The 72,089-nt window shown below is 36.6% G+C and overlaps 4 protein-coding genes across 6 annotated transcripts; all 4 read left to right on the top strand.

Annotated features, from left to right (window-relative positions):
* The first annotated feature begins 2,732 nt into the window (after positions 1 to 2,732).
* On the top strand, positions 2,733 to 7,230 carry LOC145950786 (low affinity sulfate transporter 3-like). 3 transcript variants are annotated; one of them, XM_083062520.1, is made up of 6 exons: positions 2,733 to 4,343; positions 5,184 to 5,251; positions 5,840 to 5,925; positions 6,030 to 6,106; positions 6,708 to 6,814; positions 7,004 to 7,230. In XM_083062520.1, exons 2-5 carry the CDS (start codon positions 5,193 to 5,195, stop codon positions 6,768 to 6,770), a joined length of 285 nt encoding a protein of 94 aa, XP_082918646.1. In that variant the 5' UTR covers positions 2,733 to 4,343; positions 5,184 to 5,192; the 3' UTR covers positions 6,771 to 6,814; positions 7,004 to 7,230. The 3 variants fall into 3 exon arrangements, with proteins under 3 accessions (XP_082918646.1, XP_082918645.1, XP_082918647.1); XM_083062519.1 differs by having other exon boundaries at positions 2,737 to 4,343; positions 6,708 to 7,230; XM_083062521.1 differs by lacking the exon at positions 6,708 to 6,814 and having other exon boundaries at positions 3,145 to 4,343.
* A 15,445-nt stretch (positions 7,231 to 22,675) lies between these two features.
* LOC145949202 (TMV resistance protein N) lies at positions 22,676 to 27,398 on the top strand. Its single transcript, XM_083062514.1, has 5 exons — positions 22,676 to 23,518; positions 23,820 to 24,930; positions 25,035 to 25,316; positions 25,489 to 26,451; positions 26,537 to 27,398. Exons 1-5 carry the CDS (start codon positions 23,025 to 23,027, stop codon positions 27,047 to 27,049), a joined length of 3,363 nt encoding a protein of 1,120 aa, XP_082918640.1. The 5' UTR covers positions 22,676 to 23,024; the 3' UTR covers positions 27,050 to 27,398.
* Positions 27,399 to 33,287: 5,889 nt separating this feature from the next.
* On the top strand, positions 33,288 to 35,834 carry LOC145950785 (pentatricopeptide repeat-containing protein At4g21880, mitochondrial). The gene is made up of 5 exons (XM_083062518.1): positions 33,288 to 33,374; positions 33,983 to 34,124; positions 34,958 to 35,088; positions 35,170 to 35,248; positions 35,331 to 35,834. Exons 3-5 carry the CDS (start codon positions 35,060 to 35,062, stop codon positions 35,550 to 35,552), a joined length of 330 nt encoding a protein of 109 aa, XP_082918644.1. The 5' UTR covers positions 33,288 to 33,374; positions 33,983 to 34,124; positions 34,958 to 35,059; the 3' UTR covers positions 35,553 to 35,834.
* Positions 35,835 to 48,284: 12,450 nt separating this feature from the next.
* LOC145950783 (TMV resistance protein N) lies at positions 48,285 to 54,294 on the top strand. Its single transcript, XM_083062512.1, has 5 exons — positions 48,285 to 50,298; positions 50,612 to 51,722; positions 51,827 to 52,111; positions 52,283 to 53,272; positions 53,360 to 54,294. Exons 1-5 carry the CDS (start codon positions 49,790 to 49,792, stop codon positions 53,852 to 53,854), a joined length of 3,390 nt encoding a protein of 1,129 aa, XP_082918638.1. The 5' UTR covers positions 48,285 to 49,789; the 3' UTR covers positions 53,855 to 54,294.
* The last annotated feature ends 17,795 nt before the right edge of the window (positions 54,295 to 72,089 follow it).

A 72,089-nucleotide genomic window follows, 5' to 3' on the forward strand; every position in this document is an offset into this window, starting at 1 on the left:
GTCGCAATGTTAAATTTGCGACGGTTATGATTAACTGTCGCAATGTTAAACTTGCGACGGTTTTATCATAAACCGTCGCAATGTTAAACAAATTTTGCGACAGTTTATGATAAACCGTCGCAATGTTAAACAAATTTTGCGACGGTTTACGATAAACCGTCGCAATGTTGAACAATTTTGCGACGGTTTTGAAAAACCGTCGTATGAAGGGTCGCAATATCAAAGCGATGACGGTTTCTAGATAACCGTCGCAATTTTTCCGTCGCAATTTATCATTTTTCTTGTAGTGAGTATTTTGACCCCTCACACTTGAATGATCACTCATCTTTGATCAAGAAAGGTAATTCACAAAGAGGTTCTTGAAAATATTTTCACAAAGAGTGAGTGATAAAAGGTTTTCACAAAAGATTTTGAGTGCAAGAGTAGTGATAGAGGCCTAAGTGCACAAAGTGAACTATCAAGGGAGGTGGACTACAAAGAGTCTCTTAAAAACCAAGCCTTTTCAAGTAGAAATCACTAAGCCTCTTTTCACTTTTCTCACAAAAACAATTTTAGCACAAGAGTGAGTGTGTGTTCGGACCCTTAGTAGGCAACTTTGGAAGCCTCTAAATGAACATACAACAATCTAAGGAATTATGCTAACAACTAAGAGAACTAAAGGAAAGCAATAAAGCATATACTAGTCGGAAGTCCTAGGGTGGAAGCTTGAAGTGACCTTGGGGGTTTTCAAGACACTTCCACAAGTACTAAATGAAACTACTCCTAAAAAACTAATTAATTTAAGAGGCCAATTTACAACCCAATTGAATGAATAAGGACCAAGACACAAGTGGTCCAATCAAAACAACACAAAATTGGCACAAAAGGAAGAGTAAAGAAACAAAACAAGAAAATTCTTCAAGCTCCAATTTGGTGTTCCCTTCACAATGAGCAAACTTGGTTAGTTTCCTCCCAATGTGTTTGGCACTCTAAGTTTATGATGGTTCCCTCCCAAAGCTATTTGGATCTCATGGCCAACTCCTCCAACTCAATCTTCCCCAAAATTGCATGGAAGTGTGGAAGTAGGCTTCATCTACACCAAGTGAAACAAACCAACCAAGAGCAAGAAAGGAGGCCAAGAAATAAAAACTAAAAATGCTCAATTAGGAAGGCTAAACTCAAGAGAAATATTGATGAGACAAAACACAAGGAATTCCAAGAAAGACAAGCAAAAAATTAAGGCACATTTAAGAAGGCAAGCACTCAAAGGAAAATCTTAGAAGGTTATAGAATAGAATTATGTGTTTAATGTTCCTTGTCCTTAAATGAAATCAATTAGTGTAAGGTCTTTTCCTTAATGTCCAGCCACGGTTTTTGTCATAAAATGGGTCCAAATATGGGTACAAAAAAATGGTCCAAGTCCACTCCAATTGTGCAAGGGTAAAATGATAATTGTCCACAAGTCTAGCAACAATTTCCTTTTGAATTTTTTTTTTCTCTTGTATTTTTCCAGCCAGCTTTTGGTGCAGCCCCTTGGTCAGTTTTTTTTTGAATTTTAACCTTGTTATGTTGCTTGGTTTTTACACTTGTGGGTGAATTAAAAGTAGCACAAAAAGTAGGAGACAAAAAGGACAAGTGACATGCAAAAAGCAACTTTTGTAAGGTGGAATGTGTCTTGTACTATGTACTAATTTGGTGCAGTTTTTTTCAGCAAACAAACACACATTCTTGGCAGATTTTTCAGCAACAAAACACTACTTGGTTGTCATACAAAGGACAAGGGACAATCATGTGATGATGAGCATGTAGGGGTGACTAACCATGCATGTATAGGAGACAAATTCACATGGAATTCAACAAACTTTTAGAACATGTCATGAACTAAATAACATGCATGAATGACCTCTAAGAACATGCAAAATTTTTGGCTAGCCACTTAGGAGAGGAAACATGCATCATTCATTTCCATATTACATGCATCAAGTGAAGGTATCATGCATATACTTGGTATTTGGGTGAAAAAGTGAGAGAAACACAAACTTGAAACAAAACTTGGACAAATAAAGATTAAAATGGGGTTCATAAAGTGTTCATCATGTTCTTGACAAAATTTTCCAGCAAAGGTGAAATTGGAGAAAAGCACACAAGAACCTATTTTAAAGGAAACCTAGAGCGCAACAAAGGAAGGCTCATGAACCAACAATGAACCACTCAACAAGAAGAAAACATTTTAAGCAATATTTTAGAGGATAACATCAAGACATATGAGAAGACATAGACATGACAAGAAACATTTAGAAGACACAAAAGAGAAGAGACAAGTTACCCTTGAAGACAACCATGGCTCTTGATACCACATGATGGAACCAACTTCTCCATGAGAGCTAGTGGTTGATTCCTTCTCTTCTCCAAGGTTGATATGATGTGAAGGATGATCTCTTCAAGGGTATGGAAGTGGAGGATTTGATGTTTGGGAAGGTGAAGGGTGACGCACAAAATGAAGGAGACAAATGGATGGTGTTTGGTGGTGTAGCTCCTTTAGGCTAGCTCACTTCACTTAGGATGATGAAGGCCAACCAAGGAAGACCCAAGCTCACTCTAGGTAGAGAGGAGAGGATAGGGGGCCATGGAGTTCCTAGGGGACTAAGGAAGGAATGAAGAGGCACAAAGGCTCACTCAAATTCATTAATTTCCAAAGTGGCTACAAGGTGGGTTACCTAGAGTACTTATAGGGAAAGAAAGGCATCTAGGGTTTCTTGGGAGCATTTGGCCAAAATTTTGGTGTCCAAATGCACCCTAAATGAACCCTAAATGCATCCCAAATGAAATGGGTCTCATCCCTCCTAAAAGACTAAACTACCCTTAGGTCAAAAAAAGAAAGAAATGAACTTTTGACCTTAAAAATAAGGCTTAAGTCCTAAAATAAATCCTAAGACTAATTTTGCCCCATAATACAAAGGCTAAATAAAAATACAAAATAAAATCCTAATATCTAATGTACCCCAAAATACAAGGGCAAAATGGGAAAAGGAAGCAACAAATTAAGGAAATGGCTAAAATTCCACACACATGATGATCATGACCTTTGGTGTGGTGTGTTCTTCATCTTCCTCTACTCTCCTAGCCATGGACCTTGTGATAGGCCCTATATGATGCTTCACGGATGGTCCTCCATCACATTTCTTGCCTTCAACACTACAACATTTTTTATATTAGGCAACGAGTTTTTAGGCAACGCCTAAAAAAATGTTCTCGAAATATGGAATAAGCAACAATTTTGTAAACTGTTGGCATTTTGTTTGACAACAATCATAAAACCGTTCCCAAAATCACATATAGGCAACAATTTTGTAAACTGTTGGAATTTTGTTTGACAACAATCATAAAACCGTTTCCAAAATCACATAAAGGCAACAATTTTGTAAACTGTTGGTATTTTGTTTGACAACAACCATAAAACCGTTACCAAAAGCACATATAGGCAACAATTGATCAAAGCGTGCACTATTCTCTTTTCAATATTAACATAACTATTCTTGCACTACTAAGAAAGATACCTTCACACCCCCTTCTCCACCTCTTCACATACCCTTCCTCATCTCCCAACCCCACACCCCTTCTCTCTTCATCATCGCCCTCTCCGCCCCCTCCCTCGCCCTCTTCCGCTGCCTCCGCCACTCTATGCCGCCGCCTCTCTCCTCTTCAGCTGGCGCTCCCCCTGGCCAGACTTTGCAGTGTGAGCTACGTGCGCCGACTCCGTCGCTGCACTGTCAGCGCGCGACACCAGGCAGCCGTTCTCCTCCTTCCTCAAGCTGCTCACTGAGGTGCTTTTCACGGAGTAGGAGCTGAGCTTGCAGGCCGCCTCTACGCTCTGCATCACCACCGCGATCGCCACGGCTCTGGATCCGAACATGCCCAGGCTCTAGATCCTAACCCATGTCGCCGCCATACCGAAGCTCTAAGGCGGAGCCACCCCCGCTGCCTCCGCCAGTGATGCCGCAGCTAGAGATCGTCGGGAATCCATTCGTGTACCAACTCCACCTGCGCCGGCCATGGCTCTGACCTCTACCGAGACGACTCCGCCGCGCTTGTCCTCAAATTCGTCGCCTTCGCCTCCATCCTCCTCCCCGGCATGGCCGGAATCTCCATCCTTCTCGTCGGACGCCACCGCCGCTTCCTCCGCATCGACGGCAACCTCTTCGTCGCCGCCAAATCCTCAATATAAAGAACTCCATTAAGCCCTTCGATGCCTGCTGCCTCTGCCTCAAATCCTTAATCGACCCTATGAGCTGTCACAAGGGCCATCTCTTTTGCAAAGAGTGCATTCTCCAGTGCCTCTTGTCTTAGAAGAAAGACATTCAAAGGTCTATTTTCTATCTCGCTTTATTTTATTTCAAATTGCAAACCCTATGATTCAACTCCAATTAGTTGCATTTCTATTGGTCCTTTGTTGAACAAGAGTGGGATACCTTTTGCTGTGCCTTTTAATTGGAATGGATATGAAAATAATCTCACTTATATTCTTATTGTCGACGGACGTTTGTTTAATTGAAGCTGCTAGAATTACTGTACAATCTTAGATGAGATTTTCTACAAGGCTAGATTTTTTCTTTGACACAATCAATTTGCTTCACTGGGTTGAATGCTTTTGGAATTTAGATAGCTGAGCTGTGTTGTTTAAGGCATCATTTTTCCGGTGTTGCATGATTTGTTTTGTGAAGTTGAGTTGAATTTTGTTTGTTGCAACTTGCAACTCAGTAATTATATGGCTGCCTTGGGAAGGTGATGTCCTGTTTGTGAATATTGGTTTGTTTCATGTCTCTGTCACAGCGGTCCTTCTTGCAAACTGTTGATTGAGGATTTTGTTCAGTTGTAATGTTCTCTTTGAAATTTTCTATATTTGTGATGGTCTCATTAGTCATAAGTATAACCATGTCAATTATTTTGGATTTCTGTCTATTAATATTGATAAATGTCATATCCTGCTCACTAAAAGTTTTAATGGTATAAAATAGAACTTTTGTCCTGCTCACTAAAAGTTTGTTATTTTTATTGCTTCTTCATTTAACTAATTTGGATTTTACTGTCTTCACAGTTGGCTGTATTCATATATATTGATAATTTATGCCGGTAAATAAATGTTTTGAAGGATATGAATATGAAACAAAGGCTTAAAAGGATAAGAAACCTTAAATGTTTTGCAGATTATTGCCATGTTGAAGGAGAAACTTGGAGTGAAATCAGATAAAGATCTGCCAATGGTGGATTACAGGTAGAAATTTTTATACATGCTTTTGCAATTATGTTGTTGCAATTCTAGCATTCTAATATGTAAAAAGAATGATGCTTAGTTCATTAGCTACTTCGATTTTGGAATTTTCTTTCAAGATTTGATTCATGTTATTGAAAGGTAATATTCCAAATGTAAAACAGTTTTCTTGTTGGTTACCAGCGCATCCGATACATGCGTAATTTTAAAATAGAGTTTGATACAAATACAATGTGGAATTATATTGATTAATTTTGAGCTTATTTTATTAAGCTTCACAATCAAACATGTGAATAAACTCTTAAGTTGTAAGCTCTCGTATGGTTAATTAAGATCTTTACTCAAACACCATTTAATATTAAACTTAGGAAACGCAAATCTACAATTAATTTTTATTTATGTTGCAGGAAACATTGATAAATATATAATGCACTAAAAAATTTCGTTTGAAATATCTTCTTGTTTAGGCATTTGGCCAGCATTTGTACCTTCTCGAGAGAACTTTTAAAAAGAAAAAAAATAAAGTAGTTACTTCTCGAGGGGTTTATAGCCAAAATTAGAACCATGTATGAATTTTTTCACTTGTTCCAGAATACTCAAGTGGGTCACCCAAGATGAAGATGAGCTTAAAGAAACCACCAAGGGTCGAGTCCAAGCAGTAATTCTTGACATGACAAGTGAGTTTCTGTTAAATATTTCATATCAAAAGAATTTTAATGCCTAAACATTTATAAATTTGATACTATATATGCCAATGACCCTGTGCAATTCTCTTTCATAGACTTGATGAATGTTGATACTTCCGGAATTCTAGCTCTTGAGGAACTGCACAAGAGGTTGCTTTCACGTGGTGTAGAAGTAAGGCTACTCTGAATTTGATTATATTCTTTGACATTAATATACACAGGATTAAATATGTTTTTACATTACTAACAGCAAATAAGTGAATGGTCCAAATTTCTATAAATAAAAGAAGATAATTTTTTTTTAACATAAGACACATTTTTAAAAATGAAACACTAAAATAAGATGATCTTTTGTAGAAAGACTATAGATGAATATTTCATTATGTAAAAGTTTATTAAAAAAATTATAGGTTGATAGATAAAAATTATCATGCTAATTTACACTTGAAAATGAAAAGAGAAAAATATATGTATGGTTGATATATAGTCGGATGTGAAAGTTGTGTTAAATGGAATTTTTTTTCCTATGAATTTGTGCTTATTTCTTTTGTTTGTTAATTATCATGTAATAGAAACTTGAAAACTGAGTAATTTTATTTCTTCCATTTAAATTATTATGTAATGATGATGTTGAAATTTAATGCCTTTTTTCTTATTTTGTTACATCTTTTCACTTGTTTTATGTTCAAACTTGTTTCCATAAACATGCCAATATAAATGTCCGTGCTATAGCTCAAGGTTGTTCTGAGTACAATGTTATTGTTGTTGTTAAGCGAGAGGATTGTATAAAGGCTTTACGAGCTGTGGATAATATAATGGAGAATGCTAAGCAATGACAATAGTGTAGCACCTCCTTCTTCTGCCTCAACCCATAGTCCTGGTCATGATAAGCTATAATTTATTCCTTTGTCAAGTTCTAAATTATATTTTAATTCATTTCATTTGTGTATACCAAACCAGTTACAAAAGTTTTCTTGTGTATAACTAGCTTTAACTCATGTTAATTGTTGGGGATTGATTGGGGATTAATTCTATAAGTTTTCTAAGTGAAAAAATAATTTATGTGCAGGAAAGACTTGATAATGAAGATCAGCCTTATGATGATGAAGAGACTGAATGATGTTACTTACATGGATGGATGACTAGCCTTATAATTTGTTTTATTATTTTTTGAGGGTGAAATCAATTCTTTATTGAGCACATGAGAAATGTCTTCTTGAAGAAGACGATGTACAAGAGGATTATCAATCCAAAATAATGTATAGTTCTTCTTATTAATATGAGTTGTTTAATATACTATTTGTATTATAATTATAGGTGCGTATTACATATATATGATTTCACAGGATAAAGTAAAATTTAGACAATATTTTAGACAACATTAAAAAAATGTTAAATTTAGTCAATTTTTAAATTTAGACAACGTTGGGCGTTTATTTAGACACTATTTACAAAATTGTAGCTTAAATTTAGTCTAAATTGTTACCTATATTATCTCATTGACAACCTTAAAAAAAATGTTCCCTGATGTCACTAGCAACGGTCATAAAAGTGTTGCCTATAAAAATAGACTACATTTCTAAAACCGTTCTTTAAAAATTAATAGTGTTGCCTTAAATTAAAAAAAAACCGTTGCCACTGAAGATCATGAAAACCGTTCTTGAAAGTTTAGGTAACGGTTTTTTTGACATCGTGGGCACAGGCTAAAAAACCGTTGCATATTGAAATAGGCAACGGTTGATAAATCCACGCTTGAAAAACCGTTGCCAAACCGTTCCCTAAACTTTTAGGAACGGTTTTTTTGGCTTTCAACAACGTTTTTTTATTGTTGCCATAGATAACAAATGTTGTAGTGCAAATTGAACAATCTTAATATCGCTGAAAGTCTTGTGAATTTTGTACAGTTTGGATACAACGACTTCTCCAAATCGTTGCACATAGTTTCATACATATGTGCACGCTTGAATGATTCTGGACCAACATCACGAAGCATCTCCTCTAACCGATCATCCATATCTATCTCTTGTGTAAATGTTTGAGTTTGATTTTTGACTGATTCACTTTGAATGTCAACATTTTCACCATGCCATATCTAACGTGTATAATTGTTAAGAAATCCATCACACAAAAGATGTTCTCTTATAACATCAAGTTCTGGGCGAGTCGCATTACAACAATTAACACAAGGACAAAAAAACCTTCCATTCATATCATCATTAGCATTTCGTATTACATATTCAATAAAATATTCTACTCCAGTCTCATACTCATCACTTATACGTGATGCATGTATCCAACTTCGATTCAATAACCAACTTTTATCCATAATTTATGTTCTTCATAAAAGAAAAATAGACCATGAACGTTAATCTCACTATTTTAATCATTTGTATTAAATTTCAAAAGGGAAACTAAGGTTCACTCAATATGTGCATAAATATAACATCATACTAATTTATAAAAATCAAATAAACCACCTAATTTTTCTAAACACTAAATTACTAGGTAGACATTAATTATATCACAAATTATTAAATAAAATACAAATATATAACACATAAATACAAGGGGTCCAATTAAGAAAAATGCCTAAAACTACTTTAGTGTCTGGAACGGCCCCAGAACGGGCTGTTCTGCAAGCAGAACGGGCTGTACTGCTTGCAGAATGACCCGTAGCTGCAAGCAGAACGGCCCGTACTGCAAGCAGCACGGCCCGTTCTGCAAGCAGTACAAGTCGTTCTGCTTGCAGTACAGGCCGTTTTGCTTGCAGTACAGGCCGTTCTGCTTGCAGTACAGGCCGTACTGCAAGCAGTACAGTCCGTTTTGCTTGCAGTACGGGCCGTTCTACTTGCCGTACGGGTCGTTCTGGGGCCGTTCCAGACTCAAAGTTCGCCCAGAAACAACGAAATAAGACGCATGAAACGAAAATGTTACCTCAATGTTGTATTCGTCCTAGAAAATGAGAAGTTTCACACTTCAGAGAGTCCCTAGAGAGTAAAGAGGAAGAATATATGATATTGAAGCAAAATAGTAGACAATGGAACAATAGGAGCAGAGATAGTGTAATTAATTCTCTGATACTACTTTTAAAATCGGCTGCTCAATAACCGATTTGAAAAGTGATACTTTTAAAATCGGCTGCTCAAGAGCCCATTTTAAAAGTAGCGTCAGAGACTTTTAAAATCGGTCATAGCGTAGCCGATTTTAAAAGTAATGCCATTATTTACAAAATTGTCACCGCATCACTTTTAAAATCGGCTACCTGATGACCGATTTTAAAACCCCGATTTTAAAAGCCATTTTTGTACTAGTGCTTGTATTGGTCAATGTAATAATGAGGACATCAAACAAAAGAACAAGATTGTAGACTAACTAGAAAAGAAACGAGGGAAAATATATTTGAAATTTGACTTATCTTTGTTTTATGCATTCAAGTTTTATATACTTTAAACAAACAGAATCTGTTTCATATTTTGATCCAAATATTGCCATGTGCTATGATATTGTAGGGCTTGACTAGTCTCCAGGATTTTGATTCCTAACAAAAGAATTGGAAAACAAAATGAATTATTTGGTGTAATGTTTTGAAAACTAACTTGAAGATTGAACAAACAAGGCAAATGCTCCTGAAAAATATTTTGAAGCTTGAAGTTGCTATAATTTTGTTTTCTTCTTGCATGTCTAGTGTGCTTAACACAAATTGAATCTGTCAGATTTTGATCCAGACAGTCTTTTTCCTGTAGAAGGAAGTAACATTGGCCAACACTCTCCAGTTGCAACTTTTTAAAAATGGGATTGAAGATTAAAACAAGAAGACCATGCTTGTTTGATTCAATAAGTTAAATTTTTAGTGAAATTGGATACGTAGCTTGTTCATGGCCAACCATATTATATCTTGATTACAACATTGATAGAGTGGCTGGTTTACAAAATGTAATTTCACATAACCCATCTGAACATGAACAAGCGGAGGAGAAATGGGGGTAATGACAACTTTTCTTGGGTGTCCTCAATCTCATGTCCAAAAGTCGTTACATTCCAATTACATAATCTCAATCTCATGAATAATTACGTTGGATTTTTAATAAAGTTAGTGTATCAGTTTGAAACTCTTTCATGTGTGTATAGGTATTTATGTAATTGCAGCATCTGTGAGCAGATTGCCCTCACAACAATTAAGAGAAAGTTAAGTTACAGAAGCTGCCAAGAAAAAAAGGATCATCCTTTGCCATTTGCAATTGCTTCTTGTCAGATAATGAAACTGATAACCATAATTCTTGAAACCTGAATTTTTATGTTAAATTAATTAACAAGATTGTAACGAAAATGTAGCAGAATCGATGGGGGTAAATTCCAAAAACAAACTATTCATTGGTCTTTTCAATAAGGTATTATCAGACTCATAAATCTCAAATTCAGAAAATTCGCACCCAAGTATCAAAACTTAATTTGCTGCAACTGGATATAAGTAAAATTCTTATACAATACAATGAAGAAAACTTTTGATTTAGTTTCATATCACTTTGATCGAGAAATGGTCTAAATTTTTTGACTTGCTTCAAGACTGCTCTGGAGGTTTCTTGAGTTATCAGCCTAGATAGGCTAGGCATGGTTGGTGAGTATGCTTGCTCATGGCCATGTCTTGTGCCACCTTCAACCGGAGTGGGGTCTAAACCGCCACCTAAGTCATATACTCATGTGGTTTCTGCTCCAGCCTTGGCTGGACCGTCTCTTTCACAGCTTCCTACCTTGATATCTCTCCCTAAACCTTGTTGGAAGATGTCTAATTTTTATGAAAATGAAAACAAAACAAAAAAAAAAATATTCAAATCAAATAAGGCCTTATAATTTCTGCATCAGACTTCTACATCCCTACTATATCGGTTAGAAAACAAATTTTTAGACAGTTTGTATTGCAAAAGACTCAGCCATCTACCATACCACAATATGAAATTAAAGATCTATTCCCCAACTATCATTCAACTCACCTATTCATACATGTTACCAAGCACACTTACATATTGCATCCTATGTTTATGTTTATTAGGGTGTTAATTTTCTCTATCAAAGTAGTCTTAAATAATTTGTATTAAGAATATGCTACTATTTTTCTTTGACTTAAATTAATCCTTTTATGCGAATATTTTACAGATAAGTATTTTGCGAAATTCAATATAATTAAATTATTTATATAATTTATTCTCAAAATATAACTTGTACATTTCTTAACCCGTACAATGCACGAGTCAATATCTGGTTATAACTAAATTAACGAGCAAATATTATTTGCCTACACAATTTACTTTTTTTTTAATGAATACAAACAACTTTTAACCTAATTTAAACTAAACAAAAAATTGTAGAAATTTTAAAATATTTTATTTTCATAATTAGAAAAATCTCAATAGCTAACAATAGTTTAATCCACTTCTACCAATTTTTAGTTAAGTGTCTCCGAAAAGGATAAAAGAAATTGGTAGTTGAAAAGTTTAAAGGAAATCAATGAAATTTCCCGGTCATCAACGAATGCTACGGAAGAAATTAGAAGCTATTAACTTCAAAGAAAATCAAAGAATATGATACGGGTATGAATTTAAAAAAAAAACATTTATGTATTTTTTTTATAGTTAAAACATAAAATTTTTTAATTTAATGCAAATTAAATGTATTTAGATATTAATAAAATAATAAAAATTGAAAAAAATATTTGAATTTAAAATTTGAAGCATAATATTATTTTTGTTAAATATAGATGTTACCGATTAAAAAAAGAATAAGAAAATATTTGAAATTATAATTTATAATCAAAATAGTTAACAATTATCTTACATCATAACTATTGTATTCTATCAAGATTTCTCTAACCTCAACATTGATATAGGTACCTCAAATCATTTGTAAGATCAAATACTTAAAGGGAAAAATTATTCATCATCAGCATTCATAAACTACATTTTCATAACTTAATCTTTAAAGAAATCGTGTAATTCAAACACCTTACAGTAATGCAAAAAGGCGCTTTTACGTCACCTAAATGACGTTGAAAAATGGCACCACCGACGTTATAAAAACGCGTTGGCATGTACCGTAATTTGGTAGATTATTTACTTCGGTCCTAATTGGGTCCGACGTAAATTTTAACATCTACGTCGGCTATGCATTGTGTCCGACGTAGATATTAAAATTTACGTCGAACCCAATTAGGGCCGACGTAAATAACCCGCAGCTGCTTATTAAAAGAAGGTGCATGTGCGCGCAGTAGCTAGATTTCAAAAATTCACCTCCCCCACGTTGTTTCTTCCTCATCCCTCCCGCACTAGCTAGCTGTTTTTCTTTCTCATCCCTCCGCCTCCTCCTCAAATTGTGGCTGTCCTCCTCATCTGCACCTTCTTCTGTTTTTCTTCTTCGGAGGGTTGCGTTGGTTTCTTCTTCACCTGTTGATGGAAATGGCTTAACCATACATCCATCTATTTTTCTATGAGGTAACATCTTCTATCAAGTTTGTGTTTTCTGGGATTTTTTTTGTAATAATGTTTGTGCTGCATTTCGAGTTTTTGAAGCTGGAGAAGGAAGTGACCAAGTCCGGATTTGGAGCTGGGTCTATCAAGCAAAACGGGCCGTGCTGCTTGGAGAACGGGTTGTTCTGCAAGCAAAACAAGCCGTTCTCCAAGCAATACGGCCCATTCTGCTTGCATTCATTTTTTTTTTTAAATTTTTATGACTTTTTTACGTCGGACCTTGTCATGTTCGACGTAAATTTACGTCGGTTTTCGCACCCCGACGTAAATTTACGTCTCCCGCTTCTACGTCAGAAATTTTTCTGACGTAAAAACCCCTAAAATGACCAACGTAAAATGTGTATTGTGTACTAGTGTTAGCTGGAGTTAGATATATGTTATCAAATAGATCTTAATTTTATTATAAAGTTAAGACAATTATCTATAATTTCTATGAAGATCTCAAGAGATAAATATGTCATTTACTATTTTAAAAAAATACAAAACTATAATGTTTCATCCTAAATCTCACTACCCATCCTTCTTTCACTAATTTGATCATAACTTGAGTTCTACACACCCTTTTTAGGTGATTCTAATGGAATTTGAAAGCTAACATCTAGGGCTACAACTTTCATGATGATTATAAAACATAACTCATTTCCATTTATGTGTAGTTGAAATGCTTACAACACATACATATGCTTCATTTCGTGCATAGAGCATGAGATTCATCTTTTAACTTATATAACTCGATCATTCCTTAATATTTTTAATTTGATTCTTCAGTATAAATTGTAACCCCAAATATCTAATTTATAACCTAATAATAGGAACTAAATTTCATTAATTACATATAGAGAAATCACATAAATAGTAAGGTATATTCATACCAAAATTTTTAAAACAAGGTACAACTTACATCCAAACTCTTTTATCTCAATCCAATTGTTAAAAACATAGATTAAAGTCTAATATTACTTTATTATATTATCAATTACTCAATCTAACCTCAATTTCACATATTCATGCAATTAACATCAATCTTCACTTTGCTCCATATAAACAAGAGTTTCCTATAGGAACTATAGACACTCGTAGATTCTCAAACAATTCAAATTATATGAAATTATATATATATATATATATATATATATATATATAATTTAAACATCACATATAACGCACATAATTATATACGCATATCAATTTCTCATAAAATTACCGAAAATGCATTCCCTTAGAGTTATCATAAGAACCAACAAATAATTCAAGATCTACAAGATTAGCTCAATACATAGAATTAAACATACATATCACTTAATATCATCAATTAGAGTAATGAAAAATCATATAGAAGACAAAAATTAAAGAACAAATACAAATTGAATTTCCTCCTCTCCTCATTCAACGTATAAAACAAAAAGGAGATTGAGGGTCAATCTCACTACCCAACAATTATCCCATGCCTAGAGTGAGACTACTCACTTCCCTTTTATCTTGACGAGCTTTAGAAGATAGACATAGATATTTGGGGTGTTCTCCTATGAGCTTGTTCTCCCAAGCCTTTAGAGCATAGAGTAGAGGAAAAGAAAAAAGCGTAAAATAAAAACTGATCGAACAATTCCTTTTTTAAAAAACTTAACCCCATCTTAACCTAATATTTAAACACAATTAACCCCAGTTACAAAACTCTTTCCTCACTTAATAAAATAATTAAATTATTTAATTATAAAACTTTATAATATATCCATATACATATAAAATAATTAAAACAATTATTAAAACTATCTCAAATAATTATAACAAAATACAATAATTGTAACTAACAATATATATTAAAATACCATAAAATACATATTTTATAAAATAATTTTAATTATAGAAACAATTAAAGTATATATTTTCTCTAATACTTTCTATAACAAAATATCATAAAAATACACATTTCTCCAATAAATATTTTACAAAATAATTTCTTAATCATTTTATTAAAACACTCATAATTATTAAAAGCCTCTAAAATATTTTCTAAAATTCCTTCTAATTAATCAAAATATCCTTTTAATAATTTTATAAAATTTGGGGTGTTACGAACTATATAACAACAACATAAAAACAAGGGGAATGAGAAGCTTCTCACTCTAGCTAAACACACTCAACATATCCTTCATAGCAAAAGAACATCATTAACATCATCAAAACACAATAGCTTATTCACAAATACATCATATTATGAATCCCAAAAGACAAGTACAGTCACATGCAAGTATGAGATGCAAGACACAAATTTTGATTTGCATGCATGTGGTACCATTCACAAATATGGCCAGTGCATATACATAATGATTTAACAATTTGTCGATTTTCACACGTATGATGCATGTCACATTGACTCAATATCATGTTATCATTCAATGTGCATACTCAACAATTTGCCATACATACTATTTGACATTCACATACCATTTGCATCACTCAATCATTCACAACAATACCATTCATGTTGAAGTCATATCCATCAAGGTATAGAATCAATCACACCATTCATGTTCAAGTCATACTCATCAAGGTATAGAATCGATCACACAATTCATGTTTACACTCACAAAGAACAAGCATCAGGCATTGATTGCACCGAGCGGCAACCAACTGAAACCTAACTCATGCCCGACTTGAGTGGCACAGAGAACAACTTTTCTCTCAAGCATGATAGCACTCGACACCATCACCAAAAATTCAAATTTGCAAAAACACAACGTGCAATATACGAACCAAAACATGCATGTTTCCATTAAATTGGTAAAACACTCCAAAATAGTCACATAATACATCTATAAGGCACAATAAAATACATACAATTACATACTTCTACTAACTAATCACACCTTAACCCCCAAATGCATAGTTCTCATAGAAACTCACAGGCAACTCAAGCAGCTTCAATACACAAAATTGGTCATGCATAAACACAGTTAATAACAATACAAGAGTAAAAGAATCATCTGGGAGGAAAAAAATCATAAACAAATACAAATTGAGATTTTCTCTTATATAACACATACAACAAATACCAAGCTAAGACCAACCCACTACACCCAACAATTATCCTATACCTTATAGTGAGAATACTCACTGCTCCTTACCTTGATTAGCGTAGGGCGAAAGGCACAAGCCTTCGAAAGTGATCTCCTACAATCTCTTCTCCTCTCAGGTCTTGAGAGCGTAAAACGAAAAGTGAGAAAGCTTAAAAACAAACTACTTAACCCTTCTTTGTTTAAAACTTAACCCTTAACCCTTTAGTAACATATTCTAACTAGGTTCACTTTTTCTTCCCTTACTAATAATAAAACAACACAATAAAATAAAAAATTTATAATATTTACATACTAATATAATAATAGCGAACAACAATTATTAAAACACTCATTTTTATTATAAAAATATATTATAAAATTAGCCCTCTCATAATTGAAAATAATACACATATAATTAAATAATTAAAAAGCTAGGGGTGTTACAAAAATTATTTGAAAAATATGTCTCATAAATAACTAGAAAATAATATAAAATTATAGTTATTTTGAATTTTCAATTGCCTTTTGGAGTTATTTATGCAATTTTCACCATGTTAGTAATACTTTTTTTTTTTATGTGAACTTTAGTTGAGTTCAACAGTTTCTACATAAATGAATCTAATGAGACAAATTTTAAGTCTTGAATGAGTCAAAAAGTAATTCAAAATCATGTCTCGTAATTGAAAACAATCATTGTCTCAAAATGATCAAATTGGTCCAAATTTAAAGAGATAAAGAAACACAATAAACATTTTAAAAAATAAAGGACCAAAATGAATCTAACAAATAATATAAAGAATCAAAAATATAATTTAACCTTTTAATAAATACCTATTGTATTATCTTTTATTTTATTTTTTAAAATAAAATATTAAGAGACACAAAATATCTGTTTTTCCTCTGAATTATACTATTATATAAATGAAATACTACTCTTTATAACTTTATTTTTCACTTTTGGACTATTGTACCTTCAATTATTTAGGAAAAATTAAAAAAATTAAGAGTTATTTTAATAAATAATTCAATCTTCCATCGGATTGATAACTTCCTTATACTCTTTGATAAATACCCACTTTATTGTTTATTTTTTAAAAGGTCTAACAAGATGAGAAACTTCCTAACCTTTTTCAATAACTACTTACTTTTTTTTATATATATTTTATTTGTGCTCTTTTAAAAATTTAAGAGACACTAAATGACTCTTTTTCTATGCTTAGTCTATAATAAAGGAGTTACATTCTATGTAAATTTTCTCTCTCCACTTTTTAGTGTACAATTAAAACCTTCAATTAATAAAAAAAAAATCTTATGATGTGTGAATAACCACCTAATAAGCTATCTTTCTTTAATTTTTTTAAAATAAAAAAATTTAGATGCACGAAATGCTTTCCCCGATTAATAATAATAACTAATTAATTAATAATAAATTTATAAACTTGACTTTTTATGTATGATGATACAAACTGTATCAAAGGTGCCTCCAGAAAACAAGGAAATAATAGATAAAGAAGAAGAATAGTTAATGGAATCAGACCAAAGCTTCTCCAAGGCAGAGAAAGGTTCTCTTAACTCCAAATTCTATTTCTAAAATGTTTGGGCCTTTCGTGATATATCTTGAAAGGCCTAACCCTATATGGTATATTCCTATAATTTGCTCATATATTAATGTACTATTTTAATACATTGTAAACACATTAATATAGTATATAATAATATTAAAAAAGATATTATTTGTATTATTTAAACGCACTGACCTAAAAGTAATTTAAATGAATTAAAGTCATATTTTAATTAAACAAACATTAACAAAATTATTTACATCCTATACTTTATTTTTAAAAAACCTTAATTTTAGATCGAATCATAAGCCACCTTTAAATTAATGGTCTATCATATTTTCATAACTAGTTGACATAAATAATAATTTATTTATCTTAAACTGTCTGAAATTTGAGTATATAATAGATTATATCAGAAGTAGAATACTCATTTTGCATATTTTTTTTTTCTAGCAAGGACCAGTCTGCTTAGAAGAGTATTTTGTAACTATTCCATATATATTTTTTTTTTAAAAATCCCTGCTTTTGCAGAAGAAAAGAAGCAAAAGGAAAGTCATCAATGTGATTGTTAAACACAATTATGAGAAATCAAGTAAAGAATCTTTCCAAGAAAAAAGTAAAAGTCCAAAGCCACAATTAGAGGCTTTTATTATTCTTTACTTCCTGTGCTGGCTGTAAAGTTAGGAATAATGGTCTCACCAGACACGGTTCAGTGGAAAAATAGTGTGTTCATATTAATTTGTGCAATTTATAATATTTTTTTTTCAAATGTATATTTAAGACGTGTAACAGTTAAATAACATCACGACACTGTAACTATTTGTGAACCAAAATTAATACTCATTAGACATAAGATTATTCACCATACATGTTAACTATATTCATAAATATATACTACCTCCTTTCCCAACTTATTTTTCCAGTTTTTATTATTTATTATTGTACCGTCCTGGTCAAAATCCGACCTGTACCTCCATTCGGCAGTAGGGCGATCATGGTCTTCTACTCGGCATTAACCCGACTGAGGGCTCAGCACATACCTAGTCGGTCATAACTCGACTTGGCCTGCGAGCTCGATTCCTCTCGCCTGTAAGGGGACTACTCGGCATTAACCTGACCGGGTCCTCGGCATGGACCCAGTCGGTCGGAACCCGACTAGACTTGTTCCCTTTAACCCCGCGCCATCATGATAAGAACAGTTGGGGAAATCCTTCCATTCTCGGGGCCCAAGAGGCCCATGAACGACGTACCAAAAAACCCAAAACCCTAGAGTTGAGGAGGCAGATCACACTTTTGAATGCTCTAGCTTTGAGGCTTGACCTAGGAAAAAACCCTAGTGCACCCCTTGGTCAGAACATTTTGGCGCCCACCGTGGGACTACGGTGAAACTTTTCCTACGCCCCAAGTAACACAGAAGAACCCACACTTTACCATGGCGAGAGGCGGCATATCCAACAGCGACTCACAACACCCTACCATGGAGGAGATGATGGCATTGATCAACAGTTTGAGGGAGGAGAATGCGCGATCCAGGGAGAGAGAGGAGGCTATTCAACGAGAAAACGAGGAGATTAGGAGGCGGGCGGACGAGATGCAAGCTATGATAACGGCCAACACCAGGACGGTAGAGGAAGATGTCATGATGGAAGTCCCTAGGGATTTTCGTCCTTTTTCGGAGGCCATAGAGGCCGAGACCATCCCGAGGGATCATCGGATTCCCCAAGTCAAACCTTTTGATGGAACTCAAGATCCCAGTAAGCACTTGACGGATTTCCGCGCTCAAATGTTGATTTGTGGAGGAAGTATGGAAGTCCGCTGCAAACTATTCATGGGTACACTCAAAAAAGCAGCACTGGATTGGTTTAGTGGTCTCCCTGACCGATCAATCACCGACTTTGATGTCTTTAGTCGGCTCTTCATGGCACAGTTCGCCGCTAACAAGAAGAAACCACCGATCACATCGGACTTGTTCGATCTTAAACAACAGCGGGAGGAATCGTTGAAGGACTTTCTGCAAAGGTTCAATGAGGTCGCCTTGAGGATAGCGTCCTTGGATGAAAGAGTGACAGTCATCGCGTTCCAGAAGGGCTTAAGGTTTGGAGCTTTCGACATCGCGCTGGAGAGAAAGCGAATTGTCAAACGATGTCGGAGGTGAGAGCTTTCGCCCTGAGTCACATCAAGACGGAGGAGGGACAAATCAACAAAAGGGCAGCTGAAAGCCGAGAAGCTGGGGTCGCCCCAAGAGAATTTTATCCCATATAAAAATGTGAAAAGGTTTTTTGCTGAGAAGGTTTTTAACGAGACACCACTAATCAATAATTCCAATTTTATTAGATACCATCTCTTTTATCTTTCCATGATCGACAGGTGTGTTATTTAAAGGCAACAAACTCGTGATTGTCGGCAAAAGTCCGACTGGGCGAGTATAAATAACTCGAAGACAAACTCGTGATTGATCGGTAAAAGTCCGACTAGGCGAGTATAAATAAATCGAAGACAAAACTCGTGATTGTCGGCAAAAGTCCGACTGGGCGAGTATAAATAACTCGAAGACAAACTCGTGATTGTCGCAAAAGTCCGACTAGGCGAGTATAAATAACTCGAAGACCAAACTCGTGATTGATCGGTAAAAATCCGACTGGGCGAGTATAAATAACTCGAAGACCAAAATCGTGATTGTCGGAAAAAGTCTGACTGGGCAAGTATAAATAATTCGAAGACCAAACTCGTGATTGTCGGCAAAAGTCCGACTGGGCGAGTATAAATAACTCGAAGACAAACTCGTGATTGTCAGCAAAAGTCTGACTGGGCGAGTATAAATAACTCGAAGACCAAACTCGTGATTGTCGGCAAAAGTCTGACTGGGCGAGTATAAATAACTCGAAGACAAACTCGTGATTGATCGGTAAAAGTTCGACTGGGCGAGTATAAATAACTAGAAGACAAACTCGTGATTGTCGGCAAAAGTCCGACTAGGCGAGTATAAATAACTCGAAGACCAAACTCGTGATTGATCAGTAAAAGTCCGACTGGGCGAGTATAAATAACTCGAAGACCAAACTCGTGATTGATCGGTAAAAATTCGTCTGGGCGAGTATAAATAACTCGAAGACAAAACTCGTGATTGATCGGTAAAAATCCGACTGGGCGAGTATAAATAACTCGTTCAAATCGGTATTTTGGCGACTAAATATGAAGCTTGTTGCTTAATTCAGTCGGATTTTGGACGACTTCATTTAATTAATTTTAAGCTTGAATTTTTTCCCTTATCTTGTTTAAGTCGGAATTTGGATAATCAAAGGTGAATTTTTATTACCAAAATGAATCGGAAATTGGGCGCTTCCTACGTTATTTATTTTAACTTGGAATAGTGCATTTACGTCCTTGAGTCGGAGTCCTAGCAATCAAAGATGAATTTCCTCACCAAAACGGAATCGGGATTCGGGCGACTGTAAGTACGGGACTCGGCATTTGGCCGCGTTTACTTGGAAAACTAATAGAATTTTGAGTACGGAACTCGGTGTTTGACCGGTTGTCTATGGAAACGAGTCGGAATTCATACGACCCCCTAACTCAACATAGAATCTTCCGTGCATTGTTCCATATTTTGTTTCCTTAAAAATCGGCTTTTCGGCGATTGGATAATTAAAATTCCTTTCCTTAAAAATTCCCTTTTACACTTGAAAAATTCTCCACTCTTTGCTATGGACATCGGAAGCTAGACGACTGTTCAGTATCCCAAACTACTAGTCTTTATCTTAAGAATAATTTTTCTCAACGTAGAAATTGAGGTTGAGGTGATTACCTTTGCTTTACAAATCCAAACCTTTAGATATCTAACTTATACTTTTACATCATTGGTTATACGTGGTCGGCATTTGGACAACTGGATGGTCTTCGAAAAAAATAAAAATAAAAATTCACAAGTCCTTGACTTAGAATAATTTTTCCATCATTGGAATTGGACCGTCTCGGCTATAGGCCGATCGGTATCACCGACTATAAGGACTACACCTTAACCCTTTTCGCCTTATAGGCTCAAGGATGGAAGACAAGTGTACCGTCCAGGTCAAAATCTGATTTCACCTTCTGTTCGGTTAATACCCGACTAGGTTACCAGGCTACAAGACTTTTCGCTTTATAGGCTCAAGGCTGGAAGGCAAGTGTACCGTCCAGGTCAAAATCCGATTTGACCTTCTGCTCGGTTAATACCCGACTAGGTTATCAGGCTACAAGCCTTTTCGCCTTATAGGCTCAAGGCTGGAAGGCAAGTGTACCGTCCAGGTCAAAATCTGACCTGCACCTCCATTCGGCAGTAGGGCAACCATGGTCTTCTACTCGGCATTAACCCGATTGAGGGCTCAGCACATACCTAGTCGGTCATAACTCGACTCGGCCTGCGAGCTCGATTCCTCTTGCCTGTAAGGGGACTACTCGGCATTAACCTGATCGGGTCCTCGGCATGGACCCAGTCGGTCGGAACCCGACTAGACTTGTTCCCTTTAACCCCGCGCCATCATGATAAGAACAGTTGGGGAAATCCCTCCATTCTCGGGGTCCAAGAGGCCCATGAACGACGTACCATAAAATCCAAAATCCTAGAGTTGAGGAGGCAGATCACACTTTTGAATGCTCTGGCTTTGAGGCTTGACCTAGGAAAAAACCCTAGTGCACCCCTTGGCCGGAACAATTATTAATACCTAAATATATTTAATTTACAATAAATTAAACATTTTTATGTTTCAAGTATATAATAAAAAAAACACAGGAATGTTTTAAGTTATGGTTTTTTTTTTTGTTAATTCTCTTTCTGTACATTTAAACCTCAAAATGTTTAGATTCTCTGGTTCTGTATAAAATACAGCATGGAACAGAGAAGATGCAATACAAAAGAACTTATTCTTATCTCATGTATCTATACTATGTCATAAATCTGCCTAGCATGTAAATTGCATTTGAATTGAATATTGTATATATTTAATAGATGTATCATTTTACATTGTTGATAAAATGTGTGAACTGTGAAACTGACCTTACCTTGTGAGTTATCAGCCTGGGGCCTTACTATCTATTTAACAAATTTATGTAAAAAAATTATAAGTAGTGAGATGGTACATCTTTGTCTCACATCTTACATTGTAATGAGCATAAATAATTTTTTTATAACCTTCCAGTATCTTATTCTCTTCGGTGGACAGGGCAATAGAAAACTAAAATGTGTTGAAATTAGCTTTGTAATAAAGTGGAAAACTGAAGCCAACTTCACAGCACCGGAAGCAACATGGATGTCATGGAAAAGTGAAAATTATTGCAACTTAATTTCTTCCGAATTAGGGGCTTTTATTTTAATTACATTGTCTTCCTTCAAATATTACCACAGCATCAACATCACTACCACACTTTCTTTGAATCCTGAAACAGTAATTGTTCTTGCTTTACACCTTGGCAGTAATACTAATTAATGCAAATCATTGCATTTGCCAATAATTGCAATTGCTTCTGGTTACATAATGAAGAGGAGAAACTAGATAACCATAATTATTGTAACAAGAATACTTTTTGGAAAATTAATAACAACAGTCTAGAATGCCCAAAGCACAAGACACTTTTCAGTGGAAAAATAGTGTTTTCATACTAGTTTTATGATAAAGTAAAAATATGAGGACCCAACTTGGACTTCATGCCATAGTGACAATTGCAACTTAATTTCGTCTGAATCTGAGTGCAAAGTGTGAGAAACTTGGTAGAACCTGCCAAGAAGAATTTCTCTTGTTTGCAAGAGATATTTGCCTAAATACATAATCAACCAACTTCATTTAACCCTCAAACCTTCTATTTCTTCACTGTCCACCCTTTATTTGTATCCAGAGTCACCTGTTCTCTTGCTTTTACATTAGCATCTTTACACAAATTCTAATACACATCTTTCATTCTCTACAGGTTTGACAATTGCAATGGCTTCCAATGCCATCATCCAATGCAGCTTCTCTTCATCTCATCCGATGAGGACATATGATGTGTTTGTGAGCTTCCGTGGTGAAGACACACGCAACAACTTCACTTCTTTTCTCTGTCGTGATCTCAGTAGAAATGGCATTGAGGCCTTCAAAGATGATACACATCTCCCCAAAGGTGAATCAATAGCACCAGAGTTACTACAAGCCATTGAAGGGTCTCGCATTTTCATTGTGGTCTTCTCCAAGAACTATGCTTCCTCCACTTGGTGCTTGCGTGAATTAGCACACATATGCAATTGCATTCAAACTTCACAGAGGCCTGTCCTTCCTATATTTTATGATGTTGATCCTTCAGAGGTTCGAAAACAAAGCGGATTTTATGAAAAAGCCTTTTCCAAACATGAAGATAAAGAGAAGACCGAGGAAGTTCAGAGATGGAGAGAAGCTCTCACACGAGTGTCCAATCTCTCTGGCTGGGATATCCGAAACAAGTAAATAATCTTCTCTCATTTCATGATGTTGGATCTTCATTTATTACCTATACACACCCTACCTTATATGCATGTGCATATATTCACCATTACATTATCACTTGGTTTTCTTGTTTTTACTAACCCTTTCTAAAATAAGGTTGAGAGAGGTTGAATAGGTAACATGTAGATTGGGTATAAACAAATACGTGTTAAATGTAATTGGCATTTAAAAAGGGAAGAATAACTCTGATATTTTCATTTCCTCTATTTGGTTCTTAATGTGTTAATTTGACATTCTTCATTTTTTTCCAAATTTCAGGCCACAATATGCAGTGATTGAAGAAATTATTCAAAAGATAACAAACATTCTGGGTCATAAATTTTCATGTCTTTCAAAAGATAATTTAGTTGGGATGGAATCTCGTGTTAAAAAATTATTAAAGATATTGTGTTTGGAGTCGATTAATGATGTTCGAGTAATTGGAGTTACTGGAATGGGCGGAATAGGAAAAACAACTCTTGTTCAATCTTTATATGAAAGAATCTCTCATCAATATGATTTTTGTTGTTTTATTGATGTGAGCAAAATTTATCAAGATTCTAGCACTATAGGTGTACAAAAAGAGATACTTTCTCAATGTTTAAAAGAAAAGAATCTTGAGATTTCCAATGCTTCTCATGAAACATATTTAGTATGGACAAGGTTACGCCATGCAAGGGCACTTATTGTTCTAGATAATGTTGATCAAGATAGGCAACTAAATATGTTTACAGGGAATAGGGAGACTCTATTACATGAATGCCTAGGTGGAGGGAGTAGAATTATCATAATTTCTAGGGATGAACATATACTAAGAACACATGGAGCAGATGATGTTTATCAAGTCCAACCGTTAAATGACGAAGATGCTATTCAATTATTTTACAAATATGCTTTCAAAGGTAATGATATTATGAGTGATTATAAAAACTTGACAAATGGTGCACTATCACATGTTCAAGGCCATCCTTTGGCAATTCAAGTATTGGGCTCTTCTTTGTTTGGTAGAAATATCTTACAGTGGAAAAGTGCACTGGCTAGGTTTGGAGAAAATAAAATTGTAAATGTTATGGATGTCCTTCGATTAAGTTTTGATGACTTGGATAACCTAGACAAGGAGATATTTCTAGATATTGCTTGCTTCTTAAATATGTTTAAAGAGGAACGTGTGTTGAAGATTCTAGATCTTCGTGGATTTCATCCTGAATATGGTCTACGTGTTCTTGTTGACAAATCGCTCATAACCATTGAGCATGGGCGTATTTTTATGCATAGCTTGTTGATAGATTTGGGAAGGTGTATTATTCGAGAAAAATCACCTAAGGAACCAAGAAAGTGGAGTAGGTTGTGGAATGTCCATGATCTTCAAAAAGTTATGTCAGACAATATGGTAAAATATTATTTGAGTTTTTAAAATGTTAGGTTATTATTTTTCTACAATCTTTAAATAATGCCAAAGATCTAACATTTTCTTCCCCATTTATATTATTATAGGAATCTGAAAATCTTGAGGCCATTGCTATTCGAGGTTATGAAGTGATGTTTGAGGATAGAACAATAAGGGTTGATGCTCTATCAAAAATGAGTAAACTTAAGTTTCTCAAACTTAAATTTTTGGACTTTTGTGGAAGCCTCGATCATCTTTCTAATGAGTTAGGGTATCTTGTATGGGAAGAATATCCTTTTAAGAGCTTGCCTCCAAGTTTTCAACCGAACAATCTTGTCAAGTTGTCCCTATGTAAGAGCAATATCAAACAACTGTGGAAAGATAGAAAGGTTTGTAGATTGTGAATCTAGCCTTTTTATTTTTATTTTTTTCTTTTCAATAATCAACTAAATATACAAACTCTCTTATGTTATTTACTTTTTCTCATATTAGCTAAAGAAAGAAAATAAAATCTGAATGTCATTATTAACTTTGTTTCCAACTACTGTCCCTTTACTGCAGTCTCTACCCAATTTGAAACGTTTGGATCTATCTCAATCCAAAAACCTAATGAAGGTACCAGATCTTGGGGAGGCCTTCAATCTTAGGTTGTTGAATTTGAGTGGATGCGAAAAATTGAGGCAGCTTCATCCATCCATTGGTCTTCTAAGAAAGTTGACTTTTTTGAATTTAGGAGGATGTACAAGTCTTATCAAGATAACTCAATTAAGAGAGAACCTAAATCTTGAAAGACTAAATGTTCGAGGATGTATACAACTCAAGGAGTTTAATATATCCATTGGTTTTATGCAAAAGCTTACCCTTTTAGATTTGAGTGGGTGTGAAAATCTAGTAAGCTTAACCGATAGCATATTGTGCCTAAATTCTCTAGAATATTTGAATCTCTCTGGCTGTAAAAAATTGTTTAATATATCAAGGAATGAAGAGCAAATGAAGAAGCTTTGTATAGGTGAATCTCCGATTTGTTCGCACTCAACATCGTCCATCATGAAAAGGTGGTTTATGTCACCTTTACATTTGTTGCATTCTAGAGCACGTACAGGTTCAGTTAGTCGGTTGTTGCCTCCCTCGCCTACACTTGCTTGTATGGTTGAACTTCATCTAAATTTCTGCAATTTAGTTCAAATACCTGATGCTATTGGAAATTTACATTTCTTAGAAATCCTAAATTTAATGGGGAACAATTTTGCCACATTGCCCAGCCACAAGGAGCTTTCCAAGCTGCAACTTTTAAATTTAAAGGATTGTAGGAAGTTGAAATATTTGCCTGAGCTTCCTTCACGAACTGACTTGTCATCTGAAAGATTGCTACCAAAGTCTGTTTCTAGTAAAAAAGACCCATGGGCAATAGAGAGAATTTCCAACAATGAAGCAGGATTGAATACTTTTGGTTGTCCAGAACTAATTGAATTGGAACGTTGCACTAGCACGGCTTTATCATGGACGCTACAAATTCTACATCAGGTGTGTCCACTCCTTCCTTTCTCTCTTTTTCTTTATGTGTGTGTGGGAACCAGGCACTAACACGTAGCTATGTCTGTGGTACTAGGTTTACTACCAATTGACGCCGTACAATTTGTCTCCTCCGGAAATTTTAAGTATTATTAGAGGAAGTGAAATACCTAGTTGGTTCAACAATCATCACGAAGCCACGAGCAGTTTAATAACCATACATGAATCTCCCCTTATTCAGAAAGGCAATAATTGCATTGCTCTTGCTTGTTGTGTAGTATTTGGACCTCTTTATCCAAGAAACTTTCCTCCAACTCCAAATAAATACTCAGTTAATCCTTCAAATATACTCAAATTTAGACATCATAGTGTTCTTGTTCCCTTGGTTTGGGCTGAAGATCGAATTACGGAAGATCACTTGTGGTGGTTCTATGTTACAGATCGAAGCCATATTGAGTTGGCCAATTATGAACAATTGGAATTGTTATTTCTCATAACAACGAAGTCGGGGAATAAAAGATGGAGTTTTGACGGGAAGAAATATGGGTATCGTTGGGTATATGAGAAGGACTTAGAAGTATCAAACTTGACAATGATATGCAGCCGGTGAGCTTGGAAGCACAACTTTTTGGCAATTGAAGAAAACAAGTAGCAACTTCATTTCAGCTACACTTTCATCATATAGAAGGATTGGAGGCATAATTGAATATGGATGCAAGATTTGCAGCATTACACCAAACAAAGATGCACACTAGAATTCAAATTCACAATGACTTCAGGGATGTGCAGTCCAATCTTTTCTATGAAAGCTCCACTAATGTTAAAATTAGTGCTACTTTGTTTGAATAAACTCATGATAGAAGAAATGATCATGTTCATGGTATTCTATTTTTAATTAAAAATATAATGTAGCTCTTTTGTCGCTAACATAATTTCCTAAATCCCTTTTGATTTTTTAATTTGTCCTTGCATATTATTTGGTTTCTAAATTTATGAATCTCACTGCAAGTAAATTCTTGTGTTAACTGTATTTGACCAATTTTACTTGTGACTCTTAGGTGGCACTTAACATTTTCATGATTGTCCTTTCACTCAACTTAGTAAGATGACTCTTGGCAAATGGAGAAAGGATGTGATGGAGGACCATCCATGGTACTTTATGTGAAACCCATCACATGGTCCAATGCTATGACTAATTTTGAGTAATGTAGGATTTATTTGGTTTATTCCAATTTTACCCTTGTATTTTGGGGTATTTTAGTCATAGGATTTATTTTCTTTGTATTTCCTATTTTACACTTGTATTATGGGGTGCTTTAGATAATTAGGGTTTTTAATTTTTGGGCTAGGGTGTTTTAGAGGAGGTGACGCAATTTTTGGCAAAGTTTGGACCTATTTTTGGTGTTAGAAAGGCTTAGGCCCAAGTGGAGGGCAAAGGTTGCATGGTCTTATCATGCACCTTGTTATAGCCAATCTAAACCCATAGATTCCAAACTTGGCCACCAAGTTGCATCTAGGGTTAATTTGGCATTGCATTTGGAGTGCATTTGGCCTTGGCATTTTCGGCCATACAACCCTAAATGCAACCCTAAATGCAACTCCTCTTATAAAAACCCCACACCCCACCACTTGTAAACACTTTGGATTATATGAATTTGAGAGAGCATTTTTGCCTCAAATCCTTTCCTTAGTCCCTAGGTTAGTTCGGCTAGCCTCCTCCTATCTCCACCCTTGGAGAGTAGGAAACCTAGAGTGGCCTCCACCTACCTTGGAGTGAGCCAACTTTGAGCACCCAAACACCTCCACCCTAAGTGCTTCCGCCCAAACACCATCATCTCACGCCAACCCCCTTTCCTTCATCATATATCCTCCTTTTGTCCACCTTGTTGAACCTAGATCAAGGGCAAGGCTTCCTCTCCTTCATCTCTACGTCATTCCATGGAGAAGGAACCCATCAAGTGGTATCAAGAGCCAAGGTTCTACAAGGGTAACATCTAATCTTTTTGTGTCTCCTTTGAGTCTTTTGCTTTCGGTCACTTTCCTTCTTCTTGTTTTCTTTGTGTGGCCGAATAGCTTTGGGGTTCACACCTTGTTCTTTGTGAGCCTTCCTTGAAATTTTAGGTTTCCATGTTTTTAGGGTTGCCATGTTTTTTCATTTTTCTTGAGTCTCATATGAAAATTCCATAAACATGCTTTTTGATTTTTGAATCCACCTAAGTTTTGTCATTATTGTTTCCTATATTTTGTCTACATAAATTCCATGTATGTGCCAAACACTTTGCATGAAACACATGAAAAAAATATGCCATATTGCATTATATAGTGGGCGTGACATATATCTTTCCTTTTAGAAGTCATTCATGCATGCTAAATAGTCCTAGCATGTTCCTTGTATTTTGTTGAGTTTCCATGTGTGAAATGCTTCCTTGCACATGCATATAACTTGCTGCCCACTTTTTCCCTTGCATTCCACTTGTTTTGGTTAATTTTGTATGCTTAAAGGAACCCTAAAAGAATCTAAGAGGTGGCTGAAAAAAAAAAATTGTGCAAACAACTTGTACTAACTAGTACAAAACCTTTTCCACTAAAAAGATTCCTTAAGGTACCTCTAAGAAACCGCCACTTGTCATCACTTCTTCTCCTAAATTTTAACCTAAATTTTGACCATCCACAAGTGCAAAACCTAAGCAACATATGGGCTTAATTTAAAAAAAAAAAAAATTTCGGATCCAAGACTTATAAAGAAAAGAAAAGAACAAAAAAAAAATTCTTGGACCAAAAAGGACTTGTTGCTAGACTTGTGGACTTGGACCAATACCTATGCATTTGGGAGTTGGACTTATGACATTTTGACCTTAATTTGGGACCTTACCTTTGGCTGGACCGAAACATATAAAAGAACTTAATCAAGTGGACTAAACACTAACCTAATTCTAGTGCCTTTCTAGGATTACTCTTTGTGTGCTTCCTTTCTTTGATTGAGTCTTAATTTTTTGCTTGTCTTTCTTGGCCTCTTTTGTTTTGTCATCTTAAATTCTCTTTGAGTTTAGCCTTTCTTAATTGTGCTTTTCAGTTTTTATTTCTTGGACTCTTGCTTTGGGTTGGTTTTAATTTCATTGTAGGTCAAAACCCACTCTAGTCATTTTTCACACCTTTGGTGGATTTGAGTGGAGGGGTGAACCGAATCCAAGCCTAGCCTTTGGAGGGACTTACACCACACATAAAGGAGTGAACAAACACTTGGAGAGGTCTAACACGTTTGTTCATTGTGAAGGAACCCATTTGGAGGAGTTTGAAGACTTGAATCTTTGTTTTACTTGATTTTTGCTTAATTTTTCTCTCTCGGCCTCTTTGTGTTTTTTTGGCCTTAGCTTCTTATTTTGGTTTGTAATTTGGCCATTATTAAACCTCTTCTACTTGGTTTTAGTTCGTGTAGTTGAAGGTGATTTGAAAACCTTCACCTAGGACCTCGACTAGAACATGTTTTAAGTGCTTTCCTTTTGCATGTTTTAAAGCTTTTAGTAGTATAATTGCTTAGGACTTTAACTTTGTGCAATTACGTTTAGAAGGCTTGTTTTTGCCTACTAGGGGTAACGTGCACACACTCACTTATTGCTTGTGCTAATTGTTTTGTAAGAAAAGTAGCAAAAGGCTTAGTGATTTTTACTTGATAGGGCTTGGTTATTAAGTGATTCATTGTAGTCCACCTCCCCTTGAAAGTTCACTTTGTGCACTTAGGCCTTTGCTACCTATCTTGCACCTTGAAAACCTTTTTTGTGAAAACCTTTTATCACTCACTCTTTGTGAAAACCATTTTTTTTCAATCCCTTTTTGAAAACAATTTGTGAAAACCTTTTCTTGATCAAAGATGAGTGATCATTCTAGTGTCCATGGTCATAATTCTCGTAGCACTAGGTCTAGTGTTAGGGATGTACTTAGGGAATTGAAAGAGTACCTAAGAAAAAAAGAAGAGGAAAATATAAAAAGAGAGGAAGAATTAAGAAGAAAAGAAAAAGAGTTGGAAAAGAATAATGATGAAATAAAAAGATTGCTAGAAAGATTAGTTGTGGGAGGAGAGGCTAGTGGTTCAAGACCAAAAGTCACTTCTTCTCAACCTTCACGAGGAAAGGGGCATATGTATGCAAGTGCTCATGAGGAGGAAGGGCATCATACCCAACCTCCAAGTGATATCTTCATTAGTAGCCATCACAATGATGGTTACTATCAAAGACCCCCAAGGCATCATAGAAATAGGGAGTCTTCCAATAGGGAACCCAACATCAATCTTCCCTCATTTCATGGCAAAGATAATGTTGAAACTTATCTAGATTGGGAAATGAAAGTGGAGCAACTTTTCTCTTGCCATGGAATAAGTGAGGATAGAAAGGTTTCTTTAGCAACCCTTAGCTTCCAAGGGCATGCTATGTATTGGTGGACCTCCTTAGAAAAAGAAAAAAGAATAAACCATGAGCCTCCAATTCAATATTGGAATGAGCTCCGTAGTGCCTTAAGAAGGAGGCATATTCCTCCATACTATGACCGAGAGCTTATGGATAAGCTTCAAAGATTAAAACAAGGGTCCTCTAGTGTGGAAGAATATAGGCAATCTATGGAGTTACTCATGATGAGGGCTGGGATAAGGGAAGAAGAGAGGACCACCATCTCTAGATTTCAAAGTGGTCTTAATCTTGAGATAAGAGACAAAGTTGAACTTCTACCTTATAGGGATTTGAATGAACTTGTTCAACTTTGCTCAAGAGTGGAGCATCAACTTACAAGAAAACCATTTCGAAAAGACTCTACTCCCTCTTATTCCAAGAGTTTTAAGAAGGAGGGCCACTCTTCCCTACCTTATCCCAAAGAAGAAAAAGAAAAAGGAAAAGAAAAAGAAAATTCATCTTTTAAAGCACTTTCCAAAGAGTCTAAGTCAAGTGAAATCAAGTGCTTTAAGTGTCTTGGAAGAGGACATATTGCTTCTCAATGTCCTACAAAGAAAACCATGGTTTTAAAAGCCCAAGATCACTATAGTAGCCTTGATGAAGCTACTTCATCTTCCTCTAGTGAAGAAGAAGCCATAGACTCCGAGGAAGAAATCTTACCTTGTGAAGGAGACCTATTGTTGGTTAGAAGGCTCCTTAACAATCAATCTAGTGAAATTGACCAATCACAACGAGAAAACTTGTTTCAAACAAAATGCAAGGTCTTAGAAAGTACTTGTTCTCTCATTGTCGATAGTGGGTCTACTTCTAATTGTTGTAGTACTAGATTGGTTGATAAGCTAGCCTTAACTACAAAACCTCATCCTAAACCTTACAAAATGCAATGGATCAATGAGGAAAGAGGTGTTGTAGTTAACCAACAAGCAAACATACCAATCTCTATTGGCAACTATAAAGAAATTGTTTTGTGTGACATAGTGCCATTAGAGGTTAGTCATGTCTTGCTTGGGAGGCCATGGCAATTTGACAAGCACATAATCCATGATGGCCTCACAAATAAAATAAGTTTCCAACACTTAGGTAAAAAGTTTGTGTGGTGTCCTCTATCACCCTCTCAAGTGAATAAGGACCAACTCAAACTAAAGGCTAAGAAAGATGATGAAGAGAAAAGTAAAAACAAAAACAAAAAGAAAAGAAAAGAAAAAAAGAATTTTTCCTTTGAAGAAAAAGGGCTAGGTTCAAGTGAACCTTAACCCTTGTGCCATCCTCCTTCTTTGGTGCCAAAGAAAGATGGCAATGGAGGATGAGCACCTTTTTAAAAGCCATCATTGAATAAAAGGCACCCAATCCTAAGTTAGATGATTTGGTGAATGAATTGCATGGGTCAATAAATTTTAAATGGTGATGCCTCTTTGGCTCTTTCCTTTTACCCTAAGCACCTTCATTCAACAAATTATGTACTTAAGGATTGCATAGTTAAGTTTTAATATTTTACTCCCCTAATTGTGGTTTCACTTCTTTTGAAGGATCAATGGAATGGAAGAACTTGAAGATTTGTGGTCAAATCCTTCTCAAGAAGGAGGGTATGATGGAGGACCATCCATGGTACTTCATGTGAAACCCATCACATGGTCCAATGCTATGACTAATTTTGAGTAGTGTAGGATTTATTTGGTTTATTCCAATTTTACCCTTGTATTTTGGGGTATTTTAGTCATAGGATTTATTTTCTTTGTATTTCCTATTTTACCCTTGTATTATGGGGTGCTTTAGATAATTAGGGTTTTTAATTTTTGGGCTAGGGTGTTTTAGAGGAGGTGACGCAATTTTTGGCAAAGTTTGGACCTATTTTTGGTGTTAGAAAGGCTTAGGCCCAAGTGGAGGGCAAAGGTTGCATGGTCTTATCATGCACCTTGTTATAGCCAATCTAAACCCATAGATTCCAAACTTGGCCACCAAGTTGCATCTAGGGTTAATTTGGCATTGCATTTGGAGTGCATTTGGCCTTGGCATTTTCGGCCATACAACCCTAAATGCAACCCTAAATGCAACTCCTCCTATAAAAACCCCACACCCCACCACTTGTAAACACTTTGGATTATATGAATTTGAGAGAGCATTTTTGCCTCAAATCCTTTCCTTAGTCCCTAGGTTAGTTCGGCTAGCCTCCTCCTATCTCCACCCTTGGAGAGTAGGAAACCTAGAGTGGCCTCCACCTACCTTGGAGTGAGCCAACTTTGAGCACCCAAACACCTCCACCCTAAGTGCTTCCGCCCAAACACCATCATCTCACGCCAACCCCCTTTCCTTCACCATATATCCTCCTTTTGTCCACCTTGTTGAACCTAGATCAAGGGCAAGGCTTCCTCTCCTTCATCTCTACGTCATTCCATGGAGAAGGAACCCATCAGGATGCTCCAAATTCTCATTGGAAAACAGAATCAAGTTGTTGCATAATCAATTTCCACCTCTTGAACCTGTAGGATCCTTCTGTTGGTAATCATGTGATTCTTTTTCTTTTGATTGTAATGTTTACCAGAGGTTAATTGATACAATTTCTAATCTTGTTTTATATTGACATATAATATTATTATACTTCTGTTGGTTGGCATAGAGTTATATAATGAACCAATCATGTTTTATTTAACTTATATAAGTTATATTACTCATGATAGCAATTTAAAAAAACGATTCCCTGTAGGCCTGTATTGGTCAATGTAATAATGAGGACATCAAACAAAGGAATAAGATTCTAGACTAATTGGAAAGAAAATGAGGGAAAATATATTTGAAGTTTGGCTTGCCTTTTATGCATTTAAGTCTTATATACTTGAAACAAATAGAATCTATTTCATATTTTGATCCAAACAGTCATTGTCCTGTCCTCTGATTTTTGAGGGATTGACTAGATTCAAGGATTTTGATTCATAATAAAAGAATGGAAAAACCAAATGCATTATTTGCTATAGTGTTTTGAAAACTAAATTGAAGATTGAACAGACAAGGCAAATGCTTCTGGAAAATATTTTGATGCTTGAAGTTGCCATATTTTTCTTTTCTTCTTTCATGTGTTGTGTACTTAACAAAAATTCAATCTGTTGCAGATTTTGATCCAGGCAGATTTTCCCCTGTGATCTAACATGTGAGGGCTTTACAGTTTCAAAGAAGTGACATTGCCCAACACTCTCTCTGCTGCAACATTATGAGAACAGGATGAAAGACTGACAAGAAGACCACTATACCAATGTTTATTTGATTCATTAAGTTAAATTTATGACTAAATTCTAATTTGATTATTATATTGACGTAGTGGCACCTGGTCTCTCTCTACTCTTGCTTACAAAATGTAATTTCACATAAACCTTCTTTAACAACATAGAGGAACAAGAACAAACGGAGTACAAAAACTGTTTTTATTATAAATTATAATTTCAAATATTTTCTTATTCTTTTTTTTTTTATCTGTAACATCTATATTTAACAAAAATAATATATATGCTTCATATTTTTAATTCAAATTTTTTTTTCCAATTTTTATTATTTTATTAGTACCTAAATAATTTTATTTGTATTAAGTTAAATATTTTTGTTTTAACTATAAAAAAAATACATAAATGTTTTGAATACAAGAATACAAACCCGTATCATATTCTTTGATTTTCTTTGAAGTTAATAACTTCTAATTTCTTCCGTATCATTTGTTGATGACTGTGAAATTGATAGAAGTATATTAAAATTGATAGAATAAATGTCTTTTATCCTTTTCGAAGACAATCATCTAAAAATTGATAGAAGTATATTAAACTATTGTTGGCTATTGAAATTTTTCTAATTGTCAAAATAAAATATTTTAAAGTATTTACAATTTTTTATTTAATTTATAAATTTCGTTAAAAGTTGTTTGTGTTTAAGAAAAAAGTAAATTGTATAGACAAATAATGTTTGTTTGTGAAACGTCCGATTTATAAATCTCAATATTATCCATATATATATATATATATATATATATATATATATATTAAAAATAAAAATGTAATATTAATAATATTATACGTGAATTAGTTACTCGACATTCTTAGGAGGAGTTCACTCAATTCAGTGGGGAATTGGATGGGCTGCTGCTTCTACTTAAGGAAGTGAGTGATCTAGACTATTGGGTTGATGGTTGCTTCAAGGTTATCATGTATTGTATACGGATCAAGAATTTGAGGTTTGATGTTTTACCCCTCCCATATCAAATTTGTTTGTATTCTGCAAGTTGCTTATCTTGATACTTGAATTTTTGGGTCAGTTCTGCTGTTCTCTTGTGCAAGCAACTCAACGATAAGTTTGAAAATGATGAAATAGTAATGGAATCTCTTTTTGATGCGGTGAGTTCTTGTTCTGTCCTTTAATTTTAGACATGTTTTGCCCTTTTCATCACAACTGACAAGTGTTTTTGTGTCTGTGTAGGTATTTTCTTTAATTGCAGCATCCGAGTCCATTCATTTACAGATTGGCCTAGACTTGCTTTGGGCAATCAAGGATGAGCTTGGCCTTATGCCTTCACGACAGTGTCTTGATTTTCTTTTAAGTGCTTGTGCGAATGCCGGAGATTTAAATAATGCTCGCTTGATTTGGAGAGAATACGAGGTTTCTGGATTTCCTTACAATGTAATAAGTTACTCGAGGTAAGTTGTAAGCCTCTCCCTGCTTTTCCCTAACCCTGTATGAGTTTTTATTCAGTATCTATCTCTGCCTCATGGGTGTGGCTGTTAACTAATTATTTGTGTACCTGTCTAAGGGCACACTCCTGTTCTTCTTAGTGAGAGGGGACCGAATAAGAGCTCCAACGGTATCTTCCAGAGAGGGGGGGTACCTGCAAAAGGTACTCCGACGCTCAAGTCAGTATATGCACGAATATCTAGGGTAAAAATGAACAGTGACATACCTCATTATGAATGTCCTATTTATAGTGTCTGACATGGGCCTGAGTATGGTGGGCTTTCTCAGATATTTACCAAATTAGGTAATACGTACTAATCAATTGTTAGGCTTTAATCATGTGTTTACCTTTGTTAATTTGTGATTACTATTATCATCTGTTAAACCCTTCAACTCTTGGCCTAGCCGACTAGCGATACCTGTCGGTACGGCAAATGGCCGAGCCGGCTGGTGATGTTTGTTGGTACGGAGAACGGTCGAGCCGATTAGTCTGTGGTAACTTATCTCATTTCAGATGGTTAGGTTAACATACCATCTTCTGGGGTTTTACTCATTCGGCATGAAGCCGGGCCGAGGGTGCCTTCGGCCTCATGCCGAGCCGATGCTGACACCAATGTTCGTGACTTGCTATGCGTGGGTGTCTGATGAACTGGCACGTGTTAGCCCACGTGACCTCTACGGTCTCTCCGGTACACAAGCCCCCCAACCCTTGAGGAGTGAACGACTCGAAGGGTTAATGAAAGTCAAAGGGTTTTTTGGTTGGCCTTGGAGGGTAAGCAAGGGTTGCAGCTGGGACACGAAGGGTTGTACTCGTTTAGGTTTTTTAATGGCGTATGCGAGAAGTTACGATGGTAGGCGAAGGGATATAACCGTTGGGCATTAATGACGCATGCAAAGTTGCGGCGGGAGGCGAAGGGATATGTCCGTTGGGCATTAATGACGCATGCGAAGAGTTGCGTATCCTGGATCGTTAGATCTAGATGATCCAACGGTATGCACGAGGGGGTGTCGTTTCAGGTGCTCATTAGAGACGCCTATAAATAGGTGCAAGGAGGTGAGGGTTTTTACGTGCAAATTCATTAGCTGCTCCGAGCCGAAATTGTTTGGAAGCGTTTCGAGTATTCTCAACGATAGGTCAAGCTCAACCATTAGGTACGTAATGGCTAATCTGGATGTTGTTAACATTGACTCCTCTGGGGACGAAGGGGAATCTAGGTTAAGGGCGACGCCGAACCAGGATGCACCATCGGCTTCGGCATCCAATGGGGACGACTCTGTGGGGTCGGCTTCTGGGTCTGGTCATACTCGAAGTGGGGGTGATTCTGCATCGGCTGTGGGTTCCGATGAGCAACCGAGTCAGGGTGGAGAGTCGTCAAGAGTGTTTCCTCCTATATCAACTCCGGGGTACTCATGGGTGCATGGTGAGGTTGGTAGCGTATACTCTCGGTATACGAGTAAGAAATCTCTTATGGATTTCGTATCGGCCGTGAAGTTTTTAGACTTTCCTGAAGATGAGGAGCCTTCTGCCATCTTCTTTCAACCGTGCCGAGGCGACGGGGTGCCAAATCCAGACTTTGTTTATTTGAGTTAGGGGACTTCTAAATACCCCTTTTTCTATGTGTATGATTATATGTTCCGGGATTTGAAGATATCTCTCCCGTTTGATAATTACTTCATGGGTATACTTCGGCTTCTGAATGTGGAGCCGAGTCAACTTCACCCGAACACCTGGGCCGCTATGCAAGGGTTCAGGCATTTGTGTCTGGGTCTCGGTCTCCCCCCTACTCCACATCTTCTTACATTTCTATACTTCTCGGCCGACGAGGAAGGCCAAGTGACTGTCTTTGATTCGTCACAGTGATTGTCTGCTACAACCTTTCACCACCTCCTACAAAAAATTTAAGGTGGGATTTATGAAGGTGATGATTCGGCCAGAACCAGGGAAAAAGTATTTCTTTAACGCCGAGGGGAATCCACTATTTCCCTTGTACTGGACCCGGAAGCCGCGCAAGTATGACACGGTTTCCAAGTCACGCATGTCCCCGGAGGAGAGACGAAGTCTTAATTTTTTGGACAAGTTGCCTCGGCCCTTACCATGCCGTCCTCTTGTTCGATTGTTTGATTCGGCCGACGCGGTCGAAGAACTAATCGGTATGGTATTTTTCCTACTTGTTTGAATTCATGTGTTATCATTGATTTTGACTAATGATGTGCAGGTATAATGGCGGCTCATGGAGTTGATGATTTGGATATCCGCAATTTGCTTCGGAATCAACTAGCATCGAATACCGTGAATAGGCCTCCGCCCGCCGCGCGCGTGAATCAACCAGCTGGTCAAGGTAGCGGGGTCGGGCCCTCGTCTAGGCCGAAGAAGACCACCCGGCCCCAACCTGAAAAAAGAAGGCCTGACTCTAGGGCCGAGGAAGAGAGTCGCCGGGCGAAACAGCGCCGAGTGGCCAGCCCCCCTGTTCCCGAAAGCCTGTCGGCACCAAGTTTCTTGGCTGACAATGTTAACGCTCAGGATTTCCTGAGTCAAGACCTGACCTCCGAGGCAGGCCAGGGGCTGCTGAGCCGAATGAGTTCGGCGTAAAAATGGAGCTTCTTTTGTGAGTTCCAAGTGCGCGCCGTGGCCATGGCACAGAGCATCGTCATGCAGCCGAATGGTGAGGCTGACGAGTTGCGCAAGCAGCTGGCTGAGCAAGACAAGTCTCTCCAAGAGACACTGGCTGCTTTGACCGACGCCCAGACGTCCAGTAGCAAGTATCAGGCCGAGATGGATCACCGAGAAAGAACCGCTGACGACTTGGCCTTAAAGGTGCAGCGTCTCGAACTTGCTCTGAAGGGCGAGGCCGATAAGGTGACGGCTCTGAGTAAGGAGCTGGATGCTGAAAAGGTTGCTTTTGGTGCTTACCAGGAGAAGGCGCGTGCCAAGGTTCTCGGTCAGCATCAGGCCGGTTTTGCTCAAGCTGCTCGGCAGGCTTGCTACTTTGGCGATTTTCCTCCTGACTTCCACCTGGACATGACAAAGGATTTTTTCCAAGGGAAGTTGGTGGATATGACCTCCATTCCTCCTGATCAGGAAGCCGACGAGGAGGCTCCGGCGCGGCCAGCTGGGCCGAACGAGGGGGAAACCCTGAACGAGGAGGCAGCGCCTGAGGATGGTCCGGTTCAGGGGGAGCCAGAAGTAGTGTCTTAGATACTTTTGTATTATGGGGTCGATAGCGCCCATTATGATAATGTACCTTTTAGGGGGGCCGATAGTGCCCCGCTTTTAATGAAATTTCTCCTTTCTTTATGTTATATACTGGTGTAAATTCTTGTGGTGATTAACAACTTAATTGGCGTGGGCCACTTCCTTAGCCGAGAGACATCTCGGGAGGAAAGACTTTGCATAATTTAATTAGTCGCGTCCTTGGCCGAGAGACATCTCGGGAGGGAAGAATAACAAAGTCGCGTCCTTGGCCGAGAGACATCTCGGGAGGGAAGACTCGAATAATTTAATAAAAGTCACATCCTTAGCCGAGAGATATCTCGGGAGGGAAGACTTGAATAATTTAATAAAGCCACATCCTTAGCCGAGAGACATCTCGGGAGGGAAGACTTGAATAATTTAATAAAGCCACATCCTTAGCCGAGAGACATCTCGGGAGGGAAGACTTGAATAATTTAATAAAGCCACATCGTTAGCCGAGAGACATCTCGGGAGGGAAGACTTGAATAATTTAATAAAGCCACATCCTTAGCCGAGAGACATCTCGGGAGGGAAGACTTGTAAAATAAATTGCGTAATTCTAAAATAAATCGTGAATGATTGAATCGTGTTGTCATTAATGAATGGATGCCTCGTTAAAAACCTTGCCGGCCAAAACCTCTTTTCACAATTTTTTAAGAGGAAAAAGACCGGTTCAAGGAAAAGAGTACATCCTTACAACATTTACAAGTTTGTGAAATGGAAAGCTAGCTATAATAAGTCTTCAAGTGTGTAGAGTTCCATGTTCGAGGGAGAACTTTGCCGGATAATTCTTCCAACTTGTATGCCCCGTTATGAAGAGCGTGTCGTACTCGAAACGGGCCGTCCCAGTTGGCTGCCAGTTTGCCCTCAGACGAATTGCACCTTGCCGAGCCGGTTGCTCTCCATACAAGATCTCCTTCGTGAAATGTTCTTGGTTTGAGGTTAGAATTGAAGCGCTGACTCATGCGTTGCTTGCATGCTTCGGCTACTACCTGCGAATTGTCCCGCACTTCATCAAGAACATCTAGTTCAGCCCGAAGAGAATTGTCATTGGAGTCCTCTTGAAAATGTTGCCGTCTGAATGATGGCTCCCCCACTTCAATCGGTATCATTGCGTCGGCACCATATGTTAGGCGAAAGGGGGTTTCTCTAGTAGTAGACTGAGGTGTGCACCGATATGCCCACAAAACTTCCGGCAATTCTTCAGCCCAAGCTCCCTTTGCCGATCCGAGTCGCTTCTTCAGTTCCGTGAGTATGACCTTGTTAGCCGCTTCAGCCTGGCCGTGCGACTGAGGATTCTCAACCGATGTGAATCTGTGTCGAATGCCAAGGTTTTGAAGAAAAGAGTTGAATTTTTTATTCGTGAACTGTAAGCCATTGTCGGAGATGATGGCATGTGGAATGCCGAACCGGGTAACCATGTTTTTCCAGACGAACTTCTGGACGTTGACAGCAGAGATGCAAGCAAGCGGCTCGGCCTCTATCCATTTTGTGAAGTAATCTACTGCTACGAGGAGGAATTTAACCTGCCCTTTTGCAACCGGAAATGGTCCCAATACGTCAATTCCCCATATGGCAAACGGCCAAGGAGAGCTGATGGTATGCAGCTCTGTGGCCGACGCATGAATGAGGTTCCCATACTTCTGACATTGAACACATTTCTTTACAAAATCTGCACAATCCCCCTTTAGGGTCGGCCAAAAATAGCCAGCGCGCAGAACCTTAACTGCTAAGGTTCGTCCTCCGGAATGAGATCCACAAATGCCCTCATGGATTTCCCGCATTACATAGTCGGCTTGGTGACTATCTATACACTTGAGCATCGGGGAGGAGAAACCCCGCCTGTAGAGATCCTCGGCGATCATGGAGTACCGAGCCGCGCGAGTTCGCAACTTATTTGCTTCCAACGGGTCAGTTGGTAATTCGCCGTTAGTGATGTAGTTCCGAATGGGTGTGATCCATGAGGGTGCTTCATCTATTGCCATGCATTCGGCGGTTACACTTGGGGAAGGAACCTCAAGGTGAATGGTAATGCGCAACTGTCCTGGTTTTCGGCTGCTGGCGAGTCGAGCCAACTGATCGGCTCGTTCATTATTGTTGCGTAAGATATGCCGAACATGAACTTCACTGAAGTCGTCTTTCAACTTTTGGAATAGATAATAGTACTGCAGTAGGTTTGAGTCCTTGACCTGAAAATTGTCATTAACTTGCTCGGCCACAATCTTTGAGTCAGTGCAGCATATAATTCTTTTTATGCCCATTTCAGTTGCCAACCGCATTCCGGCCAACAAAGCTTCATACTCTGGCTGGTTATTAGACGCCCGAAAACCGAACCGAAGGGACTGTTCGACTGTGATGCCTGACGGACTAGCCAGAATTATCCCTGCGCCACTACCTTGAGCATTAGAGGAGCCGTCGACGTGCATGGTCCACGGCTCGTCTTCAAAATGTCCTGGGGGGGTAAGCTCATTAACAAAATCTGTCAGATGCTGTGATTTGATGGGGCCTCTCGGTTCGAAGGACAAATCGAACTCTGAGAGCTCGACCAACCATGCTACCATTCGGCCGGCAATCTCTGGTTTTCGTAGTATTCTGGCTACTGGGCAGTCGGTTCGGACAATAATCTTGTGGCTATGAAAATATTGCCGAAGTCGACGAGCTGTGTAGATGAGACCTAGGGCTACCTTTTCTATCAGCTGGTAGCGTCGTTCGGAATCCTGGAGAGTCCGACTGATAAAATATACCAGTTGTTGCTGTTCTTGATTTTCCTGTACCAGGACGGCACTGATGGAACTGCTTGAGATAGCCAAATACACAATCATATCTAGGTGACTGATTGGTTTAGACAAGATTGGAGGAGCACCAAGGCGTTCCTTGAACTGCTGGAATGACTCTTCACACTCCTGAGTCCATTTAAACCTTTCAGTCTTTTTGAGCAAAACAAGGATAGGCCTGGCTATTTCGGCCATGCATGGAAGGAACCGAGACAGGGAGGTGAGGCGGCCTGCTAATTTTTGTACCTCCTTTAAAGTGCTTGGGCTTTTCATGTTCAGAATGGCTTGGCACTTGTCAGGCTTTGCTTCAATGCCTCGGCTGGACAACATGAACCCTAAAAATTTGCCGCCCGAGACTCCAAATACACACTTTTCGGGGTTCAATCTCATTTGATGATGCCGAAGGGCTTTAAAAACGTCAGTCAGATCTTGTGCATGTGCCGACATGGTACTTGATTTTACCACCATGTCATCAACGTACACCTCCATGCTTCGACCAATTTGGTCATGAAAAACTTTATTCATCAAACGCTGATACGTGGCTCCGGCATTCTTCAACCCGAACGGCATGACCCGGTAGCAATAATTGGCCGATTCAGTGATGAAGGCCGTCTTGTCTTCATCTTGGGGGTGCATCCAGATTTGATTGTATCCTGAGTATGCGTCTAAGAAAGACAAGAATTTGTGCCCCGAGGCTCCATCAACAAGTCGGTCAATATTTGGCAGTGGGTAGGCATCTTTTGGGCAGGCTTTATTCAAGTTAGTGTAGTCGGTGCACATGCGCCACTTCCCGTTCGGCTTGCGGACCATGACCACATTGGCTAACCATGTTGTATAGTGCACTTCTCGGATGAACCGAGCTTCAAGTAATTTTGACACCTCCACTTCGATGGTTGCTTTACGCTCTTCACCAGTTTTTCGACGCCGCTGAGCAATCGGCCTAGCTTCCTTATTGACGGATAGTTTGTGGCAAAGGAAGTTGGGGTCGATGTCGGGCATATCAGACGGTTGCCAAGCGAATAAGTCGCTGTTTTCAAGGATCACTTGCGTAATGGCGAGCTGTTCCTTTTGAGATAGGTTGGCCCCTAAGTAAGTGACTTGAGAATCAGATGTGCCGACTTGAAATGGTTGTTTTTCTTCAGTAGGTTCTACCCTTTCATCTTGATTGATTCGGGGATCAAGGTCCACCACCGATTGCTGTGAAACCGAGTGCACTCTTCTTGGCTCCTTTGGTTCTTCGTCCCGCATTTTCGGCAAACGCAAGCTGGTAAAATAACATTCTCGGGCGGTCTTTTGATCGGCATGGATGGTGACTATTCGTCCTGACCGGACTGGGAATTTCATAGCCAAATGCGGGGTGGACACTATTGCGCCGAGTCGATTCAGTGACGGTCTACCAAGCAGGATGTTATACGATGTGTTGGCGTGCACCACCACATATTTAACCGGCATATCACTGTACTCGTCCTCATCAAATCCGAATCGGGTTGTCAACTTGATGTAACCCTTCGTGTGTACTCGTTCGCCAGAGAACCCAATTAGAGGTTCGTCATAGGGGAACAACTCGGATTCAGGAATTCCCAACTGCTTGAACGTATTCCAATAAAGAATGTCGGCTGAACATCCCTGGTCCACCAGCGTTTTACGTACAATACAGTTGTGAATTTCAACACTAATGACCATTGGGTCATCTTGGTCCGGATCGATACCTTTAAAATCATCTTTTGTGAAAGTGATAGTTGGTAGGTGGGGCCGGGCTGTCTCAACTGAATGCACATGCCGAACGGCTCGTAGATATCTGCGTCGTGCTGATGAGGTTGAGCCTCCGCCTGCAAAACCACCAGCTATGGTATTGATTACTCGTCTGGGCTGTGTCGAAGGCTCTTCCTCTCTTCGCTCTCTTCGTTCCCTAGACCGACTACGTTCGCGATATGAACGTGTTTCGGCCCTCCTGTGCCCGGATCGTTCGTACTGTCTAGAACGATCAGTGTGCCGGGTCGAGTTGGGTTGGTCTACGAAACCTTGGAGTTGCCCCTGTTTGATTAGATCCTCGATCTTATCTTTCAAGGCTGCGCATTCCTCTGTCGAATGCCCTCTGTTGCGATGATACCTGCAAGACTTGGTCGTATCGGCCCTCGGGGGAGTCGACGCTCGCTTCGGAATTGTGAGTATTTTCGAAGCGAGTGCTTGTTCCAGCACGACTGTTCTGCTCGTATTGAGCGGTGTGTATTGTGAGTACCTCGGCCCTCGAGGATGTTTCTCACGAGGAAGAGGTTCTTTTGGACGACTACGAAAGTTTGTCTCGGTTGTTTTCTCAGGTTTTGCCGATGTTTCCGCTCGGGCTTGGCTTCGGAATTCTGCCAATTCTTCCATCTGCATATATTTGTCAGCGCGTCGACGCAGGTCATCCATGTCTGTCGGGGGCTTCTTGCAGATACTATTGGCAAAGGGGCCCGGTTTTAGGGCAGTAGTTAGATGATGAAGGGCCACTGCAGGGTTCAGGTCTCGAATTTCCAGTGCCACTTTGTTGAAACGGGTCATGAATGCCCGAAGCGATTCCTTCCTCTCCTGACGGATACTAACCAGTGCCAAAGAAGTCAACTGATGAGGTCGGCTAGTGGCGAACTGAATGGTGAATTGAGAGGCTAAAGTGCCGAACGAATCAACTGAGTTGGGGGGAAGCCGGGTAAACCAACTAAGTGCACGCCCTTTTAATGATGTTGGGATGATTCGGCACAAGGCAGCATCATCGGTTGTGCTCAGCGTAACCTGGGTCAAGAACACATCTACGTGCTCGTCTGGGTCGGTGGTACCGTCATACTTGTCCAAGGGCAAAGATTTCCAGTGGTCAAGGAGTGCCGTCTGCATGATACCCGGGGTAAAAGGATGTCGGTGTGCTCCGGCCGGCAAGGGCTGGATTGGTCGGCCGGCCGAAGCATGTGCAACCGGAGTAGCAACAGAGGTGTGGGGAAGAGTAGTGTGAGGACCTTGCGAGTGGAACGACCCCTGCGTTTGGGTTGCCTCAGAAGGTTTCCACGTGGGATCCCGGTATTGATTTTTTAGCGCAGCATTTTCTTCTCTCAATGCGGCCATCTCGGCAGCATCCCTCTCTCGCTGCTGTTTCATAGCAATCATTTCCTCCTTCATCTGGCGTACCATATCGGTCAAGTTTGTCTCCTCAACCGTCTCGGCGCCAGACTGATGCTCGTCCTCGGACTGGTGTTCTTCGACATTATTCTTCCTTGTCTTAACCATACTTTCTCCTAACAATACTCAATCTCGAACTTGCTCTCGGTTCGGCCCCACGGTGGGCGCCAAAATGTACCTGTCTAAGGGCACACTCTTGTTCTTCTTAGTGAGAGGGGACCGAATAAGAGCTCCAATGGTATCTTCCAGAGAGGGGGGGGTACCTGCAAAAGGTACTCCGACGCTCAAGTCAGTATATGCACGAATATCTAGGGTAAAAATGAATAGTGACATACCTCATTATGAATGTCCTATTTATAGTGTCTGACATGGGCCTGAGTATGGTGGGCTTTCTCAGATATTTACCAAATTAGGTAATACGATACTAATCAATTGTTAGGCTTTAATCATGTGTTTACCTTTGTTAATTTGTGATTACTATTATCATCTGTTAAACCCTTCAACTCTTGGCCTAGCTGTTGAGATTTCCGTTGAAGTACTTTTTATTATAATTATAGATTAGGTTACTTCCCTCAACGGACTCAAACACGGCAAGTGTACCGGCCGTACAAGTAGTAAAAATATCGTATCCACAGGGATTAGAAGGTAAACTAAGCATTCATTGGCTACTTGTGACTTGAGAACAATCCCAATAAATATGAATATGAATTTAAGAACAAAACTACTGGAATTGTTAAAACACAAATGAATGAATTAGAAATGAAATGGGGTGAGAAATGGTAAAATGGACACTTGAAGTTGTGGGGGTTTGATTTCACCAAAGAAACACTAGTGAATCCTATGTCTCTTGTTACATTCATTGTTCAGTCAACCATAAATTTACTCAGACCTAATTCCTTAGAGAAAGAGCCTAGGTGCAAAATATTGAATATCAATCCCTTGAGTACTCAATACCTCCACCTGCATTACCGGTTAGGGTTTTAAGACTACTAATGGGTCAAGCCCTATCCCTAGGTACAATTCCCACTAGGCATATATTCAGAACTAGTTTCAAGGATATTTCCCAATACTCAATGAAACCTTAAATCATGCAAAGGGTGATCAAGCCAAAGCAAGCATTAAGCATAGAATCATACACAACAAGGAATGAAACAACACATATATAACATTAAACACAAAGGGATTACAATAGAGTTTGTTGGTTACATCAAAACCCCAATACAACGGATAGAACCTCTCAAAACAAAGAGGGGAAAACTAAAATAGAGATGGAAGAGGAAAGGAAGAACCGAAGGAATGATCCACCATGGCCGTTCCCAAGCTCTGGGAATCCCTTCCGCAGCTCCTGGAGGCGCCCCTGCGTGAATGAGGGAGAAAACCCTCGAAATTTTCCTTTTATGCAGCCTGAGGAGACAAATTAGGGTTATTGCGCCCGGCGCGTTACACTTCGCGCCCGGCGCGGGCTTCCCCTGATGCTCAATGTGCTCGCGGCCTTGAATTGCGCCCGGCGCAATTCTAAATTGCGCCCGGCGCGAGGTTTCCAAAGGCTGAGAGTACTCTATTTTATGCCCGCCCGGCGAGATTAACACGGCGCCCGGCGCGGTTGCCTGCTCTGCTCCTTAATTCTTTTGATTTCCACTCCTTTGGCCTTTTTATCCTCAATTCTCTACTTGAATACCTGCATATACAAAAGAAACCAAAATGAGAACAATTAAAATGCAATGATACAAAGAATGGAAGAATTTGATCATTAAATCTTGTATAAAAACAAGTATAATTTAGGCTCATCACTAGCCGACTAGCGATACCTGTCGGTACGGCAAATGGCCGAGCCGGCTGGTGATGTTTGTCGGTACGGAGAACGGTCGAGCCGATTAGTCTGTGGTAACTTATCTCATTTCAGCTGGCTAGGTTAACATACCACATCTTCTAGGGTTTTATTCATTCGGCATGAAGCCGGGCCGAGGGTGCCTTCGGCCTCATGCCGAGCCGATGCTGACACCAATGTTCGTGACTTGCTATGCGTGGGTGTCTGATGAACTGGCACGTGTTAGCCCACGTGACCTCTACGGTCTCTCCGGTACAATTTGTATGGTTGTAGAATGTATCAGGCACTTTTTGGCAGCAGGAGATTATATATAGATCTGCTCACTTTATATTTAAGAAAATTCCACAAGATGATGCCGAGGTTTGTTCTGTCATCATAGCTTGTCAGAAAACTTACAATGGTTTTAATTCTGTAGGAGGGAAGAAAAAGCAAGGAAAAATAAAAAAGAAAGAAAAGAGTAAGACTTGAATACTAGTTGCATCTTGGAAAGAGAGATACCCAATTTTTGTTTGGCTTTAGAAACATGCTTCACAAAGGGTGATGCACCTGAGTTAATATTTACTTAACCTATTGATTATCATAGAAGATGTTGGTTCCAATTAATTATATTGAGGCTGGTCGTTCTTGATTTAGAATATGCCTTGCTAAATGGCAGTTTTGGGTCCTCATGTTGTAGGCTAATTGTATCCCATATTATAGCCTTTCATTTGTACCTTGGAAAGGTGCCTTTTGGGTATGAAGAAGGCTTTTCACTTTTTCTCTTATAGTGTGTTAGAATAAGAAATTTAAATGAAATAATTTTTTTTTAAAGAATTTTAAATGCTTTGAGTTGAAATGTGTTGTTTGAATGGATAATTTTTAAAGAATTTGAAATGTAATCATTTGTAAAAATTCTTTAAATTCTTTCAAAATTAAATAAGAATTTGAAATTATTTATTTATTTTTTATTTCTTATTTCATTTATATATTTTTTATCTTTTGTTTCCTTTTGTTTCTCTCTCCTCTCTCCTTTTTTTTTCTCTCCCAAATTCTTTTCTGTTCTCTCTAAATTTTATCTCTTCCCCCTGCTCTCTCTCCTCTATTTCTCTTTTCTCTTCCCTCTTTCTATTTTGTTTTTTCTCTTTTCTTATTTATTTAGCTCCTACCTTTATCATCTCTCCTTCAAAATCAACATAAAAATATATTAATAATTTATAATTATTAATATTATCTAATACTAATTTTAAAACTATTAAATATTTTAAAAGTTGACTAATATTTATTTTTATAAATTTTAATCTTAAAATTTCAACATATGTATGTGTTATATATATATATAAATTAATTAATTAATTAATTTTACTCATAATGAAAATCAAATTACCATATCTAAATTAAAAATAAAAAATTTAATAAATTTGAATTGACTTATTTAAATAAAATATTTAAAAAATGATAAAAATTAATATTAAAGTAATTCAAGTTTGAGGAATTTTAAATTTCTTTATTCAAACTCATCAAGTGAATTTAGTTTTAGAATGTATTTAATATACTTTGGAAACTGAATTCCGAAACATTTGTCTATTATTAAAAATACGTTCGAAAAAAGAATAATATTATTGGAAAAATAATTACTATAGCAGGGGTGTCTATTGGGAAAAAAATGGGAGTGTAACTCTCGTGTTTATGCTTATAAAGTTTATCTAATACTAGTTTATTTATGTTAGAAAAATGAAATGAATTTAAGGTCCAAAATTTAAACTTGGTGACCATTTACATGATATAAACACGTGAAGGAAAATTGGTCGTCTATCATCCACATCATATATCCGAAGTATATTCCTTTTGGTACAATGATTTATTTTTGGGCACAAATCCGAATTATTATTACAATAATTTCTTTTATTTTTACTCAAAAGGGAAAGTAGCCATGGAAATAATAAAGTTATTATTAATTATTACCTCTGCGATGCTATTATTAATTGTCCCTGGAGTATGCCAAACAGCAGGGAAAGGGTCAACGGCAAGACAATATAAATGAAAAAAACTGCAACAAACCATTAAGTAGCACACGTTAGGATTAGTTATATCACAAAGAGGAAAAGTAAAATTATTAGTCTTATCAGAAAATACTGTAATAAGCTATATTGAGAGAATGATATTTATTTTTTAAGCATTCAAAGTTTGTGAACGTGATTAGTTACTGTATGTGACCAAGATTAGTTATCATATGGGACGATAATGGTTCATATCAATTATATAATTATAATAAATTAATAGAATAGTGAACCCAACTTGCATGTTCTGAAATAGTGAGTGGCAAATTAATTTGGTGAAAAATGTGAGAAACTTCACGGATGCTGCCACGAAAGTGCGACCAATTATGTCAGCTTTTATTAGGCTGTGTAAAATACCCACTTGTATTTCTATATTTAGTTTTGTAAACAGTTAATATTCATATTTATTTTTGCATAAATAAAAACATTATCAATCTTTTACACAAATATAATAAGCATTTCCCTTACTCAGCATGTGATTTTCATGAAACCAATCATCCTTATATTTCTTACAGCCAATTCTATTTGTGCCCAGAAACAAAATTCTCATTGCCTTTTCCAATTGCAATGTATTTACAACCATGTAAATATATATATATACGACCTGATAATGTACATTGTGCCAATGCTGGAGGTTTTAATTTGAATAACGCTCAATTGGTCGAACAAAAACTATTTTAATAAAATTATTACACATTAAAATTATCTTATTCTCTTCAATCGAGAAAACATGGCAATGGAAAACTAAAGGGAAAATTATTGCAACTTAATTTTTTGGAAGGAGGGTTGAAGATTCTTAAAGGCAACTATGTTGAAGCAGCCAATTGGAAAGTTGAAGATTCTTGAATGCCCAAACCACAAGACCGTTTCAGTGGAAAAAACAGGACATTCAAATAATAATGTTTTCATATACACTAACGTTATGATAATTGAGCAGCCAACTTGGACTTCATGCAATAATGACAATTGCAACTTGATTTCGTCTGAATCTGAGTGCAAAGTCTCAGAAACTTGGTAGAACCTTCCAATAACCATTTCTCTTTACCTCAATACATAATCAAACAACTTCATTCACAGCTTCAACCCTTCATTTCTATCACCTCTTCTTGCTTTTGCTTTTGCATCTTTACACAAATTCTATTACACATCTTTCATTCTCAACAAAATTGCTTCCACTTTTGGCAATTGCAATGGCTTCTAACGCCATCATCCAATGCAGCTCCTCTTCTTCTCACATAATAAGGACTTATGATGTGTTTGTCAGCTTCCGCGGTGAAGACACACGCAACAACTTCACTTCCTTTCTCTTTCATGATCTCAGTAGAAATGGCATTGTGGCTTTCAAAGATGATACACATCTCCACAAAGGTGAATCCATTGCACCCGAGTTGCTACAAGCCATTGAAGGGTCTCGCCTTTTCATTGTGGTCTTCTCTAAGAACTATGCTTCCTCCACTTGGTGCTTGCGTGAATTAGTACACATATGCAATTGCATTCAAACTTCACAAAGGTGTGTTCTTCCTATCTTTTATGATGTTGATCCTTCAGATGTGCGAAAACAGAGTGGATGCTATGAAAAAGCCTTTGTAGAACATGAAGAAAGATTCAGAGAAGATAAAGAGAAGATGGAGGAAGTGCAGACATGGAGAGAATCTCTCACTCGAGTGGCCAATCTCTCTGGTTGGGATATCCAAAACAAGTAAATAATCTTCTCTCATTTCTTGATGGTTCTTTATTTCTTACCTATATAACACTACCTTATATCCATCTGCATATATTCATCATTACATTGTTACGTAGTTTTCTTGTTCTTACTATCTCTTTCTAAAATAGAGTTGAGAGAGGTTGAAGACATAACATGTAGATTGCATACAAACAAATATGCCTTTAATATAATTAGCATTTAAAATAGGAAAAAGTAGTGTATTATTTTCATTTCCCATTCATGTACATCCTCTGATTTGGTTCTTTAGGAGATAATTTGGCATTCTTTATTTTCTTTCAAATTTCAGGCCACAATATGCAGAGATTGAAGAAATTGTTCAAAAGATAAAAAGCATATTGGGTCATAAATTTTCATGTCTTCCAAAAGATAATCTAGTTGGAATGGAATCTCGTGTTGAAACATTATCAAGGATATTGTGTTTAGAGTTGGTTAATGATGTTCGAGTTGTCGGAATTAGTGGAATGGGTGGGATAGGAAAGACAACTCTTGCTCATTCTTTATATGAAAGAATCTCTGAACAATATAATTTTTGTTGTTTCATTGATGTAAGCAAAATTTATCAAGCTTCTGGTACTATAGGTGTACAAAAGCAGTTACTTTCACAATTCCTTAAAGAAAAGAATCTTGAGATTTTCAATGCTTCTGAGGGAACATGTTTAGTATGGGAAAGGTTACACCATGCAAGGGCACTTATTGTTCTTGATAATGTTGATCACGATAGGCAACTAAATATGTTTACAGGGAATAGGGAGGCTCTGTTACGTGAATGCCTAGGTGGGGGGAGTAGAATTATCATAATTTCTAGGGATAAACATATATTGAGGAAATATGGAGTAGATGATGTTTATCAAGTCCAACCACTAAATCACGAAGATGCTACCCAATTGTTCTACAAATATGCTTTCAAAGGTAATCATATTAATAGTGGTTATGAGGAGTTGACATATGATATACTATCACATGTTCAAGGCCATCCTTTGGCAATTCAAGTATTGGGCTCATCTTTGTTTGATCGAAATATCTCACAGTGGAAAAGTGCACTGGTTAGATTTAAAGAAAATAAAAGTGACAATATTATAGATATCCTGCGATTAGCTTTTGATGAGTTGGATAACCTAGAGAAGGAGATATTTCTAGATATTGCTTGTTTTTTGGATAATGAAAAGGAAGAATGGGTGATGGAGATTCTAGATTTTCGTGAATTTCATCCTGAATATGGTCTACAAATTCTTGCTGAAAAATCGCTTATAACCATTGAGGATGGGGATATTCGTATGCATGGCTTGTTGATAGATTTGGGAAGATGCATTGTTCGAGAAAAATCACCTAACAAACCGATAAAGTGGAGTAGATTATGGGATTACCAAGATCTATACAATGTTATGTCAGACAATATGGTAAAATATTATTTGAGTTTTTAAAATGTTAGGTTGTCATTTTTCTACAATCTATAAATGCTCCCAAAGATCTAACATTTTCTTTCCTTTTTACATTATTATAGGAATCTGTAATAAATCATGAGGCTATAGCTGTTGAGGATTTCCTAATGGAGTTTGATGAAACAACAATAAGGGCTGATGCTATATCAAAAATGAGTAAACTTAAGTTTCTCAAACTTGTCTTTTTGAACTTTTGTGGCAACCTCGATCATCTTTCGAATGAGTTGGGGTATCTTGATTGGTTCAGATATCCTTTTAAGCACTTGCCTTCAAGTTTTCAACCGAACAACCTTATTCATCTGTCCCTACGTAAAAGCAACATGAAACAAGTGTGGAAAGATAAAAAGGTAGTGTAGATTGTTATTGTAACTTTTCTATTTTGTTTTTCTATCAATTAGCAAATAATAAAAAATACAAACTCTATTATGTTATTGACTTTTTTCTCAGATTAATTAAAGAAAGCAAAGAAAGCTGGAATGTTATTAACTTTGTTTGCTAATATTGTCCCTTCACTGCAGCCTCTACCCAATTTAAGACATTTGGATCTCGCTCATTCCAAAAACCTAATCCAGATACCAGATCTTGGGGAGGCCCCAAATCTTAGGTTGTTGGATTTGAATGGATGTAAAAAACTCAGGCAGCTTCATCCATCCGTTGGTCTTTTAACAAAGCTCACTCTTTTGAATTTGGAAAAATGTAAAAGTCTTATTAAGACACCACATTTCAGAGAGAACCAAATTCTTGAAACACTAAATTTACGAGGATGTAGACAACTCAAGGAGATCAATCCATCCATTGGTCTACTGCAAAAGCTTACCTTTTTAGATTTGAATGGGTGTGGAAATCTAATAAGCTTACCCAATAGCATATTGTGCCTAAGTTCTCTAGAATATTTGAATCTCTCTGGCTGTCCGAAATTGTTTAATACCCATTTGTTACATGAAGCAAGGGATGAAGAGCAAATGAAGAAGCTTTGCATAGGTGAATCTCCAATTTGTTCCCACTCAACATCGTCCATCATGAAAAGGTGGTTTAAGTCACCTTTACATTTGTTGCATTCTAGAGCACGTAAAGGTCCAGTTAGTCGCTTGTTGCCTTCCTCGCCTACACTTGCTTGTATGCGTGAACTTCATCTAAATTTCTGCAATTTAGTTCAAATACCTGATGCTATTGGAAATTTACATCTCTTAGAATCCCTATGTTTAAGAGAAAACAATTTCGCCACACTGCCAAGCCTCAAGAAGCTTTGGAAGCTGTACTATTTAAATTTTCAGGATTGTAGGCAGTTGAAATATTTGCCTGAGCTTCCTTCGCGAACTAACTTGTCATCAGAAAGATACCAGCTCCCAGACTATTTAAATAGGGATCTTTATGAGACAAGAAAGCATTTGAGATTTGAGATTTACAAGTACAAGGAAGCAGGATTAAATATTTATGGTTGTCTAGAATTAGTTGAGTTGGAACGTTGCACTAGCATGGCTTTTTCATGGACGAGACAAATTCTTGAGGTGTGTCCACTCCTTCCTTTCTTTCTTTTTCTTTGTGTGTGTGTGTGGGAACTAGGAACTAACACATAGTTGTGTTTGTGATACTAGGCTCATAACCAATACAAACTTCCGTGTCTGTCCTACAATGATGTGTTTCCTCTACGCATTGGAAGCGTTATTGGAGGAAGTGAAATACCTAGTTGGTTCAGCAATGAGCGCGTAGGCATGGGCAGTTTAATAACCATTGATAAATCACCCCTTATGCAAGAAGGCAATAATTGCATTGGCCTTGCTTGTTGTCTAGTATTTGGACCTCCTTCTGGAATAATGGCTCATCCCGAAATAGAATCAAGTCATCATTTTCGTGCTGAGATTCCGTTGTTTTTGGGAGAAGATCAAGTCACGGAAGATCACTTGTGGTTGTTCTATTATGCTTTACCACAATCCTTGTTGACATGCTGGGATGCTGATTTCAAATTGGAAATTGAAATAACGAACATTGGAAGTTGGACTTTTGAGGTGAAGAAATATGGGTATTGTTGGCTATATGAGAAGCACCTTGAAGTATCAAACTTGATAATGATGGGCATCCAAAATTTGTGAGCTTGGAAGCACAACTGTTTGGCAATTGAGGAAACCATGTACCAATTGCATATTTTTGCTACACTTCCATCATATAGAAGGATTGGAGGCATCATCGAATATGGATGCAAGATTAGTAATGATAGACCAAACAAAGATGCATAGTAGAATTCAAATTCACAATGACTCCATGGATATCTTTACAAGCTGCACTAAGATTAAATTTAGTGTTGCTTTGTTTGATTACAGATGGAAGAAATGCTCTTGGTCTTTTTTTAAAAAAAACTTATTATTATTATTTAAAAAATGTAAAGCATATTAAAGTTGTTCCATAATCAGATTTCCACATCTTACATCTGTAGGATCCTTCTGTTGGTAAGCATATCTTTTTCTTTTGTTTTATATGTTTAATCCTTTTTATATTGACATATAATAATATTATGCTCCTTTTGTTGGTTTTATTCAAGTTATTTTACTCATGATCGTAACAAGAGATTTTAAAAATCGATTTGGTCAATGTAATAATCAGGACATTAAAAAAAGGAACAAGATTGTAGACTAACTAGAAAGGAAATGAGGGAAAATATATTTGAAGTTCGACTTTATTAAGAAGTAACTGTTGCACATAGAGTTTTGTCCCTTGATATATCTGTTACAACTAAATATTCATATTAAATGCATGTACTGTCCTTCTTTAAGATGAGTCTTAGATGGAGGATGGTGATAATGTAATTAAAATCCCAAAATCATGGATAACAGAAAATTGTAATTTTTTTTTCATAAACATGGTTCACACAGTCCCAAAACTGACAATCAATGAATAATTTACACTTACAAAATATGATATTTGTTGACCAAACATTAATTTAACACTTGATAGGCCCACTACCCATGTCTTAGAGCGAGGAATTATTAGGTAGTCTTAAATCACATGATCTCTAACTAGTCTTATATAACATGTAATAAAGTGTGCTTAATTTTTTCGTGTAAAATAAAAAAAACTTAAATACATGTCATATAGTGAATGGTTGGAATTAAGGATTCGTGATAGTCTTGAATTTGTTAATGAAAAGGGGCATAAATTTGGGAGCAAAACAAACTCTCTATATTATCATTCATGTTGCAAATGAAATTACACTTATTTGTAGTTGAAAGAAAAACACAACGTTTACATCTTTAAATGCCTCTCATAATTCACACCATTAATATTATTAAAACAAAATAAAACTCCTAATTTAAGTTTCATAACAAATCTCCCCCTGAAACTTAAATGCTTCTCCCATCTCTCATTCCAATCAGCTTTTTGCAATTTTCCAGCAGTGTAGTCGACAGTGGCTTGGTAAATATATCTGCTGCTTGAACTCGGCTTCCGACATGCTCCAACTCGGCTTTTCCTTGTCTGATCTGCTCTCGGATGAAATGAAATCGGACGTCGATGTGCTTGCTCCTTCCATGATTGACCGGGTTCTTTGCCAACTCGATTGCCGACTTGTTATCAACTCGGATCACAATCGCTTCATCTCGGATCACTCCCATATGCCTCAGTAAATTTGAAAGCCAAACTGCATGACATACGCTCCAAGATGCCGCCACGTACTCGGCCTCACAAGTTGACAGAGTTACAATAGGCTGCTTCTTTGACAGCCAAGTAAAAGCCGTATTCCTGAGTAGAAATACATAACCCGAGGTACTCTTCCGATCATCAACATCTCCACACCAATCACTGTCCGAGTAACCCACTAATCGGTAGTCGTCCGATTTTGAATAGAAAAGACCAAGTGATAGGCTTCCTCGAACATATCTCAGAATTCTCTTCAAGGCCTTCCAGTGTGTGTAACTCGGATCCTCCATAAATCTGCTCGTTATCCCAACACTCAACATTAAGTCGGGTCTCGTGCTTGTAAGATACCTCAGACTTCCGACTAAGCTCCGATATCTCCCGGAATCAGCTCGATCTCCTCCATCAGACTTTGAAAGTTTTGTGCCTGGTTCCATTGGAGTAGAAACCGGATTGCAATCCTCCATTTTAAACTTCTTTAGGATTTCAAGTGCATACCTTTCTTGGGATATAAAAATCCCTTCATCCGATTGCTTCACTTCTAGGCCAAGAAAATATTTCATCAAGCCTAAGTCAGTCATCTCGAACTCCTTCTTCATTATCTCCTTGAACTCCTTAATCAGTTTTGCATTGCTTCCAGTGAATATGAGGTCGTCGACATAGAGAGCAACTACCATCATATCTTTTCCTGAGTTCTTTATGTATAAGGCATGCTCGTACGGACATTGCTCATACCCGTTCTTCTTGAAATACCCATCAATCCTTTCATTCCAAGCACGAGGAGCTTGCTTCAACCCGTAGAGGGCTTTTCTCAATCTCAGCACCTTCTTTTCTTCTCCTTTCTTCATGTACCCGAGTGGTTGCTCAACATACACCTCCTCCTTCAGCACTCCATTTAGAAAGGCTGACTTCACATCCATCTGTAGAATTTTCCATTGTCTCTGAGCAGCTAACGAGATCAGAAGTCGGATTGACTCCATTCTCGTGACAGGAGCAAAAACCTCATCATAGTCAACTCCTTCCTTTTGTTTATAGCCCTTCACAACAAGCCGAGCTTTATATCGCTCAACTTCTCCCTCAGCATTCATCTTCTTTTTGTACACCCATTTTACTCCAATGGGCCGAGCTCCTTCAGGAAGGTTGGTCAATTCCCAAGTTTTATTACGCTCAATCGCTTCAAACTCCTCATCCATAGTTGTTCTCCACTTCTCATCTTGGACAGCTTTCTCAAAACTCAAGTCTTCAGAGTCGGCAAGAAGACATACAGCATGGACTTCACTTGTAGTGTCGTAAATTTCCCTCAGGCTTCTCATCCTTGGCTGTTGTAGCTCGGATTCTTCATCTGAGAGCTCAGTCGTTGTTATCGTTGAAGGTACAACAATGTCCGAGCTATCCGAGCTAGTTTCTACTTCGGCCGAGTTACTCCAACACCATTGCTTTGTTTCCTCCACGTGAACATCTCGGCTCACCACCACCTTTTTGTTATCAGGATCAAATAACTTGTATGCTTTGGATTTTTCATCATATCCAATAAATATATACTTCTTGCTTCGATCTTCTAACTTTGTCCTCTACTGTCTTGGTACTTGCCCATAGGCCAAGCTACCGAACACCCTAAGATGAGAAACACTTGGCTTCATGCCACTCCAGATCTCCTGAGGCGTCTTCTCTCCTAGCTTTGCATGTGGGCATCTATTTTGCACATAGACTGCACACTGCACTGCCTCTGCCCAAAACTTCTTCGGCATATTCTTCCCTTTCAACATAGATCGAACCATATCAAGAATAGTTCGGTTCTTCCGTTCCGCTACACCATTTTGCTGTGGAGAATATGGGGCAGTCAAGAAACGCTTAATCCCATGTTCCTCGCAGTATTTGTTGAACTCAAAGGAAGTGAACTCGCCACCTCGGTCAGATCGGACTGCTTTGACAAATTTGCTTGTCTCTTTTTCCACCATCACTTTGAATTTCTTGAAGGTTTCAAACACTTCTAGCTTCTCCTTCAAAAAATAAACCCACGTCTTTCTTGAGAAATCATCAATGAAAGAGAGGAAATACTTCTTACCACTGAATGATTCTGGAGTTATTGGGCCACACAGGTCGGTATGGATCAGTCCGAGTTGCTCCTTTGCTCGGTATTCAGAACTCCTTGGGAAAGAAGTCCTCGCGTGCTTCCCGATCACACATTCTTCACAGAACTTCTTTTCAAACTCCATTTTAGGCAGTCCAATCACCATCTCCTTTTTCACCAGCTCGGTCAACCCCCTAAAGTGAAGATGACCGAACCTCCGATGCCACTTCATGGCCTCATCCTCCAAATCAAGTTGCATGCATTCATCTCGAACTATTTTCAGCTCAAGTTTGTACATGCGATTTTTCTTCATTTCTACTTGGGCAACTAGTCTCCCGAGTTTATCCTTCAGTTGTAGTTCTCGGTCTTTCATCAGAACCGAGTACCCTTTCTCCATTAACTGTCCCATGCTCAATATGTTGCTTCTGAGATCGGGTACGTAGTATACATCTCTGATCTCTCCGATTTTCCCATTTCTCTGTTGATATCGGACCGTTCCTCGGCCTTTAACAGTTACTTTTGAAGCATCTCCGAAAGAAACAGATCCGACCTCATCCTTTGAAAGCATTTTGAACAAGTGCTCGTCACCACACATGTGATTGCTTGCTCCGGTGTCCAAGTACCAAACAGAGTTATCAGTACAACTCGGTTTGATCTCGGAAGAACAGCTTGGTTTGATCTCGGTTTCTGGAATTGTTGTCACCAGTAACAATCCTTCATCTTCTTCCTCGGCAAGGAAGTTGGTTGGTTCCTCCTTTTTCTTCTCGGACCTACAATCTTTGGAAATATGACCCAGATTTCCACAATTGTAGCATTTTATCGAGTAACACTCCTTGGCCACATGTCCATACTTCCCACAGTTATAACATTCAATAATGTTATTTGTGTTTGATCGGCCACCCCAGGTCTGACCTCGGCCTCCCCGTACTTGACCTCGGCCACCCTGAGTTTGACCTCGGCCACGCCAGTTCTGTTGGCCGACATACTCATTACCTCGTCCTCCTCTTCCTCGACCACCTAGGCCTCTACCTCTTCCTCGTCCTCTATTATTCTGAGCATAGAGCACCTTCTCCTCCTTTATTGTCGCCTTTGCCTGGAGAGCTTGTTCAAGGGACTCCCCCTTCTCCTTCTTATTCTTTTTCCTCTGCTCATACGCCTCCAGGGACCCAGTAAGCTCTTCGACAGTGAGCGTTGACAGATCCTTGGACTCTTCAATTGCACACACTATATTCTCAAAGTCATCTGTCAATGACCTTAAGATCTTCTCCACAACTCGGCTTGAGGGAAGATTCTCTCCATTCCTGTTTAGTTTGTTCGCCACAGTCTCCACCCGAGTAATGAACTCGGATACACCTTCTGACTCCTTCATCCTCATGTTTTCCAGTTCGCCCCTAAGGGTTTGAAGCCGAACTTGCTTCACGCGTTCATCTCCCTTTTTTGCTTTCTCGAGTATGTCCCATGCTTCTTTTGAAGATTTAGCATTAGCTATCTTCTCAAAGCCCGACTCGTCAACAGCTCGGTACAGCAAATACAGTGCTGCCTTGTCCTTTGCCCGAGCAACCTTCAATGCATTCATCTGGGCATTTGTATACCCCTCAGTGGTCACCGGTTCCTCGTACCCATTCTCAACCACATCCCAATTGTCTTGGGAGCCGAGAAGGGCCTTCATCTGCAGCTTCCAGTTATCGTAATTGACATCTTTAGTCAATTTGGGTAATGGAATGCCATTAGTTAAACCTGCCATCTCTCTTGAGTGTATACGCTCCACTCACACACCTCACAAGAATTTTTTTCTCTTTTCTCGGGCTGGGTACACTAGGTCGGCTCAGGTCGGCTCAGGTCAGATCAGGTCGGCTTACTCTCACCTCACGCACACAAGCTCTGATGCCAATTTGTTAATGAAAAGGGGCATAAATTTGGGAGCAAAACAAACTCTCTATATTATCATTCATGTTGCAAATGAAATTACACTTATTTGTAGTTGAAAGAAAAACACAACGTTTACATCTTTAAATGCCTCTCATAATTCACACCATTAATATTATTAAAACAAAATAAAACTCCTAATTTAAGTTTCATAACAGAATTAACTAATAATTTCTTCTCAGAACATGCCATACAATTGCTGGACCAAGAGACTTGGTTCAAAAATTGTTAATTTTGAATTATCAGAAAAGGAAATAGAAACATATGTTAATTTGATGGACCTTACATTTGAGGTTATAAAACAACCTTATTGTATAACCAAGGTTATAGGGGAAAAATTTGATTTACCCCACTAACATTAAAACAAATTTGTAACCGTTTGGAAGCTCTTAAGATCCTATATGTGAAAAACCTAAATCAAGCAACATATGTTCTTCCAACTAGTGTCAGTTATCAAGAAACTATAATCATAACCCACTTCTAGATGAAAAGCCTACATATTCTTTAATGTTTCTAAAAGTTGAGAAAAATCTAACAGCTTTCTAATTTGTCTGGATTTATATCTTGATAGCACATTTCCATCATTTGGTTTGGGCATGTGCTTGAGAAATGACAGGGGAGCCTTCTCACTTGCAAAAATAGTGTTCTAAGTGTATGATTCCAGTTGTGGAGGTAGAGGCTTTGGCCCTTTTTCAAGCAATTAACTGGTTGACAAATTTGGTTTTCAGCATGTTATCTTTGAATTAGATTGAAAAAACAGTTGTAATTGATATTTTAGGAGGTTGTATAGTTAAGTCCCAGTTTGATGCTATTCTTAGATCTTGCAGATGCAAGTTTAATTCTTTTCAAAATTGAGTTATGTCACGAGACAAACAAATTTATATGTTGGTCTCCACCTCCACCTCCACCCCCAAAATAGAAAAATCAATAATCACAACACAATCCAAATGGCATTAAACAATTCAGTACACAATTAATTTAGGCCCTCAAAGTACTAAATGTTGTTGGGTTAGAAATTTCAAAAATATCAAACAAATCTCTTAAATTATAAAACAGTTCATTTCAATATTTTATTAAGGGTTAATGGATGAGGCCTAGAATGAATATTTAAAGGGAGAAGAGAAATGAAAGAATGTTATGGCATTTAAAATAACATTTCCAATTTACACATGCCCCATTAGCAAAAGCTCGAAGGCCCGGGCATGCCCCAATTTCGTGATTCATACACAGAGAGATTAACTAAGGTTGCCCCCTAGAGAGGTATGGTTGACGATTTGTTGAACTACGTTAGGAACGCATTCCCACTTGCTTGAATGTGGGTGTTTCGACTTCAGAGTGAAACCTTTACGAATTCTTGCTTTCTAAAGGGAATACTCAAGCCGCCTTTCGATTTTTAATTTGAGCATGCATTTTTTTTTACATATATATGTATATCCCTAACTTTTGCATAGGATGTATCTTATCGGGATTTTGATTCCTTTACCCTAATTTTTGCCTAGGACGCCCTTTACGGGTTTTCGTCATAGCGGGTTTTTGTCATGCAATGCCTTTGTTGTAATTTCCTAGAAGCAAGGATTCATTCATTCTTGATCGTTCCTCCTATCCCAATAGTTGTCATTTCCGCATGGGGAACTCTTGGTGTTTGAATCGTCAATTTGGGCGTGTTATGCCCCCAGTCTTCTTGCACAATTACTGGTTTTTAAGTGCTTCCAATTTGATGTATCGAGTTTGCACTTGATTACCAGTGATCTCATTATTCGATTAACATGCACAGGTTAGGTTTTCCTTTTTTGTTCTTATTTATTATTTACCAGGACGACATGTTATCTATATGAAGTGCAAAATAGGATGTAAAGATGATTGAGAAATTCAACAAATATCATTCTCATTGATTTGTTTGTTTAGAGAACATTCTTTGTACAAGATCTTTCGGTGCACCTTGATGATGTTGTTGTAGGCTACAGAAGCTCATGCTTGAATGATATCCCTATAGACATGTTTGCTCTTTCGTTGATTTGCAATTAATCTTCGTTTCTTCTCAGATTCTCTTCTTGCTATTCCCATCAGAAGTAATCGTCAATAGGATCTTTGGCTTCCCCACTATTTTGGTGATTACCAAAATTTTCATCTTTATTGACGAATTTGATGAGTCAGAGAAGAAAGATGCGGTTTGGAGTGATTTGATAATGAATTGGAGGTGTAAGGGTGCTTATTATCAAACTCTGTTCTTTTGAAGAAAATTATTTTTTATTTTTATTTTTTGCTTCAATTCCCTTTTTCTTTTGTGCCTCCTTCTCGAAATTTCAAATAATCTCCTATTTGAATTGATGAATGACATCTTTCTAGATTGGAAGAAGTCTGAGAAGATGTAGACTTTGCCTTCTTTTGAAAGGATGACGAGAGTTCGAAGTCTAGTAGGCCTCCTTAATATAAGGGCACATGATTCTTATACTTTAGAATGTTCTCTTTTCTCAAAAATCTTTGCATACTATGTGTCTTCCATTTCTAATGAATGTATATGCTAAACTAAAAGATGCACGATATTTGCTTTCTACCTAAATTTTATCATGTTTTTGACTAAGGGTTATGATGCATGATTTTTTTTGCTATATTTATTTTGTTTTTCCTTTATAAATAAACTACCCTATATGATGCTTTAGAGTTAGGGCATACAGAAGGGAGTTAAAATTTTATCACATTTTTTTTTATTAATATCTATTTGTTTGTAATTATTATCCATTTGAAATAAATAAACACAAAAAAATGCAACACACATGCTCAAACAAATGTACACCCGCGAACAGTCACGTTTAAATCCTTGGTTTGTGATCCCTGCAAGAAAAGTGCATTGTATAGAACAGTTCTAATCTCACTGGTCTTAAGGCCCCCAAGATGCCCCCGTTATAGGGACCCAGTATCTCTGTCGTCGTCACCTGACAAACTCTAAGGTCTGTCGCAGTATTTCAAGCTAGAGTAACAGGTTATCACCTTGAGTGTGATTTCCGACAAGGCGCACAGGCTCCAAGGCCAAACTTGGGCCGGTCGTACGTCAACCACTCCCTATGTTTATTACCCTCATGCCCCCGGGTGTAGGGGGAACTGTTGTGTGCAAAGGATTGTGTACAGTTTTATTCAAACAAGTGCAAAATTTAAATAAACAAACAAACAGATATTAAAGCCAAACAAATAAAACAAATAAAGTAAAGGGGAAAAATATTTAAATTATTATTTTTATTTTATTAACTTCATCAATTAAATAGGCCTGACCCTCTTTAAACGTCCCTAGTGGAGATGTCATCTGTCGCAACCTGAAAATTTCTGATCTCGCGACTAATGGTTTAGACATCTTTTTAAAAATCTCATTAATTAAGAAATGCTCGGACACCAGACTAATCCTTAATTAATAGTTTTGAAAATGAGTTCATGGAGTCGCCACCAATGTTTTACTCAAAACATTGGAAAAAGAAAAGGTTTTTTAAAAATCCAATAATGGTCTTGATAACCAGAATTGGGTTCGGGGGTTGGTTACGTGTAGGGAAGGTATTAAGCACCCCGACAATGCCCTTAATTGGTACCCTATGATGAAGTTAGCGTTATAAACAATAAAAATATAAATATTAAATCCCCTTTTATTAATAACTATTTACATGCTTGAAATTTAAATTATACAATTAATCCTAAAATATCTACAAGATTATTTTTATTATAACAATATTTATTATAGAGAAGAAATAAATAAAAAAGGCGAAAGAGATTAACTGAAATACCTCTTGTATGAGCTCTATTGAATCTTCAAAATAGGAAGATTTTAGGTGCTTTGTGGCAACCCTTCACACTACAATGCCTCACAAAATCTCAAGAAATACAAAAGAGATAGGGAGAGATAAAAGAGAGAAATTTTGAGCTCTAAGGAGTTTGGACGAAATTTTGGAGTCCTGAGAAATGAGCCCAAGCAGTCTATTTATAGACTTCAGAAAGGGTCCAGAACGGCCCGTTCCAAAATCGAAACGGCCCGTTCTAGATATGGTCGTTATATGTTAATTGCGCATGACTGGAACGACCCGTTCTGAAACTGGAACGACCCGTTCCAGAAGTGAGATTGACACATATATGCCTGGACTGGAACGACCGTTCCAAAATAGGATTTTTAGGCATTTTTCATAACTTGGAACGGCCCGTTTCAGTTTAGGAACAACCCATTCCAGTTAAGATTTAAAACCCTTTTTTAGGAGATTGGAACGACCTGTTCCAATTCTAGAACGGCCCGTTCTAATTCTAGAACGGCCCGTTCCAATTCTGGAAAGCCTACAAGTTTTAGGCCTTTTAGGAGCCTCGGAACGGCCCGTTCCAACTCAAGAACGGCCCGTTCTGGACCTTGGAACGACCCGTTTCGATTTTGGAATAGCCCGTTCTGAGCCATTAAAAATAGTTAATTTGGGCTTTTCGGCCTTCTAAAGTCCTGTCTTGTTGTTGGCATGCTTCGGGAGCTCCTTCCCTTCATAACAGAGGTCTATGTCCTTGTTTGTATGCCCTCGGACGAAATTGGGTGTCTACAACTTTACCTTCCAGTTGTTGTTCAATTTTAACAAAATTTGATATACACGTATAAAGTGATATAAACTTTCAATTTAACGGTTGGATTTACAAAATTTACATTTAATATAAAGTTATTGAGCGGCATAATACTTAGTAAAAGTTACACCGGTATAATTATAACCCCCTATATTATATATATATATACATATATATACAGGGACGGATGCACGTTTGGAATAGTGGGGCACTTGCCCCCACTACTATTTGACATGTACATAATTCTTTATCTAAAAAAATAAAATATTTAAAAAAAATTATATTCTAATAAAATAAATATATAGATTCACATATATAATGTAATATATTAAAATAAATAATTTTTTGATAAAATAAAATTTGTTGTACGCATGTTTATCTTTTGTGTTTTTTATTTATTATATACGTTGATTGAAAAAATCAAAATAGTAAAATTGTGTACATTGATTAAAAAAATCAAAATAAGAAAAATCAGAAGATTTATGTTCCATTTAAAATTGTTATTATAAGATATATTTTAAAATAAATTATCATCTAAAAATATATATTAGATATTAAAAACATATTTATATCATAAATAAATTAAACTTGATTTTTATAAAATTTAACATATTTATTTTTATATTTTAAATAGTGTTAAATTATTATAAAATAAGTCTTTAAGATTGTAGTTCTACCCAAACAATTAAAAAATGTCTATGATAGATAAATAAGTCATACTTAAGATATATATTTTTAAAGAAAGTTAGGTTCAAACTAACTAAATTATAATAAAATATAGTGTGATCTAATTTATTTTCATCTTTAATACTAATCGTAGATATAAAAAACTTGTAATAAATAATTATAATATATATTTATACCTTTAAAAGTTATATATAAAATTTTTAATACTACAAATATATAAATAAGTATTACCTCCACTATCTAAAATTTCTAGATCCGTCACTATATATATATATATATATATATATATATATATATATATATATATATATGTGTGTGTGTGTGTGTGTGTGTGTGTGTGTGTGTGTGTGTAATTTTAAGCTTATTACTTCTAAAAAATAAAATAAAAATTTCTTCTAAAATATAAAACTACTATTTATGTTAAATAAAGTAATATATGCACTAATTAATTAATAGAAAATTCATGAAATACACAAATATGAAAATATTCACACTTGAACTTGCTTACTATAATTTTAAATACAATATACTAACATCTCTAAGTAGTTTATAAATATTTAAAAATAAATATTATTTATTTAAAATAATTGTTAAGATCGAAAACATTAATTTTAGAACGTTTAAATATATTTTAGTCCCTATAAGATGGGTGATTTTGATTTTGGTCTTTGTAAATTTTTTTCTTTATTTTTCATCCTTGTAAGATTTATAAAGATAGTTTCGTACTTGTAAAATGAGTAAAATATTTTTCTTTGATTTTCATCCCTCTAAAATATAAATTCACTAGTTTGATTATTTTAAGGCAATTAAATCATATTTATTTTGAAAAACTAAAAAAAATTTAGAGGTGTTAAATATCAATACGATAATAATACGTAATTATTATAGGTGACACCTAAGATAATTATTTATCTTTTTTTAAAAAAAATTAAAAAGTAGTTAAAAATGATTACATAAAAAATAATAATTAAAAATAAAAATTCAAATTTTAGAAAATGAAAATAAGAATTAAAAATAATAAAATTAAAAATAAGAAATTAAAATTAAAAATTAAAAATAAGAATTAAAAATAAAAAATTTCTGACGGATTTATATTTTCGAGAAAAATTTCGGACGGAAATATAAGATCACTTGTGATTGTTCTATTATGCTTTACCACAATCCTTCTCGACGTGCTGGGATCCACATTGGAAATTGGAAATTGAGATAACAAACATTGAAAGTTGGACATTTGAGGTGAAAAAATATGGGTATCGTTGGCTTTATGATAAACACCTAGAAGTATCAAACTTAATAATGATGCCAAGTCCAAATTCGTGAGCTTGGAAGCACAACTTTTTGGCAATTGAGGAAACCAAGTACCAATTGCATATTTCTGCTACACTTCCATCATATAGAAGGATTGGAGTTTAAGTAGTAACTGTTGCACTTTAAGTTTTGTTCCTTGAGATATCTGTTACAACTAAATATTCATATTAAATGCATGTGCTTTCCTTCTTTAAGATAAGTCTTAGATGGAGGATGGTGTTATTGTAATAAAAATCCCAAATTCTTGGATGACAAAAAGCTGTTATTTTTTTTTTAATAAGCATGGTTTACGTAATCACAAAATTAATGATTAATGAATAATTTACACTTACAAAATATGATTTTTATTGACCAAATATTAATTTAATACTCGATAGGCCCACTACTCATGTCTTAGATTGTAAAATTATTAGGTGATCATAATTACATAATTTCTAACTAGTCTCTATATAATATGTAATAAAGTGTTATTAATTTTTTCTTGTAAAATAAAAAACTAAATACATGTATAGTAATTAGTTGGGGTCATAAACACGTGGTAGTCTTGAACTAACCAATAATTTGTCCTCAAAACATGTCATACAATTGCTGGACCAAGAGGCTTGGTTCAAAAATTGTTAATTTTGAATTATCAAAAAAGAAAATAGAAACATATGTTTGGACCTTACATTTATGAGGTTATAAGACAAACCTTATTGAATAACCAAGGTTATGGGGGAAAAATCTGATTAGCCCTGGTAACATGTAAAACAAATTTGGACCGTTTGTAAGCTTTTATGATCCTATATGTGAAAAACATAAATCAAGCAACATTTGTTCTTCCAACTAGTGTTTGTTATCAAGAAACTATAATCATGACCCATTTCTAGATCAAAAACCTATATATACTTCAATGTCTCTAAAAGTTGAGAAAAATCTAACAACTTTCTAATTTGTCTGGATCTATATCTTGATAGCACATTTCCATCATTTGATTTGGGCATTTGCTTGAGAAAAATGATAGGGGGAGCCTTCCCACTTGCAAAAACTGTGTTCTAAGGGTATAATCTAGTTGTGTAGGTAAAGGCTTTGGTCCTTTTTTTAGGTAATTAACTGGTTGACTGATTTGATTTTCAACATGTTATCTTTGAATTAGATTGCAAAACAATTGTAAATGGTTTTCTAGGAGGTTGTATAGCTAAGTTAAGTCTCAGTTTGATGCTATATTCTTAGATCTTGCAGATACAAGTTTAATTCTTTTCAAAATTATGTCACGAGACAAGCAAATTCTACTACCCACATTTTAACTCGGAACAAATTTGTATGTTGGTCTCCACTTCCACCTATCCACCCCCAAAATAGAAAATCAATAATTGCAACACAATCCAAATGCAACTAAACAATTGAGTACACAATTAATTTAGGCCCTCAAAGTAATACATGTTGCTGGGCTAGAAATTTCGAAAATATCAAACAAATCTCTTACATATCAAATAAATTTAAAGTTCAATTATCTGTATCTCTCTGATTGTTGGAATAAACATCAATCTTGCTCATGGTACTATTTAGTCTAAAAGATCTAATGTACATAGCTTGAATTAAACACAAAAAAGTTCATTAAATATATTGGTCTCACAACATGCGACTCTCAGTACCTAACTATTACCACAATCATTTAAATTACAATAAGAATATAGTTCAATTAGTTCATAGTGATATTCCATTACTTGGCGACGAAGATTGTGAAAGAGAGGCGAACGACGTCGTATTTGACGCCCTTGTCCCTGTTGTCATTTTGCTGCGTGAGCTGGAATACGACGGTGTCACACGTGCAAAGAGTTTTGGAATTACTATCAAACCCAATAAATTATAGATATTTATATTTTATGAAAATGTTATTGTTCTTTTAAATTGGGAATTTGAATGCATGTTACGTAAAAAAAAAAAAGTCGTAAACTAATTATATGGTGATTTTGTTTTTATTTAGTAGATGCTTATAAATAACAGAGAACAAAAGTATAATGATGAAAAGTAATATATGATCCTGTAAGAAAAGAGAAGTAAATAATAAATATCGATGAAGTGTTTGAAATTGGAACGATGGTATTTATGTTTTTTTTTAAGTATATTTAAGTAAATTGAATGTTTAAGTATTATTTTAGGGGTATAATAGTAAATATTTATTAAATAAAGGAAAAATTAAGTTAGTTTCTCCTAAAATTTATTTAAATGACATAAATCATCTTTCTAATTTTTTAAAAATAGAAAATTTCTCTAATATTAATTCTATTTAATTTCAGTTAAATTATAAATAATAAATATTTAATGTGCATGAATTCTTGAAATTTTAAATTCATTGTTATAAAATATCCAAACCAAGTTTTGTTACAAAAGTTTTTAAATCTTTTTTAAATTACATTTCTCATTTAAAATTTTCTATCCAAACACACCAATAGGATTCATTTGGAGTGATTTTTAGTTGAAAGTTTTTTAAAAAAATTTAAAAACCATAACTAATGTTTAGTTTTTAATTTTCTTTCTATTTTATAGTTTTAAAATAAACTCAATTTCAAAACTCCATATCATCTTAAAATTAATTAAGAGTGATTTTGTGTAGTAGGAACAACATCAATATTAGTGTTGGTACTAGTAATTCAAGTGGAAGAGCTAGTAACACTGGTGATAATAACATTATTGATCACGATCATAGTAGTAATAGTGCTGGTAGAATTTGTTGAACCAAAAATATATGAAACACCTATTTCATGAATATATATTGAGTTTTTATTATAACAAATGAAATTATATTTTAATAACTTAACTAAGTTATTTTAATTAATGGTGTAGTTAGTTCATCGTAAGAAAGGTATAAATGTTCATAACTTATATAAGGTAATAACTATATGTTAAATAAACATGTACTAAATGTTCTTTTTAATCGTCCAAACATTTTATTAGTATATACATCATCTAAATTATTTCTATCATACAAACTTTCGCACAAACGGTTCAATGTTATTTTACATATTTGACTTAAATGAACAAAAGGTTTTCTTAATAAATCTCTGATAAGTACGTCCAAAAACCTTTTTGGAACTTGAACTTTGTATAAGATTTTGTGCTCTTTTTTCTCATATAAATTTAAAATTTAAACAAAATCATCCTTAAAATATTATAATATTTTAAATATCTTTGCATTTACTAAAAATAAGATTTTATGGATAAATACAACCTTTAATCAAAAGTGAAATCGAAGAATAATTAATAGTGTTCAAAACACATACATAACAGAAATAATCATATATTTTGTATTAAAATAGATATTATAATATACAAAAGCTATGAAATATACCCGTTGACAAGTTATTGAATCATAAAATTATTCTTTTAACAATTTGAAGACTGCGTCAGTTTTATGAGATTATCAACTTGTCTTTAATAATGTGAAGATTTTAGTTGTATTCACATTGAAACTAATCTCTATCTTCAAAATCTTTTGAAAGTAAAACCAAAGCAAAATTATGTGAAAAAGACAGAAAAAATTGTAAAGTTATGGCACAAATTTCTTCCATATTTCCTGTTTTAAGGAAAACACGTTTCCTTGATTTTAGGCCATGATTCCATGCATGGTTTCCTCTTTTTTGCTCCTTGTTTTGTTCTAGGTTTCCTTATTCTGGGTGCATACGCTTCTTCTCAATGCCTATATAAGGCATCAAGCATTTGGAGCAAATTGCAATTGATTCAGCAATCTACACACTTGAGAAAAATCATACATAGAGAGGAAAGATTCAAGAGAGTATTTTTAGTCTATATTTGAGAGATTATCTCTTTGTTCTCATGATATTAGAGAACTTCTTGTACTCTCCTATTTCTACATAGTGGAATTATCTTGCTCTTGATCGCCCATGGTTTTTTCTCCGTCTTTGGAGTTTCCACGTAAACTTGGTGTGTATTTATTTTTCTTGTCTCTCTACTTACTTCTCTCTATCTCTAATTAACTTGATCCGGTGCTTCCGCATTCCGCTCATTCTTTCTGATACCCAACAAGTGGTATCAGAGCTACTTGTTTAATTAGAGATTCAATATGTCTACCGTCACTAAATTTGACATTGAGAAGTTTGATGGCAAGATTTGTTTTTCTATTTGGAAAGTCCAAATGAAAGCCGTTCTTACACAGAATGGATTGAAGAAAGCTTTAGATGGAAAAGCCAAAAAGCCGGTCAACATGACTGATGAGCAATGGGACGAGTTGGATGAAAAGGCGCTTTCAGCAATCCAACTATGCTTGTCCAAGGAGGTTCTTCGTGAAGTAGCAAATGAAACAACCGCTGCTGCTTTGTGGCTGAAATTGGAATCTCTTTATATGACCAAAAGTCTCGCAAACAAGCTTCGTCTCAAAGAAAGACTATATACGATTCGTATGGTCGAAGGTACTCCTATTCAATCTCATCTTAATGAGTTTAATTCTATTATCATGGATTTGGAAAATATTGAAATTAAAATTGATGATGAAGATAAAGCTGTTTTGTTGATTGTCTCATTACCTTCTACCTATAAACACTTTAAAGAAATTATGTTGTATAGAAACAATGATACCTTATCCTTTGAAGATGTTAAATCTAATTTGTTGTCCAAAGAAAAGTTTGATCTTGATATCCACTCAGAGGACAAGGGTGAGGGTTTAAGTGTCAGGGGTAGAACTCAAGAAAAAGGGAGTACCAGTAACAAGAAAAGTAGATCCAAATCCAGAGGGCGTAAATCCAACAAAACCTGTCGTTATTGCAAGAAATTTGGGCATGATATCTCCGAATGCTTTATCTTGAAAAAGAAACAAGAAAGGCAAGAAAAAGGTAAAAATCCTGCTGAAGCTGCTAATGTTGAAACTGATTCTGATGGTGATGTTATGATATCTGTCTCTTCTGATAAGAGGAGCAAAACTGAATGGATTCTTGATTCTGGATGTACATTTCATATGTGTCCTTATAAGGACTTATTCACCACTCTTGAACCTGTTGATAGTGGTGTTGTCTTGATGGGTAATGACACCCAATGCAAGATTGCAGGAATAGGTACTATTCAGATCAAGACTCATGATGGCACTATCAAGACTCTTTCCAATGTTCGCTTTATTCCTGACTTGAAGCGAAATCTAATTTCTCTTGGCACCCTAGAGTCTCTTGGGTGCAAGTATTCAGCTGAAGGTGGAGTTCTAAAGGTATCAAAAGGTGCTATTGTTTTATTAAAAGCTAACCGTATTGGTAGTTTGTATATCTTGCAAGGATCTATAGTGACAGGATCAGCAGCTGTCTCATCTTCTATGTCTGATAAAGATGCCACCAAATTATGGCACATGCGCCTGGGCCATATGAGTGAAAAAGGCATGCACCTTCTGAGCAAGCAAGGTCTCCTTGGTAATCAAGGCATCGGTAAGTTGGAGTTTTGTGAACATTGTGTCTTTGGGAAGCAGAAAAGAGTTAGCTTCTCCACTGCAACTCACCGCACAAAAGGTACCCTTGATTACATTCATTCTGATCTTTGGGGTCCTTCTAAAGTTCCATCTTATGGAGGATGCCGTTATATGATGACTATTATTGATGATTTTTCTCGTAAAGTCTGGGTCTATTTTCTAAGGCACAAAAATGAAACATTCCCCACTTTTAAGAAGTGGAAAACTCTTGTTGAAACTCAGACAGGAAAAAAAGTCAAGAAGCTCAGAACGGATAATGGATTGGAATTCTGTGAAGGTGACTTTAATGAGTTCTGCGCAAATCATGGTATTGCTAGACACAAAACCATTCCAGGTAAACCCCAGCAGAATGGTGTTGCAGAACGTTTAAACAGAACTATCCTTGAGAGAGCTCGTTGTATGCTCTCAAATGCTGGGTTATGGCATCAACGTGAGTTGTGGGTCGAGGCAGCATCTACAGCTTGCTACTTGATCAACCGATCTCCACACTCTTCACTTAATTTCAAGATTCCAGAAGAAATTTGGTCAGGTAATCCTATTGATTATTCTAATTTAAGAATTTTTGGATGTCCTGCATATGCACATGTTAATGATGGAAAATTAGCTCCTAGAGCTATTAAGTGCATATTTCTTGGTTATGCATCTGAATCTAAAGGTTATCGTTTATGGTGTTCTGAGTCTAAGTCAC

The sequence above is a fragment of the Cajanus cajan genome, chromosome 8 (assembly GCF_000230855.2).
Source record: "Cajanus cajan strain Asha chromosome 8, NIPB_CcT2T_4, whole genome shotgun sequence".
Classification (NCBI taxonomy): Eukaryota; Viridiplantae; Streptophyta; class Magnoliopsida; order Fabales; family Fabaceae; genus Cajanus; species Cajanus cajan.

Coding starts and splice junctions, on each gene's coding strand:
- LOC145950786 (XM_083062520.1), top strand. CDS start 5,193: ATGTTGAAGGAGAAACTTGGAGTGAAATCAGATAAAGATCTGCCAATG. Junction 5,926..6,029: donor AGTAATTCTTGACATGACAA/GTGAGTTTCTGT, acceptor TCTCTTTCATAG/ACTTGATGAATGTTGATACT. Junction 6,107..6,707: donor TGCTTTCACGTGGTGTAGAA/GTAAGGCTACTC, acceptor GTTGTTGTTAAG/CGAGAGGATTGTATAAAGGC.
- LOC145949202 (XM_083062514.1), top strand. CDS start 23,025: ATGGCTTCCAATGCCATCATCCAATGCAGCTTCTCTTCATCTCATCCG. Junction 23,519..23,819: donor GGCTGGGATATCCGAAACAA/GTAAATAATCTT, acceptor TCCAAATTTCAG/GCCACAATATGCAGTGATTG. Junction 24,931..25,034: donor AAGTTATGTCAGACAATATG/GTAAAATATTAT, acceptor ATATTATTATAG/GAATCTGAAAATCTTGAGGC.
- LOC145950785 (XM_083062518.1), top strand. CDS start 35,060: ATGTATTGTATACGGATCAAGAATTTGAG. Junction 35,089..35,169: donor ATACGGATCAAGAATTTGAG/GTTTGATGTTTT, acceptor TTTTTGGGTCAG/TTCTGCTGTTCTCTTGTGCA. Junction 35,249..35,330: donor TGGAATCTCTTTTTGATGCG/GTGAGTTCTTGT, acceptor GTGTCTGTGTAG/GTATTTTCTTTAATTGCAGC.
- LOC145950783 (XM_083062512.1), top strand. CDS start 49,790: ATGGCTTCTAACGCCATCATCCAATGCAGCTCCTCTTCTTCTCACATA. Junction 51,723..51,826: donor ATGTTATGTCAGACAATATG/GTAAAATATTAT, acceptor ACATTATTATAG/GAATCTGTAATAAATCATGA. Junction 53,273..53,359: donor GGACGAGACAAATTCTTGAG/GTGTGTCCACTC, acceptor TTGTGATACTAG/GCTCATAACCAATACAAACT.